This window comes from Cygnus olor, chromosome 1, assembly GCF_009769625.2.
Source record: "Cygnus olor isolate bCygOlo1 chromosome 1, bCygOlo1.pri.v2, whole genome shotgun sequence".
In the NCBI taxonomy this organism is placed as follows: Eukaryota; Metazoa; Chordata; class Aves; order Anseriformes; family Anatidae; genus Cygnus; species Cygnus olor.
Window position 1 is genome coordinate 124186475 of NC_049169.1, and position 72089 is coordinate 124258563.

General features: G+C 36.7%; 1 long non-coding RNA gene across 1 annotated transcript; it reads right to left on the bottom strand.

Annotated features, from left to right (window-relative positions):
• Nucleotides 1-7643: 7643 nt before the first annotated feature.
• Nucleotides 7644-42512, bottom strand: LOC121061823. The gene is made up of 4 exons (XR_005815299.1): nt 42470-42512; nt 35681-35734; nt 28335-28438; nt 7644-7902 (listed from the first exon to the last, which is right to left on the bottom strand). It is a non-coding gene; the product is annotated as an uncharacterized LOC121061823 (long non-coding RNA).
• Between the last annotated feature and the right edge of the window lie 29577 nt (nt 42513-72089).

Below are 72089 nucleotides of genomic sequence, written 5' to 3' on the forward strand. Positions count from 1 at the left end.
AGACTCACATAAGGATATCAAAGGAAATTAGTGTAAAGATTTAATCTGCTTTATAAGATAGTAAAAGAACTTGTTACGAGAGAGTGAGAGAGAGAGAGAGAGAGAGAAAAGTTAGAAAGCCAGAGAGAATCTAAATCAAAAGAGGAAAAAAAGTGCTAAGCATAGTTAGAACTGTACAGCTGAAACTCACTTTTATGTTTTATTAAACATTCTGGTTCATACTGAAGTCACTCACTTGTACATTGTGTGAACTACACATCAAATTTGAAATAACAGACCTATTAATCATAGATGAAAAGCTAGCAGCAAATTTAAAATACCTACCAAATAGGATGATGAACTCAGGATTTCCTGTAACAGGCTTATACTGTTCTAAGAATTCTCAAATGGCACTGAGAATAAACACAACAGGTTCAGAATGGGTTTGTGATACAAACCAATATGGTCCTGTATTTTCTACATCTGGTGTATTATCTGTCCTTTTTTACACCTTGCTATTTTATAGATGTTGCCAGTTTTAGAACTATATCTGTCTTTTGCTAAGTAGTTCATCTGAAAAAAAGAGTTGATGTCTAAAACTAGAAACAAAATGGAAATATTTATTAGGGTAGTGATGAACTGTTAGGACAAGCCATGTGATGGATTTTCTTTTAACTTCACGTAAACTGACTTCATCCAAACTTCTACTTCAACTAAGAAGTATTCAGAATTAGAAAATATTGCATAAAATATGATCCAGGCTACAGAGAAAGCCTGACAGTCATAATGGTCATTTCCATTCCTGTGATATTTGAATCTCTAAACCTAGAGCAATTACATGCCATTATTTTTAACCATGCTACAGCAGTATTAATTCAGTACCTAGCCCCTCTGCACTGTCAAGAATTAAGAACTGCTTTGTAAGCTTAGAATTAGACTTAGGTAGGTATATAAATCTAGAGTATTTGAGATGTCAACAGACTTCAGTCTCTACTGATAGTTGGCTATTGCTATTAAATAGGTTTTCAAGGACACTATTCTCATTGTAGCTAGAAGATAACTATGCATCTCAGTGTTCTGAGAAACTAGATAAAAAGAAATGAAATAACAGAAAATAGAACAAAATACCATGAAAATGTGATGATATACAATCAAAAAATATATATATTGATCAGTGCAATACACTTCTCCTACTTCAATCTTTTCATCAGATTTGATGATTTGGAAACTTCTGTCTCACAAATTGATCCCTTCTATCTTACCATTTTTAGATCCTGTCTCCATACTTCTGTCCAAGGGAAGATCTGGAAACTTACATTTGTTTCTCATAAATATCCTCCACCATTTCAGTGATGACATCAGAAGGAAGATGAGGAAAACATGAGGGAATGTCACCTTCATGCATGGAGCTAACCCTTTTTAAGAGGCTCAGAATTTAGGGAGAGTTTATTCCTTCTTCCCATTGCTTCCATTGTGACAAGCAGCACATTCCTGCAGCATTCATGGTGAACAAATTCCTTCCAAAGTCTCTGTCTTGCTAAAAGCTACTTTTCTAGTAGACAAGTGAGCCTTTTGGTGCATTTATTTCTTAAGAGCAGTGGCAAGTCTCCCCTTTATAAAGACATTCTTCTTTAACTATTCAAATCAAATAAACGGATAGGTCAACAGTGTTTAGTGATGGAGATTGGAGACAGAAAAATAGAGATAAAACAGAGAAAAAAGAGAGATGATTAACACTGCGAGGATACAGTCTCCATTTATGACCCATTCCCCGACCCCAATTATCAAGAATAAGCAATCCCGGCTCTTCTATTCCCCAGGCACATAATAGGAGAGACAGAGCATTCACTATCCTCCTGATACCAAATTTCTCTATAATTTTCCTTCTGTCTGTGTATCCTTGTAATAAGCTTCCAACAAACTGGGGAAATAGATGTTTAGCTGTCTGTCTCTAGTCTTCACCAGTGGCAATAGTATATAGATTCTTTGTCTACCTGAATGGTAAGCAAACACTAACTAATTTCTGAAGGAGAACATACTATTTTCATTAGAGGTTCATATACTCATTTCTAAGACCACATAGCCCCAAGCCTTCTGCTTTCACTCTGTCTTTTGTTCTTGAAGAAGAATGTGGTTTCATCCTAATTATATGTTCACATGTTCTTTTCATCACATCCTAATGATTTTTCCTAATCTTGTGCTGTGGCAACTGTTGATAATCTCTTGATTCAAGTCATAATATGACACGTGAAGCTGATAGGCAACAGGACTGGCTGCAGGTTTGCAACTGTGAGAAGTGGAAACAAACACCTGTGGAACTAATGGAACTAAGATGAATGTGCCTGTTTTCAGTGTATAAAACCACTTAGGCAGGGGTGCACTACTCTAATTTCATTACTGTATTTTGGGCGAAAGAAACATTACAATCCATTTCATTTTTTATAACTGAGCCTGATTCTTCCATGTCCTTGCACTGTGTTTACAATTCACACCTGTCTTTAGCAAATCTTTTAACTTTTTTCTTAATCCATGCCTTCAGAGGGATATCTTCACTGACACGCAAATCTCCACAGACTGGAATATGGGAGAAGAAAGAGAAACACAGCTCTTTCAAGAAGGACACTGTGAATTTCACAGGCAAACACAAAATCAGAGGAAAAGGACCCTCAGGGTGGGCATGGAAAATTAAAATGTGATACTATTTTACACACATTTTGTAGAAAGTACAAATAATTATACTACCATAATGGAAAAATGCACAGAAATTTAATTCAGAAAAGTGGTCCTTAGAGGTCTATTTTCTTGCTCCCTGGCCCTAAATGAAATATAGGTTATACTTAGAGATAATATTACAATGGTGAGTTAATATCACAACCTGACAATTAATAGCAAAGGATAATACAAAATGATCATTGCAGATGTGTATTGAAACTCACTGATGTGCTCTCTGAATGATTCCTGATGGTCATAATTCAGATTTCAGAAATTTTATTTAGTCAGAAGTGTGAAGCATATGATAGAGCTTTGTTCTAGCATTCACAAATTTTATGGTTGTTTGATTTTTGCTGTGACTGTTGCATATCCTGTAGACATCTTACTCTGTAAAATAACATTTTGAGCAGTGCATACCTTTTCTATATGGATATAATTTCTCCAAACAGCACGAAAATTCCTTTGTGTTTTTTGTTTGTTTGTTTGTTTGTTTGTTTCAGTTCTTCAAAGCAATGAAGAGGAAGAAAATTTGTCTCAGAATTAAGCAGTTATAACATCTGCTTTTGAAAAATAAAACAGCAGTGAAAAAGCCACTTGTAAACAAAGTATTTTTGGAAAGAAGAAACATTACAAAGGTTTTTCATGTACATGAAAAACCCTCAGAGTGAGGGAAATAGATTTTTAGATTATTTAAAATATGCTGTGATTTCTTTTTCTCAACTTACAAAGAATAATGTAGCAAGAGTAAAATACAACAGCAAGCACTTTCAACTGCAGTACTAAAACATCAAAACTGAGAAGTTCAAAGTGGTTATCTCACCAATCTGGATTAATTCCCAGGTATGCCAGAGCTCTCACATGTTCTTGATAAGTCATTTACTCATAAATCAAACTGTGATTATATGTTAGAAAGTGAAAGTAAGCCCAGAATCATCTTGGCAAGTCCCCAGACCAGGGGGTGTCCCAATAACATAGCTGGCAATCCATGAGGCCATGTAAGTGTCAGCATCAACTAAGAGGAAGGAGTAGCTCTGAACAGAAATGAATAAATTTCCTTGTCACAATGTCTGACTGGCAAGTAAAAGAATTATAACTGGGGAGTACTTTTGATCTGAAAAGTAGCGTTATTTTTAATTATATTTTTTTCTTCTCAAGTCCACTATGCATTCCAGTGTTAAGTCAAAATTTAACAGAAAAGAAACTTGTCCACTTCTGAGAATGAACAGATAATACTATTATGAATCCTCATTTATTTCTATTATGAATCCTCATTTATTTCACATCAAATACTGCCAATGTCATTAACTTAGGAATTTTTTGGCAGATCTGAATTCTGTTTTCCCTTTCTCAGTTGATGTTGTTACAAAAAAAATAAATAAATAAATAAATAAGACATTGTCCTCCAGCTTGTCGAGACATGTTCCGAGAACTCCATGTCCCAAGGCATGTCCCATAATCCAGTAAGTAAAAAAGCACAGCACAGAGCCTGGATGTAAACAATATGTTATGTATGAGGTTGAACTTTACAATGACAAACAGTTCACTAGGTGCATGGAAATAGTGTATTGTTGTTTTATAGTCACACATAATTTGACACAATTTTCATAGTAATTTTTTTTTTTTATGTAGAACTGAACAGTAATCTGATTGTCCAGCTTGTTATAAGTTTTAAGATTTCAGTTATTTTCCCATCTCCCAGTTTGTACTTCTCACTTTTTTAACACAATAGAAAAAGAAAAATCTCACATTGTCATAAAGTAAGAATATATAAAGGAAACTAAATTAGATTAGTTTAAAATACCTCGTTTCAATCACTGAGTATTTCACTTGGATTGTGGATCTTTTAAATATTTCCATGTTTTAAACTCCTTGCACTGTAGAATAGAGACATTAATTTTTTAAAATTGTCAAAGCAAAATGTTTACACAAGTTTTTTTGTAACTGTTGTTGTTGTTGTTGTTTTCCAAGGTAATAAATTTGACACAGCAGATACACTCTTCGTGGTGGAAATTTATTCCAACCAAAATGGAAAAAAATAATGTAATTCACTTCATATACTATGGAATTCAGTAGTTCTAGGCCTGATCTTAAGTGGCACATATATCTACTTGATGATCATGTAGATTTGTTTTATTAAATTGAAATAATGGGAAAGACAACAGGGATCTTAGAAATGTTCCTGCAATCTCCACTCTTAAGTGAATAGTTAAGTACGCTTGATCTACCGTTCATTCTGGCTTGACCGAAATTAGAAGCTTACCAAAAGATGAAGTAACTAACTGATTTACCAGCTGACATCAGAAGGAGTAGTTTATCTTGTGACAAATCCCTGAAAGGAAGGTAGAGGATATGTCTAGTTTTTATTAGTAACATGAACAAAAACTGTTTTTTTGTTGTTGTTGTTGTTGGGTTTTTTTGTTGTTGCTGTTCTTAGGAACTATAATTTGCAGTTCTTCCTTGTTTAAGAAACAGCTGTTCAGCTGTACCTCTTCTTCCGTCATTCAGTGTCTTGCTAGAGGGTCTTGTAGATGTCATAACCACTTCAGAAACAGAGGTAGCAGAGTTCAGTTCAAAGGAGAAACTTCATGTTTTGAAGCCTGCTTGAATCTTATCTAAGCTGTCCAGGTTTCCCAACTCTTAAATTTGCTGTAGAGAGCTTACAGAAATACTCTTTTCTTCTCCGTGTCAAACTGCTCTTTCTCATTTGACAAACGTTCATGGTTATGTGGGTAAGCTTCCAGTATTTTAAAAATGAGAACTATTGAATAAAATATGGGTATGTCTCATTATAAGCAGAACTCATTAAAATTCAAAAAGGAAAGGAAAATATATTTCCAATATTTTTCAAGTACAGAAGTTTGAGCAAAAGTGCATAAAAGTACCTATACATTAATTAAATATTCTCATGTGCATCTTTTCTTTTTCTTCATTTCCATGTAAATTAGTACTCATTTTTTCCGGATATTTCTTGACATATGCTTGTCTCTACACAGCACTACTAAAGGAGAACATCCCCTGCACATGCAGGCAGGGTCTCTTTGTCTGAACCAAACAGACTAATCTACATTGTATATTTCCATATCCTTGCCCCAAAAACATAAGCATAACTTCCACAGCACACTCATGACTTGCCAGTACTTGCTAAAAGCTAGGTATTAGGACCAGTTCTAAGTAATAGGTTTTAGACTACCCTGTTTTTCTGAATCTTATATGCTTCAAAGAAAATTTTGAATAAACTTAAGGGAGCTTATAAATAGGCAGTGTAATTGAAGATGTGCTGGTTCTGAAGCTTTTCTACAAGTAGTCCAATATCTGTTTTTTCCCCCTGCTTTGTGTTCTTTCTATGTTCTGCAGGTGATCAAGAAGTAGATTAACAAGTCTGTTATCGGAGGAGGCATCAGTCAAACAAAGGAAATGAGGTATTGGATGTCAATATGCCAAACCTGACTATCAAGGTAAAGCTCTTAATGCTTCTACAAGCATTATGAATTATACTGAATTAAGGATAAGGTCATACAATCAGCTCCAACTCAGATCAGTTTCTCTAAGTCTATGCATCTATTTGCCTTCAAGGTACAAAGAGCAAGCTGCAAAAGCCACCCTTCACACAATACTTTTCCTTTCCTTCTCTTCAGATGCCTTTGGGAACAAGTTGTATTAGTAAGGATGCTTTCCCACAAGCTGAAAACTTGGGGCCTGAATCAGAAGAGTAGTTGGATATATTCTTGACCCAAGCATTAAACAAATACAAGCCCAGAAAACATACAATCCTGTATTTAAAGAAGGTGTCAAAGGTAACAGCTCAGTCATAAACTTGAAAAAATGCATAAATATGTCTGGTTCAAATGGTGAGCCTATCTTTTTTTCCACTTGTATTTCATAATTCCTGTTATATCTCTGTTATGGCTCTTGTCTAGTACTGTGTTAAGTATTATAAAATAAATAAATAAATAATCTGAAAATGGTACTGCATTTTTTGCCAATATATTTCTTAATATAAGACAGACAATTCCCATTAAGTGATATTATGCTTCAGTACTCAGTTTTAAAATTTTCATTTAAATTTTCATTTTAAATGCCATTAGAGGGGGAGAAAATAGTATCCTAGTACCTGGTGTCTTTTTCTTTTCCTTTTCCTTTTAATTAAAAGTATCGTAACTGTATATCACAAATTTTAGTGGTGCAATTATTTTTCCTATACTTTCCACACAAAGTAGCAATTGAAAAAAAAAAAAAAAAAGTATTTTACATACTGATACTGCACTAGTATCTCCTGCACAGGGCCATTATTGTCGCTATGTTGAAGCGCTGATAACAATAGCAAAAATTGCTTTCATAACAGTTATGGAGCAAGCTTTGGCAGTGATATAAACAGCAGGAAATTCTCCATGAGCCGAAGTTAATAGCTGAAAACAGGTTTATGAAGTATACCTTGTTGAGCCATCCAGATACTTTTACTGAAATGCTTAGCTCTCTATGTTGAGATTACAGTTTCAGCTCTTCATAAAATCTATTCAAACTGAGTTTGGTTATATATTAAACTTCTTCCAGTGGTAGCACCTGTAAACTGAGTGGCTCTATTGCTTTGTACATTGTAAAATCTAGGGAGAAATGTCATCATATCTGGGGCCTTATTTGGTTTTACTGAGATCCATATCTTATTATCATCTTAATATTATACACATTATAGTCAAATGCAAAAGGTACATGGTGTTTCTATTAGCTATTTTGCTAACAAATTAACTTTTGCTATCTTTTTGTTTGTGTGTTTGTTTGCCCTAATGTTTTGCCAATGTTGTGTACAACTCACTGAGGGGTCTGTCTGCTCATAACTGCATCAATGTGGCCCCTGCCGTGGGGGCCATCTTACATCACATTGATGTTTCAGCTCCTGAATTAGAAAAATATTTCTAGTCTCAGAGGAGCTAGATGGATAATCAGAAGTTTCTTTACATATGCAGGGAAGAAGGGAAAGGCTTCTAACACAGAGGTTCAACAGCCCCCTGAGGACGAAGAGAAGTAGCAGCAGTGGGGAGGAAGGAGTCTGTCAGAGAAGTGGGAGTCTTTCTCCATCCCCAGCTGTCCATATTGTTTTCTCTTCCCACGAAGACCCCTTGGATACTCTCAAATCCCAGTCTCCAAATACAGAAGGCAACTCCTTCAGGGCAATAAGCTTTGGGGTTTGGAGCTGAGTGAGGACTGTGGATTTGCCTGGAAAAAAAATAAAGGAAGAATTGACTTCAATTACCTAATAAAGAAGGCAGTGCACACAGTGGAAAATAAACATAGAAGGAAGAATTTAGAATTTAGAAGTAAGAATATAGAATATTGCTCTATTTCTTAGAGCAATATGAGCTCTCTCCCTGCTCCCAGCTAAGTGCCTGATACACTACGACTGTGGGATTTCCTTTTGTCTTTTTACAGCATTGTCTGTGCCAACATCCATTGCCTGGGCTGGCAGAGGACAAGGCCAGCTTACACTCTGTAAAGAGGCAATTGTACTCATTCATGTTTTTCAATGTTGCTAATTACAAACCAGAGAGATCAGAGATGAGTCATCACAACTTTTATTCACAGCCACCTTTCCTGCTTCGGCTTTCTTAGCACTTAACAACAAAAGATAAATTTCATCCTAGGCTGTCGTTTTAGCAAGGCAGCCTGTAAAGCTGCTGAGGAAAAAAAGCCTTCTCCATCCCTCATCTATAACCAATGTCCCTGATTCAACCTCAGGCTTACAGTGAAATCAGCTAGAAACATCTGCCACTTCAAGCGAGCTGAAATGTCTTACTACTACACTCTGAAACCATTAGCAGGACAGATCTCCAGGAAAGATAAAGATCCCTATTCCAAGCTGGCAACCACTTCATGAATATCCCATCATAAAAAAAAATGAGTGGATATTGTTCCACAGTCATCTGCTTTGCAGACTTTAATTACTATCTAAATTTTCTATTAATATTTGCAAATATGTTGTGTGAACAGGCAGATTCAACAAAAATATTTCAGAAACAGGGGTAAAAGGCTTCCTAGATTTGCTTGCCCAGAAAAAAAAAAAAAATTTAAATTATAGGGTTTTTTTAATGAATGGGTTAAGGGGAAAAGGAAGGAAAAAATCAGTTTTCCTACCACCCAGAGATATCCCACTCAGGTAAGGAATTCACATTAATGTTCTTTCCAACTTGGTGAATTTAGACTGATTTGCACTAGTAGAAGATTAAGGTCACAGTTTATTTGGTTGTGTTTTGAACTTTTCTTTTTTTTTTAATATTCCAAGAGAAATATTTCCTGAAGCATCTAAGACACAATAAAAAGAAAAGAACCTTCATAAAGGAAAAGAGAAATGGAGTGGAAGAATAGTAAGAATTTCTTAAATCTTTTATTTCATTCTGAGCAAACTTGAAATAGATCAGTGTGTAGTGGGATAGGTAAATTTAATAGCTATGCATTTAGATCAATCTAAATTCAGCTAGTCTAATATAACAGGTTCCATGCAGTGATTTTTTTTCATGCTTGAGTGTATTTTACTTATAAAAAGTTATCTTAAATAAAAACAAACAAACAACAAACAAACAAAATGTGCTAATTATAAATTACAAGTTACTTTAAAGAGTCTATGTAGGATCCAGCCATGCTTTCAGTTTACAGCCCTCAGTTCTTTACCAATGCACATAATATGTTTGACCTGCCAGAAGGGCTGTTTCTGCACATCCTGCTTTATTCACTTCAAGCAAAATCCAGCAATTTAATCCAAATATTTGAACTACTTAATCTAATATGAATTGATTTAGCTTGAGATAGCTGGGGAGGAGTCTTCCAGACTACTTTACAGGGCATATACATATAAAATTGTGAGCCTCTTTCTAGTACAAAACACATTTTCCAGTGGCATAGTCATAGCTGGAAGGTAATTTACGTCTACTGCCTAATGAGACTACTTAAATAACTGTGAAGTTAGAGACGACAATTTCCTGAAATACACTTGACTTTTGGATGTTTCTCTGATGTAAAACTTCAAATACAGATGTAAGACATGCTTGCTGCCCCCTGTCATAAGACTTTCCACTGTCTCTGGAGTGGTTTTGTTTGTCAGGGAGCTTAAGAGGCTACAGGGCCATCTAAATTTGGAAAGATGTTTAGGGATTATCTTCTCTCTAAAAATGTTGCACTTAGTGTCATTAAAAGTAGTAGCTGTTACCAGCAGAAGTCACTAGGAATGAACCACTTAACCACACTTTTCAACCTTTTACTTGTGCATTGAACTGCATTTTGTGTAGCCAATTTTTCTCTACAGCTAAACCATTTTCCCTTTCTGAAAAAAAAGCACACACACGCACATTAACAACCAAGCCAAAAATCTACACTCATTGAGAAGAAACACGGAAGCTTTCACACACATTGCTGTCAAATGCAGTGGAACCTCAGATTTCTCTAATTAATTAATAATTTCCTTCATGGATTTCACCTTTCTGAAACTCCCAAATTTTAAATTAGTTATTTGCAAGTAGTTCAGAGGGTGATGTGTTAGTTCGTTAACCTGTTGAATATGAACACAGACTTTTCTGCATCAATATGAAGACATTGGTGAAAGAGTAGAGAAGGCTTATAAGCCCCAGTTATGATGAGAACAGTGTAAGCACTGTGAGTAGAATCAACACTGGGTAATGAGTTTAAAGTAGTTTTTTATTCCATTTCAACAGAACTGTTAATGAGATACAGTTCTGGCATATCTGTAAATAACCTCTCCATAAAGAGTTGAATCATAGAAACACTTAAATGGGTGACATGTTGCCACTGTATATATTATCTGGTTCTTGTAAAAGAAAGTCTATCAATCTGACTTAAGAAAGTCAAGTAATGTGCCTGTCTTACTGGTGGTTCATGTTTTTTGTGTATAACATCAAGTTCTGAAATTTTCCATGTTGCAAATAATATGATCAATCTAAATATTTGTGTAAAAGATTATGCAGAAAGAAATAATGCAGAACCTATCCACTTGTGAGCTAGTGAAAGCTTTATGTCTCAGAAGATGACACCATGTTCTCACTCAAGCTATGAACAGACTGAGCTAACTTATTTCTCTCGTCATTAGGTAAGGTCCTTTGCCTGAAGACGAGAGAATGATATTCAACTTTTCTATAAGCCCTAAGATGATGGATACATTTTCAAAAGCTTTTAGAAAGAAGACTCTCAGCTACTTCTGACAGCATTAGATGAGTTCCCCATGTGTGGAGATGTCTCTCCTCTTCCCTGTCTGTACTTCAAAATCCAACATCCCCATCAGTGTCATCTCAAATGAGAAGTTATGTGGACACACAGTTTTTCATTATGAGTAAAACACACTGATTATTTTTTTTCTGTATATACCTCAAAGCTTTTGCCTTGTGATCACAAGCAAGTATATTGATTGTTACTGTGGCAGATTTGAGCAAAATAACAAAAAAAAAAATTCTTCACTTGATAACAAGGTTCAAGGTTTTTACTAACTTCAAAACCTACAGAAATTCCAGTATTACTAATTACACAGGCATAATTAAAATGAAATTGTACTATGAACAGCAAGAAGTCTGTAGAGCCATTCTGGTTTTCACAGAATCGCAGAATGGTTGAGGTTGGAAGGGACCACTAGAGATAATCTTGTCCAACTCCCCTGGCAAGCAGGGTCACCTAGCGCACATTGCACAGGATTGCATCCAGGCAGGTTTTGAATATCTCCAGAGAAGGAGACTCCACAACCTGTGGGCAACCTGTTCCAGTGTTCTATCACCCTTACAGTAAAGAAGTGCCCCTGCATATTCAGCCAGAACTTCCTCTGTTTCAGTTTATGTCCATTGCCTCTCGTCCAGTTGCTGGGCACCACTGAAAAGAGTTTGGCCCCACCCTCTTGACACCCTCCCTTCAGATATTTGTATACATTGATAACATCCCCTCTCAGTATTCTCTTCTACAAGCTAAACTGGCCCAATTTTCCCAGTTAACTTTTCTCTCCCCATTTATACAGCACCTCCTGACATTTTCCTCCATGGCGGGTGGTATGCGAAGTTCAGCTACTTCTGAAATGACTGGTCAACTATTTCCATGTGCTCAAGCCCAGCTGGAGAACTGTGAACAAAAGACAAAATGCTCCTGCAGCAGATTTTTTCCCATAAGACAGTATTATGAGTTTTTAACCCTTTCCAGTATAGTTTGTCCCCACTCTAAATTCCAGTAAAAATTCTTGTTTGTTCGCTGTCAGGAAAAATAAATAAATAAATCAAAACTGAATTCATTCTTGTAAATTCTTGCCTTATGTACATTGTGTTTGAAACCCTGATTCAAATGAGACTGTTACTAAGATTAAGTTTCATTCAGCAGAGCTAAAAGAAGAAAGAAAGCAGAGAAAGGCAAGAGAAAGCAGAGAAAGAAAGCAGAGAGAGACAAAAATATTTTTAAAATTACTGAAAATGTTGCAGGAAGCATACAAGACAAAAACAAGCATATGACTGAAAAGGAAAACAAGAAAACAAAATTCTAGTATGGACTATATACACACTCTACATATGCTCCATTCACAGAGGGCCACAACTGAGACTTTGCCATTTGAGAGATATTTAAAAAGTTATTTATATAGACACTAGCACTATAGGGGGTTTATACTGCAGCTGCAGTAGAAGCCAGAAGTAAATGCTAATACTGATGCAGTCACTTGTGTCACTTCTTCTCTGTTGAGAGAAAAATTGAAAAATGAGGTGGAGGAGGTCAATGAAAGTTTAGTTAATGAAACAGCTTGTCAGTATGGAACAAAACATTTTTGTGACAAAATTAAAAAGACTGAAAAGTAATGTCTCAATAAAACCTAAATATTTTTAAAATATTTTCCATTCTCTAAGATTTATAAACCCAAAATATTACTCCTCTGGGGAAAAAAAAAATATATATATATTGGCCTGGGAAACTTTCATTAACTCAATTCTTCCAATTTTTAATGCCTTCCAGTCCAATTTTTCAACTTCATGACAAAGAGAGAGAGAAAGAGAATGAACGAAGAAAGCTTTTTGTATGAAAAAATAATACATTCTTGGAAAATGTTTGTAAAATATTTTGCTTATGAGAAAAAAATACTGTTTTCAATAAACTTTTCCAACTTGAAATAAGAACGTGAAAGTAAAATACATTTTCCTTTAATTTTTCTGACAGAATGATCATTTGTCCTCCCATGGCTGAGTATCCTGAGATGAAATATCTTCTGCCTGTCTTTTTCTTACAGCAGCCAGCTTTGTCTGAAATTGCTTTATTCCAGAAGTTGAGTTTATGCAAATGACATGACACTGAACAATTCTGACAGTAAATTTGGTACTTTGTCAGTGTCACACTATCAAACCACAATAATATGCTGAATACTGCTATAAAATCTGCTTTTCAGTGCCATGTAACTTAGAAAACATGCCTGGTTCTCCTCTTAGAATTATCAGACTATCTCTCAAGCTGGAGAAAATATGTTTACAAGATTAAAAAAAATATATCAGCATTTCAGATAAAGAGAACTTTAATTCGTTTTGAAGTATAACTGTAGAAACTCTTTTTTATTTGAGTTTTCTTTAAATGGCTGATACTGAGGCATGGAATATATGTATAATGAAATATATTTTGAAAAATTGAGTGAAGGTAAAAATTATGTGTTTTTTGAAAAGTAAATATTTTTTGTGGATGGTGAGTGTTGTTTCTTAGTTTGAGTTGGGTTGGATTGGGCTTTGTTTGTTGTTTTGATTTGTGGTGTTTTTTTGTTGTTGTTGTTTGTTTGTTTGTTTGTTTATTTGGAGGAAAGGATAGCAGAAGAGGAAAATTGGTTGAGGAGAAGGAAATAAATCCTCAGTTCTGTTAGAGTTAAATTCATTGCAAAGTATTAGGACCAGAAGGAGAGACATTTTTGCACTTTCTGTATTCTGTATAGACTGCTGGGAGTTAGAATCATCTTCAGCACAGAAGTAGATCTCCCTTGGGAACTTCTCCAATTTGCAGCCTGTCACAGTGACCCACCAAGAGTTGCTAGAGCACTGTATGGGCTACTCACAGGTCAAGCCACAGCCAGGAACTGTAAAAAATACCAAAAAGGCTTAAATAATAATAATAATAATAATAAACATTTACAGTAAGAAACTGGGGAGTTTCACTATATACACAGGAGAAATGAAAAAAAAAAAAAAAAACATCATTTCACTGCAATGAACTGTAAGAGATCTATTATGCTTTGATGCTTAAGAAAGAGAATTTTGAGCTTAATTATCAAGACCATGCTGAAAATGCTAGCTTAATCCTCCACAGAAATCAACATGACAAATAAAAACACCATAAAAACTCCTTTATGCTACTAAATAAATCTATATTTTTAAATTGTAGATAATTCTTGTTGCCCTCCCCCTCCCCCCCCCCAAAAAAAAAAAATTGATAAGAAGCTGTGTAGACTCAAATTTCCCAGTTTAGAAACTGATGGTGGAAAAAATAATATGATTAAAATCTATAAAATCATAAAACTATAGTGAAGGTAAAGAAAGAAGTAGTCACTTTTCTTCACAATAAAAGCAAGGATACCTATTAAAATTAATATCTAGTAAGCTGATACCTAACAGAGAAAGCAGTTTTCCATTCAACCTACAATAGGGTGGAATATAGAAGAGGTAAAATATACATATTCTCAAAGACATTAATGGTTAACATAGGGATTTAAATACCCTTTTTGATTCAGATTTTTGAACTGATTAATATATAATTGGGAGACTACTGAAATAATATCTCTGTTTTATTCTTTGGGGTTTATAATCTTCATTTGGCATCTGCTATTTTTGCAGATGGACACTGAAATAGACAGGATTAGAAGAGTCTTTTTCCTACATTTACTGTTTTCTCTGTATATTTTTGCATGGTCTGCTGCAAAATATGAAGAAAAACAAGCAAACAAAAAAAAAGACGTTGTTCAGACCTTTCTTTCTTCTTTGTGTGATTCTCCCGAACTTTTATTATTTTAGCTTCATGAACAAATTTTTAAGTTCTTGAGCACCAACATCTGTAACAAAATCTGTTCTAACAAATTCTCCTAAAACGTTTGTGGCTTCTCTATAGAATAAATTTAAAAAGTTCTTTCCAAAGAATAATCACCTACATTTCATGACAAAAAGTCATCTTGAGCCTGCCATCATTCAGGATTCATTAGTTTCTTGAAGTTCATGCAGTCTACTAGGATTATGATTGCATTTGTGTCTAGCATACTGTCTGAGATCTACTACAAGATGAATGCGTGTATTTAAGGAAATAAACAATGGGAGTATATTCATTTGTGGTTTTGCACTTCACAGTCATATCCTTTCAGACTATACTGTTTTGATGTTTATTGCACTTTCATTCACAATATTAGAGACCCCATTATTTCTGACCTGCCATGGGATTGGCTCCTCAGCTCATACAAGGACAATACCCAGATGCTACTCAGGTTCTGCAATAAATAAGGTTGCTTACTGCTCCAAGGCTACTTTGCCCTTCATCTCAAGGTAGCTGATTAGGCAAGGACACCACCAAGTTGACCCAGATGGAACGGCAGTTCCATCAGCACCTTCTTGGGATCTCTAAATCATTCTGTGTGGAGATGTCAAGCATTATGGGCAAAAAAGTGTTCAGCTTGTCTGGCTGAGGACATACCAAATATAAAGCCATCTTATAGATAGGATGGAAGAGTACTAGGAAGGGCAAGCAAGTGAATCCTAACAAACTGGAGAGTTAATGACAGGGTGGTCATAGACAAAGTCAATGTATTCTTAAGTATAGCAATATTCTCAGCAAATTTTTAAGACTTGCTTACGTGTTTGGGGCGAATTTTGAAATTCCACTTCTGAAATTATGTATTCTTCAGAAACCAAGTTTCAAAGAGGAACATTTGTTTATTTTATATGATGTAATTGAATTGTGGATTTTTCTTGTCCAACATAGAACTTCCACATACAAATCAACATGTGTAAGAGAAGGGAGCTTGACCACAGCTTCTCAGCCAGCCTTAAAAGCATAACAAAATACTTTGATGCCTGGGGTACAATCTTTTCCTTCCAGCTCTTCTGCAGCTGTTTTTTATATTGACAGGCATTTTTGTACACTTTTATAAGTAAAAAAAAAAAAAAAAAAAAAAAAAAAGGAAAGAAAGAAAGAAAGAAAGAAAGAAAAAAGGATGTGAGTAAAGCTCAGTATTTGCTGTTATATTTAAAGGGTTTTCTTGAGTGCCATCATAACATTAGACCTCTAGATAATAAGCCAAACTCCAATTAACAGAGAAAGATAAAAACAACTTCACCAGTGAGACAGTCATTCCAGAACTGTGTGCATTTTAATATTTTGTTCTATTCTCTTAAGCACTGATAGCTGCTCCCTGTCAAAAACAGGATAACAAAAGAGGGGAATTACTGACTTAACTTGCTATGGCAGCTCCTATGTTCCTAACCCAGTTTGCCCTGCTTTTTCTCATCAAGGGAGACTTCTGATGCCAGTACCATTGAGTTTTCTCCCAGAATTTCTCCATATCAAAATACTGGTAAATGACAGACTTTTCAAGCTGTCTGTTTTTGTCTCACTTAAAGGTATGGGATATATCCACATCCCTTCCTACATTCTTCTTTCATAATGGACAAAACTCTGTTACTGATTCCATTATGCTAATATCAGCTGTCTCTGTTCCTTCACTGTTATATATGCAGGATTGCAGCATTATCTTACTCTTATATATTCTGTATGCATGCTACTTTATAAAATCTAAAATATCGTATAATAAGGAATCTGGACCTTTAGAGTTCTGTAAAGACAGTAAGAATTTTTAAATCATTTTTGTCTTTGCAATTTCTCAATATTCATCAATGGAACAGGAAGTTACTTACTCAACATTTTTTTTTGCATTACATATTTTATAGGTTCTGAGACATGATAAAAAATCAGCTGACTGATCAGTCTTTTATATTTATTTGCACTGAACTGTCTTTTTTATCTATTATTCTTGCAATGTTCTTTACCTTTCTTTATTTACCTTCTGCTTTATTATTTACTGTTACAATTCTATTTCAATCTCAAATGCTTTTTGTTTTCGTCTCCTGATAGTTTAGAACCAGCCATCAATTCTTTTCATAATCTTTTACAAGGTGGAAATCACAGGCTGAGTTACCAAGGTGTAATCAGTTGAAAATGCATGACTCTCCACATCTTAATCTTCAGAAAGGTTATCACAATCCTTCAGTTCTTGCAGAGTGTATTTCTAGTGTTTTGAAAATGCTTTCCTAGAAGGTTTTCTGGCAGTACCACTGCAAGTATTACAGAATACACAGTTGTTTTTGACACATTATATACTCATCTCCTATAATTTCTTTAGAATAAAAACATGTTTTTTTTATATTCAGTTCTGTTCTGTTTTATTTACTTCTTTACACTGAAATGAGAGGAGGCATGAAGGACTTTTCTTTCTAGTATCCTTTTCTCTGTGATTGCTTTACTTTCAAGACACCAATAGGCCAGCATTTTGGACCTTATACTTGTGGACCTTTTACAAAACATCTGTAGTGATTTTCTTTAGACATCTGACTCACTTATGTCATACGCTTAAGATGTGATTTTTCAGTTGTACTTTTTGCTTTTTAATTAAAATTCAATAAAAATATATTATTTCTTCTTTAGCTTTCATGTTATGAAAAAGCCAAAATGCTTTGGCTCAGACTTTTCTATGTGTTTCTGATGGACAAGGAAGTCATTTGGTTCTCTAGAAGAAAGAATCTTTCTGTGCTCTCTCAGTGATACTCTTGTGTCTTTCTTCAGTGATGGTCATTTCTTATTCATTCATGTTAACAACTACTCGCATGTAGACTTCTTCCCTTATTTTGTTTACCCATCAGTTTTATGACTGGTAGCACTTCAGCTTCCTGTTAAAAATTAACAAATAGATGCCCTATGATGCCAAACTGTTGTTGCTTTCCACTGTAAAGTCAGGTAAGTGCAAATCAATAGGACTGCTCTAGTCCATACATTTTTTTTAACTTTTTTTATTATTATTATTATTATTCTCTTCTCTGTGTTTATATTATTTTTCAAAAGATTAATTTCATAAAAGACAACCCTGGCAGGTGCTAGTCATCACAGTCCATTGATAAGAAAGTACTGTGTGAGAGTGTGAGGTTTGTATGTGTTGATAGGAATACAGCTGTATAATTCAGCAACATTAAGAATGCAATTAACACAATTGTTTAGTAAATACCTCAAATCTTTATTTTATTTTTTTTTTTTTTTTTTTCCCCAGGGTATGAACCGTTTAATGCATAGAACTAGACTAAGAGAGCCCATTTGGATGTCATTCCAGACCCTCTTTTCCCTGTACCTTTCTCTATATAGAGATCATATAGAAACCCAATGTTTCTGAGCTCTGCAATGCCACACTATCATTTAAGATCACTTTGGGACAAGGTTTCTGTGGTTTCCAGGATAGAAAAGAACTATTATTCTGCCTCCTTTCTCCACTACTCACAAAGAAAAGTCCAGCTATGGACAGAAGGCCCTAAGGAGACTGCCGTGGCCTCACGTGTCTGTCTGGAGCTTCAAAGAGGAATTATGCACTGAGCCATTCATGCAACATTTTCACTGGTCAATTATCATGACAACACCAAAAAAATGACAAACAGCATCAGCTGGTATTCATAGCAGGTTAATACAGCTATGAGCATTTACAGTTAATAGCTATCACTTAACCTTCTTATGGTTTCCTATTCATGTATTAAAAAAAAATAGATGTCAGACATTTCTGTGTTACATGGAAAAACTCCACTGTGCTTGCATGTGCATGCAGAATAATGAACTTTTCAGCTGGTACAACCAGGTGCTAAATCCCCAAAGTGCTGAATGTCTTTAACATTAGAAGTTGGTAGCTCTACTCACACTTATTGATGAGTTCCTCATGAACAAGGACGTACTGCCACAGGCAATCTCCCAGAGGTTTGCAGTGGCTGTTTGGGGGTATATCAGTGTTGTCAATAAACCAGTGTATCAGAGGTTTCACTGCAGTAGCTAAGCTTGAGATAAGTGTACTAAACCTTTTTCATATAAATGAGAAAAGTGTATTTTTTAGGTATATTTTAGTATTACATGTGAAAGTTATAATTTGTACAATAAGATTCACAAAATCTCTTCTTGTGGATATTTTTTTTTAGAAAAAACACATTACATTAATTTCAATGGGACTAGTGGGCCCATAAATTCCAAAATATCAACACAAACTTGCCACATACAACAAAGTTAAATGTTTCAAGGCTTTGACTGCAAGAACCTTAGTTCACTTATCTCTGTGAAGGAAATACTAGAAAATCAATGCCAAAATTTGGAATTGTGTGTATTGAGATAAAAACAATGAAGGATGGTTTAATTAAAATGGAGGAGGTCTTCATGACAGAATTTTTCAAGCTCGTTGCATCATTCAGTTTGAATCTCTTACTTTGTCAAGTTTGATTTTTCATAAAGAAGGTTAGTCTTGTTGAAATTTGAAGGGTTCTGTAAGAAAGTGGCAGGAATGTTCCCAATTCTGACACAAATTTTAAGACATCATAAAATTAGAGTTGGAAAAATTACCATTCTTTCTGACAGTACTCAGGTAGAAGACAGGGAAACATTCAGTCAAGAGGTTTTGAGGTGACAAGTCTATACCAACAGCTTTTGCTCTGTGTCCTGACTGTCTTCCCAAGTCTGAAAATTGCATGTGTCTGGGCTGTCAGAGTTCCTCCTTTCCATTACAATAACAACTATTGTTTTAAGGTATCAAGGTTACCATAGAAGACAAACACAAGGATTTTAGAAGCCTTATTAATAACCATATATTGCACATAGATACAGCAGAACATAACAAGCTATAACATGTTTTTGTACCTCACAACAGGGAGGTTTCTTTCTCATTGAAGATAATATATCTCTTTAATAACTATTATTTAGTATTTTGAGACATTAAGAGTTTAGCATATAAAATTGAAGTAGATGAATGTGAAAAGAGGTTTGAGTTTCACAAAGTCTGAATGGCAATCAGGTATACATCACAATGAAGCTACACTAAATTATTAACTGCAACAATATATTCAATTCAACCTGCTAAATGTAGGTAGGTCATGTCCCATATTTTGCCAAAAGGGATGGTAAGTTTAAGTGATGGAAGTCCTGCTATTTCCTCCAAGAAAGGCCGGCTTGAAAGCAGCACTCCAAGCTGAAGAATAATGTAAAATGAATACACTTCATGATCTCTTTTTAGCTTCTGCTCCCTGGACAACACATCCTTCCGCAGAGAAGTGTTGAGTAATAAATAAAAGTGCACTACCCCAACCCCCACTGTGGGTTATTTTACCTGTACAAAATTTCCTTGAGTAATAAATAATCCAAGGTTGAGTCAAGGTCCACAAACAGGATCTTCTCAGTCATGCTGTGTTCACATTTGCAGAGGCACCATCTTAAAGGGACTGAAGACAGTTGGGTAACAAGCTTCAGAGTTTCCTATCATTTTATTTGCACAATAGATTTAACATTGATCCTCTGCATTACTGTAGGGAGTTTGTAAACAGAAATTATTCACCAAGAAGCAATAAAAGGCAAAGAAAGCCATCCTTTTCCAGAATCCTTCTGCAGCTTTCTAAAAGTTACTCTCATGTTGTTTTATGGGCAATAAAATCTTTAACACTCCGTTGTTTCACAGACTGCTCTTTAGGTTTAAGTATGAGCTCATAACAATGAAATATTTAACAACAAAGTGTTTGTTAATGGACTAACTCTGTTGTAGGCCTGAAGCTTGGTGCATATCTAATGAGAGAACCTACTTGTGTGACACTCATATAGTCATAACGGGAGAGAAGGGTCTTTTCAGTATGTCTTCTACATACTGACCTGCTACAAGGGCAGTACATATATACAAAAGAATTTCTTAATATGAATTCTATGTATTTGTATAGGGGGGTTCTTTTAATTGGGAAATTCACTTTCTTTCCTCTTTTAAATTTTATAAGTTCTTTGTTTTGTGGGATAGTATAGACTAAGAAAAAACTAGACTAGGCTGGTAACCTATTAGTACAGTTGTTCTAGTGGTAGTTGGATAATGTTGGCACCTTTCTGGATGATCTAATATTTTACTATATTTTATTTGATTACACCATAGCTAATATTTACATGACTGTTTTACTTTAGGAAACATCTGTCAAAGAGGTTATCAAAGATTCTGCCAACAATTAAAGTTTAACCCTGTTACAATTTGTCCTGTTTTCAGCTAGGATAGAGTTAATCTTCCTCCTAGTAGCTGGTAGGGTGCTATGTTTTGGATTTAGGATGAGAATAATGTTGATAACACTCTGATGTTTTAATTGTTGCAGAGCAGTGCTTACACTAAGCCAAGGACTTTTGTAGCTTCTCACACCACCCTACCAGCAAGGAGGCTAGGGGTGCAGCAGGAGCTGGGAGGGGACAGACACAGGACAGCTGACCCAAACTGTCCAAAGGGGTGTTCCTTACCATCTGATGTCATGCTAAACAATATATAGGGGTGGCTAGCCGGGCTGGGGGGACCGGCTGCTTGGGGATAGGCTGGGCATCAGTCAGCGGGTGGTGAGCAATTGCATTGTGCATCACTTTTTTTGTACACATTATTAGTAGTAGTACTATTATCATTATTTTTTTTTTCTCTGTCCTAATAAACTGTCTCTATCTCAACCCACAGGCTTCATTTTCCTGATTCTCTTCCCCATCCCAGAGAGGAAGGGGGGGAGGGTGTGGTGCTTAGCTGCCAGCTGGGTTAAACCACAACACATTATTTTGGGAAAACAAATTATTTCAATCTACTGCTTTCTGTAATGTTATCTTTTCACATTTTTAGCCCTGTGCTTGCAAAGAAGTAAATCTCAAATTCATAACTTCATTATAGGAACATGATACTAATTTCTTCTTGTACTGCTTATGACACAGATGGAAAAATGAAGAAGAGTAGGAAAATACATGCCAAAACCTGTGTACCTTGTCTACACAACTTTCAGCTGCTATCTAATAGCTTAAAATACTCAGAAAGATTTAAGGTAACCATTTTAGATATAAATACCAAAAAGATGTTTCCTGTGTGTGTGAATAATAATCCCCCAACCTTTATTTCCTATTTCCTCTAATCTAAAGTTTTCCATTTGCTTAATTCAACCAGAGGCATACACTAATTTTAGTAGATCACTTTGCTCAGAAGTATTTTAAAAGTTAAAGAACCTTGAATAAAAATAAAATAAAATAAAATAAAATAAAATAAAATAAAATAAAATAAAATAAAAACACAGAAGGACTTTTCCTTTTTCCTTTGTTCAATAAAAATACATTATTCATATTCATGTGGCAGTCTTCTCTGACATTGGAGACACTTGAGCTACAATACTAAAAACATACTGCAAAACGTGTTCTACATAATGTTAACTGCTTTCACTCTCAGTGTAAATCTAGTATTAATAAAGGTCAGATGCTGAACTTATATTAGTTACAATTAAGAAGGCATTTACTCCCCACCTGAGCACTGTGAAGTGAAATATATTCTTCCAAACCATGGCCGTTCCTAGATTGAAGTTATGTCTCATTTTCCTAGATTCCATTTTAACTTCCTGTTTTCCTGTATATATCATCCTTTGGTATATATGGTTTGTAGATAACAATAACAGATCATAGAATGCCGTACTATTAGCTGACATTTAGAAAAGCAATACTATTAAATGATATTCTGTGAGTGCTGTGAAGCAATGTTGTTGTGGAGGAAATGCTCTGAAGAATATTTTTTTCCATCCCTTTTAACTTGTTCTCTCCAGGACTTAGAAAATGCAAGTATGAAATAGGTAAAATAATTTCCCCTATCTGTTAAAAATGTGAGAAGAAGCACTTCTTTACGTTTTGTAATGCAAGGTTTTCTAAAAGTGCACAGTGTTACCATATATGGACATTATCTAGAGTTAATCTCATTGATGCACATATTGCTAAATGGGGCTACAATACATTATTTCTGATCTTCCATGTGTATAGAGACTTCTGAATGAAATGGAGTTATCCAGGTTTTACACTGGAGCCTAATATAAACTTCATCTTATGGTTTAAATATCTGTCTGCTATTGAAAATTTAAGGAAATTACATGGTTTGAATGATTCCAACAGGCAATTTATTTATATATTAAGAAGAAGAAGAAGAAGAAAGAAGAAGAAGAAGAAGAAGAAGAAGAAGAAGAAGAAGAAGAAGAAGAAGAAGAAGAAGAAGAAGAAGAAGAAGAGAAGAAGAAGAAGGAGAAGAAGAAGAAGGAGAAGAAGGAGAAGAAGGAGAAGAAGGAGAAGTGAAGAGATGTGAATTCTTCATACAGATTCTGTCTTTGGCACATGTAAAATAAAATTGTGCATTTATGTAAAATTTTAGAGTTTTATAATATTTAGTCTTTTCAGACATCCTTTCTTGTCTCAATAAACTTTTCAACATTTTAAACCTGCAAAATAACTGTTAACTTTCCCTAAGATATAAAGATCTCAGTTGTTAAGTAAAATCAATGTTGTATGTTGATAAAAACTACTAATTTCTGTATCAATAGGAGCTCTGCTAGGGCAGGAGACTGTTGATCACTGGCAAAAACACCACAGACCTCAGTGCAAACAATTTTTTTTTTCTGTTTCTCAGAGAGGATATGTATTCATTGGGCGTACCTGCATTATCATTTTTTTGTTCAGTTCTAATTCAGCTTTTGAAGCAAATCTGACCAATTTTCTAAATGTGCTTTGATTCATATCAAGGACCAGCAGTCTTTAGCATGCAAACTGGCATCTTTTGGATGAAAGTAAAATGGACAATGCTCTCTAGAAGAGTATCTAATGCTCTCTAACCACTCTCAGGCATTCAATCCATGAGACCAGTCTAGTGACCATCTGAAGTAATAATCCTAAATGTTTACGGTGTGAATGTCACCTCCTTAGTGCCATCTGTTTTTCTGCAGATACAGTCTTGTTGATCCACACTACTTGCTAATGTAGACATCATGATACTTCTATCCTGTTTCAGTTCATTTGCTTCCATGGTCTGAGCAGATTTAAACATATGCCAAATATCTCTGTTCTGTCGTGTTTAGGAACTGTTCATTGGCAGAAACCAGACACACACACACACATACAAAATAAAAAGCTTTTCTTGGTCACTTTGATACTTTGATACTTTGGAAAGTAAAAAGCAATAACAGTGGGACAAATAGGAACATTCCTTTCTAACTTGCATCAAAATCTTATAAATTGTCTAGATAACAAAAACATGTTTTCACACATTCTTCTTATTCTAATATATTCTAATATTCTAATATATTCTAATATATGTCACCTAAGCCAATTCCACAGTCCTCCTTCTCCGAGTCCTTGTATGTATCACACTAACCTCTGTCATTCCAGTTAATACAATTCACCTTCTTATTGTTGTATTACCTTTGTCTTGTGGTTCTTTTCCAAATTTTGGAGGGTGTAGAGTTCCCATATGCATTTTCTTGTAGACTACAGTCATCTGTGGCTTCTTCTGCATGTGTGAGTTTCTTTTTAACTCAATGTACTTTTCTACTGATCATGACTCCTCCTCATAGTAATTACACAATAACAAACAATGTTCTCTCTCATAACTGGAGACTTGCAAAACAACATCTCTTTTCTGTTCACAACTGGAAAAAAAAAAAACCACTTAATTTAATAATTATATTTGTTTTAAGTTGGGGCTTTAAATTGGCAATATCAATGCCGATATTATCATAGAAATTACTCAGAATAAACATACATATCAGGCTCATTTTCAGTGTTATTTACCTGTTACAAAAACTTGATAAATTATCTCATTATTCTGCTTGGTCAACATATTTGCCATAAATCTGTGTCATACTGGCTATTCCACAATCAAATAAAGAAAATAAACTTCCATTTTTTTTCCCCAATGTTGCAAGTGAGATAGTGTAACTATGGAACTATTTTTTTATATATATATATTTTTTTTTTTGAGAACAGGTGAGCAATTACTTATTAAAATAAAAAGACACATTTTGATAAGATGTAATTGCAGCTCTGATTTGAAGAGAGGGCACAGGATGCTTTGCATAAATTAGTGGGAAAAGGGAAATCTAATCCAATGGTCCAAGTTCCTCCACTCTGCTCAGGACAACTTAAAGGAGATATTATTTGTTGTTTCTATTGAAAAGATAATTTGTTCCTAATATCTAAACAAATTTCTTATAAGTATTTCACTTCCTCTAAGAAACTTGCCTTTCCTAGATACAGTGGAACAGATCCTTCTCAAGGGTTGTACAAACAATGAACTTGTATTAGCAAATTCTAAATGCTCATAAAAAGTTCAGACAGACATTCATATATTCTCAGTCTGCCTGAAATGAATTTCTGTCTCTTTTGGGAATGTGATTTTCAATCATTCATGCACATTTTCAAGATTATCTAGTTTTGTTGTTCACAGGCTGTGAACCAGGCTGATGGAATCAGTGCATTTGGCTCATCGTAGTTAGCAGTAGAGCATGAGTATCTGCTGAAGACTGGAGAGCACACGCAGATTTTCTCTGTTACACTATTTACCATGGACAGAGGGAAAATCCATAATACTTCTAGCAAGTTAACACTTACCAGATAAAACTGGAGAAAATGAGGAATGCAAGTCATGAACCAAGAAAAAAGGACTTGAAATTGGAGTTCAAATTTGGCTGTGATTAAGTATGGACAAGAAATCACCCTTGTAAACCTCATTAAATAAGGTTTCATAGTATGCTGACATGGAAAAAATTATCGCATACACTGAAGGTGTAACTGAGTTTACAGCTTCAAATAGGCTCTTCTCAGTGAAGTCGTAGTGAGGAAGCTCACTGCAAAAGCTCATTTTCTTTGGGAGTAACTATTTCAGCTCTGGTTGTGAACTGCAATAGCTCTATCTGGATTCATCCATTTTGCACAAGCAAGATGAATGCTGAAAACATTTCCAAAACATGGAAACAGATCAAATTAGCTGTCTCTCTTCCTTTTCAGCCCTCAGGGACTCTACCAGTCTTTGTATATTAGAAAATGAGAACCTGTGAAACTGCTGACAGAGCACTAGAATATTTCCTGAGACAGTGCAGGAAAAAAATGGACTTTCAACTCAGTACAGGAATAATTTTTCATTTCTTTCCTTACTCATACACTCACAGTGAAAAATGTTCTTATTTCAGTATGGAGGCATTAAATGTAAGTAAGTAAATATGTGCTTGTGGACCATCCCATGTTGTACCATCATGACAAGCACGGGCTGTTTTTCATTGTTCATTGGCTGTGAATACTTCTTGTTTCACTGCTCGTTCTTTTATACGTTCACATAAGCAGGAGAGAGAAGTAAAAAGGATTTTCTCTAGAAACCTTCAGATTTTATGTATTCCTTGAGAATTATTTAGAGGTAACCACAGCTGTTAATGGAACTTTCTTTGTTTCCTAAGCAAATGATCACCCCAATCCATAATTCCATATACTCCATATGCATGATTTCACATTAGTTAGTTTGCAGGAATAGATCCTTTAGACAATTGTAATCAAAAGCTTTTTCTACTTAATTAGGAAGACCCAACCCCCAAACCCCCAGTCCCACACACACAAAAAAAGAAAAAAGAAAACAGGAGGTAGTCCTCCAGGAAAAACTAATTTCAGAAGTCAAGGGAACTGTTTAAGTGGAGTGATTATAGTGCTGCTGAATACCAGGAAAGTCACAATTTCAGTGCCATAAATATTCCTTTGGTGCCACAAATACATTTTTAAAAAATGTTTACTCGATAGCAAGGCAGTTTGTTATCTCCTTTTTAAAAAGGTTCTATTTCTCTGTGGAAAATTTTGAAAAGCTTTGTATTTCAAAACAGGTCTGCTTTCATATTATATTTGTTGCCAAACTATTTTAATAGGGCAGTAGGTAGGAATAATGTATAATTAATACAAAAATATTTTATTTATCTAACCTTATGTTGTGGTTTAGCCCGGCTGGCAGCTAAACACCACACAGCCGTTCGCTCACCCTCCCACCTCCCTCTCTGGGATGGGGGAGAGAAACGGGAAAGTGAAGTCTGTGAGTTGAGATAAAGACAGTTTATTAAGACAGGAAAATAATAATAACAATAATAATAATAATAATAATAATAATAATAATAATAATAATAATGTGTATGAAACAAGTGATGCACAATGCAATTGCTCACCACCTGCTGAACGATGCCCAGCCTATCCCCGAGCAGCCGGCCCCCCCAGCCCGGCTAGCCACCCCTATATATTGTTCAGCATGACATCAGATGGTATGGACGCTTTGGCCACTTTGGGTCAGCTGTCCTGGGTCTATCTCCTCCCAGCTCCTGCTGCACCCCTAGCCTGCTCGCTGGCAGGACAGAGCGAGAAGCTGAAAAGTCCTTGGCTTGGTGTAAGCACTGCTCTGCAACAATTAAAACATCAGCATGTTATCAGCGCTCTTCTCATCCTAATCCAAAACATAGCACCCTACCAGCTACTAGGAGGAAAATTAACTCTATCCTAACTGAAACCAGGACACCTTATTCTATATATCTAATATATCGGCATAGCTATCTTACTGGAATATTTTGCTTTGAACTTTCAGGAAATGCCCTCTTTAAGATTCAGCATATAACTTCCAGACTCAAAAATTTGCACATGGTGTTTATAGAAACAAAATGCATTATGATTTCATTACATAGTCTTGATACCCAATTATTCTGTTTCTTAAATGATATAAGTATCTTAATAACTCTCCAATCAGCCATAATGACTAGCATGTCTTACTTTTGTGAACTATGTGTGGGGCACATCTGCGAAATTCTGACAAGATTTCACCGAGATCTCAAAGGAAAATTTCTATTTATATTTACATGTTGAGACAAAGCTCTTCTCACTTTCTCTCATCCCATTAGTTGGACTAGTGGAAAGGGAATGAGGTGAAGCATATTTTATTTAACAAGCGGCAGCAAGGACTTCTCTCTCCACCAGAGCAGCACTGAGAGAAGGTCTCCTCTGTGCCCTCAAAAATGAAGACTGGCACCCATCTCCTGTTGCTGCTTAGTGTTCCCACTGTGCACAGCAAATATGCATTCCCAGCTGTGCCGGACTCTGAATATGCTAGTGACAGCCCCTGTAAACCAACCACCTCCCCTCCACACCCCCCCCCGAGGGTGGGCCCACATGGGGCACCTGTCTCCAAGACTCTCTGCTAATTCAGGCAGAAGCTTCTGTTGCTCTCAGGCAACCTCTGATTTCAAAGGGCTAATAGTGGGATGAGGCTGGCCAGAAGAAAGGAATTTGCTTAAAAATGAGAGCTGATATTCCAGCTGAAGAATAACATGACTGCAGAAACTGAAATGAAAGTCCAACACAGGCCTGTTGGATCCATGCCCAAATCTAACTTCAGTTACGGGATCTGATCAATTTACTGCAAAACTAAATCATTACGCCAGTGATTGCAATCAGTCATCTGTAGGTACATAGACCACAGCGTTAAAAATAATTTTACTTTAAAAGATGATTTTTCAAATACCTTTAACTCAGCCAAATCAAAGCTAATTTACAGTACGATTAGGCTATCCACTTACCCCTGAGTGAGGACCACTGTATTCATGCTAAATTTCCCATTTCAAACTTAATCTTTTACAGCTCTAGGGCTGTTCAGGGAAAGGTCAGTCACAGCAGTTCTTTTCTAAACAAGAAAAAAAAAAAAAAAACTCTTATGAATGCTTATAAATGCTTTTGTGCCCCAGAATCTCTGACCAGTATTTACAGTATACTAGTGTTGGAGTGGAAGGTTTTGTCCACAAAAATAAATATTTCTCAGGGATGTGACAATCTGACATGTAGAGTGTTACTGAAAATAAATCTAGCTACAGAGGCAGCAAGATGACCCACTAAATTTTGTCCATCTTATCACATGCAAATCATTGTGGACACCTGCATGAAAAAGTTTTGTTTGCCATAGTCAGCATCCAGACGTACTAACTTTTTCCAAATTTATTATAGGTGCTTATTATATATTTGTTTTTGTAACATTACCAGAGAAACAAAACAGGATGTAATAAAACAAAGAAACAAAATTTCAGTTACAATGAATATACAGGTAGAATACATTTTGGATCCCTACCAACATTTTATAATACAAATTATATATATATAAATATGAAAAATAAGAGGAAAAATGAAAAAAAAAAAAAAAGTGTACTATGTGAAGAATGTAACCATGAATCATATTTTCTCAGAAAACCTTGCCAGAATAACATATGACCTTTCACAAATGTGTATACTTAAGATAAGGACTTTTATCTGCATCAGGAACATCTTTTTCACTATTAAAATTTTATTAAGTTTAAGTCTAATTAGCAAAACTAATAACTATATATTTCCATTAACACCTCCTAGATACATGGAATTCTGTTTTTTTTATTAAGTCTAAGGCCTCGGGAGATAGAAGAAATTCTCTGCTTCTTTGTAAGACACAGGCCACACTCGTCAACTCTGACATCTATAGACCAAAATTTAGAGTTTGAAATAACATTAGGCAGGGCTTAGCATTATTTTGAATATCAGAAACTTTTATTTTGACACTTACATCTACATTAAGAAACACCATACTAGACTTCAGCTTTAGAAATGCTAGTCAATATTTATGATTAGTGTCAGCATTTCTGTAGTATACATATGTAGTATACATATATCCTACAGAGATGTACTCAGGAACCACTGGTAAATCAGGAACATAAGCTCAGCAGGAGAGGAAGCAGTACTTTCTGTCAAAATAATGTACCTTCCACTACATTCTCCTTTTCAAGTATTTTGAAAAGCAGTTATTTAGGACTTTGCAGCATTTGCCAAAACTCCTTAGACATTTTGGTTTCTGTGTCCCTAACCTCACCCCAGACTGAGGGTAAACTGTAATATCATTTCTTAAATTAGGCTGACATACAATACTATATTGTTTCTAGCCACTACTGACACAAAATAAATAAATAAATAAATGAAAAAAGAAAAAAAAAATTCAACCACTTAACCACTTTGCAGTTTCAATACAGAGATATCAATATTGAATGCATTATTGGCCTATACTATGCCCAGGGTTTGTGTTCTAACAGGGTTTGTGGTGAAGTCTGTAATACCCTGAGGCTGATGGGCACTTCTGCTGGTCTTGTGCCGCCCTTCTTTGCTATGCCTCAGTGAGGACCACAGAATAAAACTGTCTTTGCTATTATAGTGTGTTTGCTTTGTGCACAATAGATCTCAAAAGGGCTTTGCTTCCACTGGCAGCCTACCTGTTGAATTCTCCAGTCAAGCCTTGTTTTTGGACAGCCATAAGTGCATTCAGAAAGGAGTAATAATTATACATCAGCAAATAGTCTAGCTAATAAATCAGGGATTAGCAAGTGAACATGCCCTGCATTTAGATGAACTTTCACCGTCCTGATTATCCATAATTTCTAGAGTTAGGACAAATAGTCCTGTGAGCACTAAAATAAAAGCTTCAGTTCTTCTGGCTGCCTCATATTTGGTTACATTTGGTGTCTGTCATCTGTTTCTGGTGTTTTTCTCAACCATTCACTATAACACCTTCTTGTGTTAATTCTTTATATCTGATAAGGCTAGTCTCCCTTAATTCAGGACAAGTATGTCCTTAATTTCTATTTCATCACTTATTTTCATGAAAGTAGCAGTCTTTTAACGTCTTTCAAGACCTGTTTTCCTCTGGTTAAGTTTCTTGAAATTGTTGACTGGTTTTCAGAATGCGCATACACAGAGGCACAGAAATTTTCGTATAGGAATAATATAGGAAATTAAGCTATACAGTGAACAGAAAGATGATAATAAGCATCGTTATATTGCACTGATATAATTGCAAATTATCTTGAGTATGTGTTCTAACTGGAACTAATAGCAGTTCAGATCAGGTAGGAGGCATGTATATAGGCAGGAGTAGACAATAATGTTGAGGTCATTAAAAAGTCACACGTGTCACTGCTATTAATAATCAGCAAAAGAGAGTCCTGCTCCCCTCCCACAGCATTACCATTGACATCTGCTGCTCAGCAGCTTAACATATTAAAGTCTGAGTGCCATTTTGGGATGAATTGCTTTCCAGAAGGAGGGGTGAACCTTGGGTGAAACAAAGCAAGATGCTTTCCATTGCCAAACCCCAGAATAAAATGTAATTTAATTAGGAAGCAATATAATCTGGTAGATACAACTCAGTAGGAATTCCTCCAACTCTTTGGTTGTACTGATTTCTATTACCATGTTTTTAGGTAGGCATGGTCTTTCTGTATGCATTCGTAAATTGCAAAGAAGCAAGGTGACCAATTTTAGCTGAGGTTAAATGCTGCCAAAAGACCAATATATTTTTTGCTGTAATGTTAAAGTTCTCCTTACCTAGCATATGTTTGACCCATGGAAATCTGTCTGGGAAATTAAAGTTCCCATGAGAACAAGTGCTGGTGATTGAGCAACTTCCACCAGCTGCTTGTAGAATGTATCATCCTTCTCTTCATCCTGGTTTGGTGGTCTATAACAGACTTCCACCAGGACGTCCACCTTGTTGGCCATCCCCCTGATCCTTATCCATAAGTACTCTACCTTATCATTTCCAACTCCAAGCTCAACAGCATTGAAACACTCTCTAATATAAAGAGCCACACCACCTCCCCTTCTTAGTTGCCTGTCTCTTCTGAAGAGCTTGTTGCTATCCATTGTAGCACTCCAGTCATGGGAGAGATCCCACCATGTTTCAATGATGGCAGCTAGGTCATAGTTTGCCTGCTGTATCATCTGTGATGAAGTGCAAACAGGGTAGTAAACATAACTATTATAAATATTTGTGTCTATAGCAGACTAAGAGAAAGTAACTCTAAGACATCTAGGAGAAAAAGAGAAAAAATTGATGCAGATTCCAGGTTTTTAATTATTTCCAAGGTTCTGATTTTCTATTTTTAAGACACAGGGGAGGAAAGGGAAGAGAATTAGATATCGTTAATGGAGTGGCCTTTTAAATGAAATGTGTATTTATATGTTATTTCATTCCTTATCTGTTTCATATATTTCATTTTTCTGATACTAAAGCATGGAGATCTAAATAAGAATACAGAATTTATTTGAAGTTGCTATAGCCACAGTAAGCATAGCTTTCTAAATTTATGGGACTCTGTATTTCTTAGTATTCATTTTTTTTATTTTATTTTTACTTTTATATGCATTTTTTTATTTTCACCCTAGTTCACAAATATAAAACTGTAATGTAACAAGGTCAGCAATTCTATGTGAAATGTAGGCTCAGCAATTGCCTTTAGTTCCTCAGCCCTTGGTAGGCATCACATGAATAAGCTATGAGGAGAACATGTTCAGACCATGAAAATTATACAAGAAGTTTGACAACACAAATATTAACAAAAAGGAAGAAAGGTCAAGGATAATGATGAATTAAAATACAAATAATAAAATAATATATTAAGTACAATTTTAACCTTCATCCTCAAGATGAAAGTAAGGTAAGGGAGTAGTACCCAAAGAAAAATTCTGTATGCCATGTCTACTTCTCTTTCTGTTGACTTATACTATTTATTCATCACATATATCATACGGTGTCTGTAAAGATTTGGAGAACATAGCAATCACATTATGCAAGAGACCTGGCATATATAAATGACACATTTTCCACTAGGGCTAAAGCTCCTCTCCATAATTCTCATAAATCTGGGGAAGAAAGAGCAGAACGGGATCCTATCTGGTGCAAATTGGCAAACATCTGTTAATGTTGGTGGTGCTGTGCTGATTTACACCACCTGAGGAAGCAGCCTTACTTAGCCATTGACTAAAAGCTGCCACTAGTGAACAGAATGAGCCAAATAAACTGCAGCTAGAACTCAGCATAATTAATTGGATTCCTTAAGTGTTGATTATGTGTACATATTCCCATTATAGATAAATTTAGAGATAGATTTATCTAGGAAATGCCAGCAAGCTTCACATACATAGGTATAGAGAGATAGAGACAGAAAATTATATATATATATATAAATCTTAATTTGAATCTTAGTTACACTGCTGGGAATCCCACTGGATTCAATTGACAATGACTGATTTTAGCCACAGCACCAGGAAGTGAAGAGAAACTAGAAATAACTGGTAAAGAGCAAGGGCTCTCCATCCAAATTTTCCTGTGTCTTACTGGGGGAGACTTGTTATCTCAGTATGTTTTCTATACTCAAGCTTTAACCACTGCAAGTTTATCCACAGTGCTGAGGCAGCACCAACAACATGACTGCTTTTCCTGCCAGAATTGAGTGTTGCAATGACATGCCAGGTTTCCAGCACAGGAAAAAGTTGTCTTCTCTCTCAAAGTGCCAGGAAGCTCAGAGTACACTCCATTGCCTTCAACTCACTTCAGATTTGTAGGCCCACGGCTTTCAAAAGAAAATCTTGGTGGATTTTCAGTTACCCAGGTATCTCAAAGTACCCATGAGTGTGTCATCCTTTTCCTCCCTAACCTTTCTGCAGGTTTTAATAATCTCATAAGATTATTCTCACAAGAAAATTCACAGAGATTCCACACCACAGTGAATATTAGCAAAACAATGCAAGTTTCAGGTCAAAACAAATTTCTCCATTTCTTATACTATTTCAGAAAATGGTTACAAATTGCACTGCACAGATTTACGCTTGAAGATTTCAGGGAATTCATCTGTTTATATTTTTTCTGGGAAACCTGCTTTTTTCTGGCTGACTAGTGATCCTTTTAAAGCATTCGGCCAGCTTCTGGCTCCACATAATGTTTAGTTTCTAAATCATTATACACCATGAAATCCTCACCATTTAACTCTTTCTAAGTCATGATTTTATCAGCCATATTTTTTGATCATAACTGTTTATAGATTGTACTTCTGAATTCAGTAACTTATACCTATGCCACAACCCAGGGCAAACCTCTTACCTAGCTACCTTTCAAAACTAGTACATTGTATCTGAGATATAAATTACATGTCTTCTGTCCACCTGCTTCTGATGAATGTTTTTGCTTAAATCTCCACTCTACTTGGTTAAGTGAACTTTGAGTGTGTAGTGGAGTGTGCTGAAGTGTTAGCAGCATTGAGTGGTACTCAGGTAATGCATACCACCTGATACAGCACTATCCTCCTACAGGAAAAGCAGTATTTGCAGCTTATGTATGGATTTCCTTTTCCTGAATGACTCCCATGCTGGTTCATGTCTCATCTGGGCTCCAGAGAGGAGTATCACACTTGAGTGGACAATAGAGCCAATGGGTCAGCAGATACAACTCCCTTTAACTTGTTGAACTGTTCTGTTTCCTTTCCATTAAAGCAAATTTCCACAGGAACCTGCCCACCATAAATCCATCTGAGATAGGCTTCACTCCTCTCATGTCACCAGCAGCCCAGCAAGACATGATATTAATTTTTATATGGGAATGCTGAGAGACTGACTGACTTCCCAGTAAGCATACAAATTTTGACTGATTTTCATAATTTCCATCCTTACTCTGCCAGCTGTGGCCCTATGGAGTTTGAAATTGAACTTGACATTGCTTATTTTATAGTTGTCGTCATCACCATGAAGACTTTCCCAGTTGTCCCACAGAGAAGACTCGTTTTCAGGATTTGCAGCCAAACATTTAGACTCCAATTCCTTGAAGCAGGAATTTGTCTCTGTTGCTGTCAGTAATACTGGAGAAATACACTGGAAACAGCCTTGCAGTTTTTCAGACTTTTATTTAAAAATAAGGCTGATGAGAGACCTTCCATTAGTAGTTTCCAAGTATATAGTGTGAGTATATACACACACTATACACTAGATAAACTATTAACTTTTTATGATTCTTTATATAATTCTCTATATATTTTTACCCACATATACCTAAATATGTAAGAACGTATCTCTTAAAACGTTAATCACAAAATGCCATGATACAACATCTGAATTCCCATAATAATTTCTTTTAGCTGTTAAACAGCTAAATGTGCTATGATCTGTTAGGAAACTCCTGGGCTGTATAGATATTATTATATTCATTTTAATAAATCTCAGATCAAATTTAGATGGACATGGCAAGAAATAAATGCTAATTATCACAGATGACTAGACTAAGAATAATAATAATAATAAAAAAAAAAAGATTAAAAGTCAATGAACTAATATGATATAGTTTGTTTAAGCAAACTGTTGTGCCAAGAACAGTTCCAGAGCATTTAATTACTGAGGTCCATTAAAGATGTTCAAATAAATTTGTTCTGTTACAAGCCTGGTTTATCAAGAACAATCTAATTGAAAGTTTTTTGTTAAAATAATATTTCAGATTGCAAAACAACACTAGTTATTTGTTTGGAAATTTTATCAGTTCTATAAAGGGAAGAAATTTTCATTTTTAGGGGAAAATGCTTAGAACATTCACCAGTTTATTCAGTGCCAGCAAGGTTTAAAGATATTCAGCCATGTGTATCTAACAAATTAAAGTCGTAAGAGAAAGTTGGACAGTACACAAAGAAACAGAGTCTCTTGTCTGCAAAGGCAAGCTTTAAAGGGAAAATTTGGTGTATGCTTTGTATCTCGAGTAAATGGCATAGAGACAGAATGCAATATAGTAGAAAATCCATTGTTTTCCAAGGCTACAAATGTCTGTCCTGCACAGCCAGTCATTAAACAGAGATTCTGTATATATATACTCCACATTTTTGCCAGCAGACCAAAGGTGACTTGGTGAACACAGAATTGCCTGCCTACTTTATCTTCACAGAAATGAGCTGAAGTGCCCTTGGCGAAGAATGCAAAGTTACGCCAAGAGAATACGGATTTTATACTGCTATAACCAGCTATTTTATTAAAGTCACAGTGAAGTGTCTGTATGGACTGAAAATTCTGGTGAGCAACATTTCAAAGTACAAGCAGTACCTACTGTTTGTCCAGTAAATTACCATGTCATTGTGATGATGCAAGACCCAGCAGACCCCTACGAAAAATAGTGTAATTAATAAACCAACTGAAAATAACTATGTGTAGGAATGTAGGTGACATCATTCAGTAAAATTTTGTTTCTGAGAAATTCTTAGTTAAAAGAAACTCCAAGAATCCAGGAGAGTCCTTTTACCACTTTTCATCGTATATAAAGTGGTAAGATATAAAGTGCCATTAGATATTATAAATAGGTAGGTAGATATAGATATGCATACATAAATTTGTCTCTAATTCAAGACAAATCTCACTCATATTTTAAGACCTCTCAAACACTGTGGCCAGCAGGACCAGGGAGGTGATTGTCCCCCTGTACTCAGCTCTGGTGAGGCTGCACCTCGAGTACTGTGTTCAGTTTTGGGCCCCTCACTACAAGAAGGACGTCGAGGTGCTTGAGTGAGTCCAGAGAAGGGCAACAAAGCTGGTGAGGGGTCTGGAGAACAAGTCTTACAAAGAGCAGCTGAGGGAGCTGGGATTGTTCAGTCTGGAGAAGAGGAGGCTCAGGGACGACCTTATCGCTCTCTACAGGTACCTTAAAGGAGGCTGTAGCGAGGTGGGGGTCGGTCTATTCTCCCACGTGCCTGGTGACAGGACGAGGGGGAATGGGCTAAAGTTGCGCCAGGGGAGGTTTAGGTTGGATATTAGGAAGAATTTCTTTACTGAAAGGGTTGTTAGACATTGGAATGGGCTACCCCCAGGGAAGTGGTTGAGTCACCATCCCTGGAGGTCTTTAAAAGACGTTTAGATTTAGAGCTTAGTGATATGGTTTAGTGGAGGACTTGGTAGTGTTAGGTCAGAGGTTGGACTGGGTGATCTTGGAGGTGTCTTCCAACCTAGATGATTCTGTGATTCTGTGAAGTCAAGAAATACAATAAGGTAAAATGAAATTGGGAGAAAATCATACTTCTTTTTCCTTTTTTCTTTTTGTTAAATATGAGTGACCACTTTTGCTATTAAACATACATCCAGATAAAACAGTTAAAACAGAAATGATAAGAATGATGGATTGGTGAGCAGAGGTAAATCAAGGGCAACCACCATAACATCACTCTTGATGTAGATTGCTTTGACTTGGATTGAATTTGACTGGAAACAAAACCATTGGGTTTTTATTTGGGTTTTCTAAAGATAATATTCAAAGATCTTTATAAATATAGGTATTTGAAATTTAACTATTCAGCTCCATTTATAAAGTAATGATTTTCAAAGTCACAGAACAAATTTTGATAGACTTAGGGGAAAAGAGACAGCAAAGAAAATGTCAGATTTCTTGATGTGTTCTTTTCAGCTTCCTTCAGAAGTGATGAGAATTTTGCTACCTTGGTGAGGTTGGTTAGGCAAATTTAATCTGTTTTTTCAAAAAGTATTTCATGCAACATATCTAAACCATACTACTATGAGTGTTTAATGATGGTTACCTTTGCATTTTTTACCAAGAATTCCTGTGCACAACTTTTGGGTTATCTATTACAAATAAATAAATAAATAAATAAATAAATAAATAAATAAATAAATAAAAAGAGAGAGAGAGAGAACAGAATTTGACAAAATAATAATAAATAAATAAATAAAAGCCTGTGACTCAATAGCAGTACAGACTGTACAGGTACAACTATCTGAAGGAGAAAATCACCTTGGAGCTTTCCTGTTTCCAGTCGTTTCCCATCTCTGACCCTCTCAGCCTATTCATTTTCCTTCACATCCCTTGTGCCTCGCTGCTGATATGACCTCAGGTCCTCTGAGTTTTCTGAGTGGGGGGACAAGACTTTTACAGGGATTAAAGTTATCCAAGGTGCCGGCTGTACATGCAACAATGTAGCTATTTAAATAAGATTAAAAATATTAATCTCTGCAAGCATTCAGGCAAGATCTGCCTGCCTCATGATTGTTAGTGCTAGTATTCTTACATGAACTCCTTAATATATCACAACTACTTACTCTGCTAGTTCATAAACAAGACTAGACAAACAGTTTGAAACAAATACTTCTCCTTTTTCTTTAGTGACAATTATTACAAATCATTTACAGTGCCTAGATCACTCTATTGCTGTGAATGATTTGAACAAGAAAAATGATGGTATGGGATAAAAATAGTCTTTAATTATGTCTAAAATTAATTTGCTGCCCCATAAACCATGGTGGCCTTTTACACTGGTCAATTACCCCAGAGTAGTAAAGTGAGTGCCTGTACATATTTTCAACAGTCAGCATACAGAAGCTATTATAGAAAGATACAAGGAGCAGGTACAAGGTGACCTTGAGGTATTTGGAGTAGAATTGGGTGGGGAAAGGAGAAGGGGAAGGGGAAGGGGAAGGGGAAAGGAAAGGGGAAGGGGAAGGGGAAGGGGAAGGGGAAGGGGAAGGGGAAGGGGAAGGGGAAGGGGAAGGGGAAGGGGAACGAGAAAATATTCTCAGCTGATTTATTTTTAGTATTTAGTAAGTATTTCTAACCAGAAGAAAAACTGAGCTCTCAGTGTTCTCTATGTGCATGTAGGAAGCTCAGCATCACTCACATTTCTGCACATGCATATTTTTTCCATTTATTTAAAAATCACAGAAAACAAGAGAGAGATTTCAAAATGTTAAGTTTTAATTAAGGATATATCAACATTTTAAAATAATTTTTGAGATTTTTCTTTCAAATATTCTGAAATTTTCATCTGTCAGCTATGGCTTCATATGTAGTATATGTACACAGAATGTATTTATAGTAATGTAAGTATGAATACTGTACAGACAGTACATTTAGTGCTAGAGTCTCACAGAAGCTAATTAAAACCTTGTCATTGGCTAAAGTAAAATTGGGGTTTCATTCTGAATATTTTCTTCTGTCATTGAACTCCTGAGCTTCCGTAATTTAAAATTTCAAATATAAGATATAAATCAACTCAATTAATCCCACAAATTAAAAAATTCTGGATCTTTTAGCCTACTGTACTTCCTAGAATTCTCCTTCAATATCATCAAAAAGTGTGTTGATTTTAGAATGTTATTTCAAGAACATCTAATTTTACATTTCTGACATAACACTTCTTATCTTTAAATAAGCTATCTAGAAATATAATGACTGAAATGTTTCTGAAATTACTACAGTCTGAAAAAAGATTTTTTTTTCTGGTATAGTTTAAAAACAAAAAATACTTGTGCCAACCCATTTAACCCAAACGAGCAACTTTAGGATTTACAACTAAATAAGAAACCAAACAAAGATGTCCCAATGATCTATGATTTATTGAGACAAATCTTTCATGGCACTTCCCTAAAATTAAAAAAAAAAAAAAAAAAAAAAAAAAAAATTTCAAGAAAAATGTGAATTATTTTGTTGTTTTGCTGTTTGGAAAGATTTATTTGACAGGATATTGAATATTCTTAAAGAAATATTTGAGAGAAATCTTGAATATTTTTACAGTTTCATTATAAGGCTACAGAAGCCCTGAACATTAAAGCAAGCTTCCTAGAGTTCATAGTGTTATGAAAACCCAAGCCCTCAACCCTGGCAAGTGCCCTGGGTGCCCTTCACCTCAGCAATTGTATTAGGAGTGTGTAGTGCACATCCCTGTGTTGGCCCTTTTTTTTTTTTTAATCTCTTTATGGACAAATAGTCCAAGAATTTGTTTAATCTATTACTAGACTCTTTATCTGCTGCCAAAACTTTCTATGGACAACAACTTCCAGAATGACAGAAATTGGTTTATTATGTTGATTTTTATCTGCTGGAAGTCGTCTGGAAAGATGACGGATTTAGAAAGCCTAAAAGTTGGAACTGAAAATGGAAAAATCTGAGCATTCTTATTGCTTTGGCTCAGCAGCTCAAACACTTTGTATTTTCCTCAAAAAATAAAAATAAATAAATAAATAAATAAATGATAGTTGTTGGTTATGGTTGTTATTATGTTTGATTGTTGTTGATTTGTCAGTTCTTCTGCTATTACTACTTCAGAAAAGTGAAAATATTGAAAAATAAGAAATGTCACCAGGGTAACACTAGCATAAAATCACTAAAAACTGTTAGCAACATGGTAACCTTGAGGTACCTTCATGCATTACAACATATAACTATAGAAAACTTGGACCAGTTCTCAGTTTTTACCAGTAAAAATGAGTCACTCCCAGTAAAAAAATAAATAAATAAATAAAAACATGCATTTGCAAAATAAACAGAGTCCTCAAAGTTTAAATTACAACAGTATTTCTATTCGTGGAAAAACAAAAAAACACAACTGGTGACAAAATAGCTTTCAGGGCAAACCATGACTCATCTTTCACAAGGAGTTAATAAAATTGAGAATGACTGAGTCGACTACTATGAGAAAAAAATCATTCAAAATGTAAAAAGCTCTTTTCTTCTCATGACTAAATTTAAAAGTAACAATAATAATAATGATGCAGAGTTGACATGCAGAAAACATGGGTATTTTCAGAGCTCTGTAATAAGATTTCTTCTGAAAACTAAAACCACTTTTCATTGCAATGAAATTGGGCTTAGAAAACTCACAAACATGAAACATTTAACGTGAAATGTGAAACCTTCACAAAAGTGAAATATGCAGATTTTTAAAACTCCGAGGTAAACATGGTATTTCACTGTGTTTTTTTTGTTGTTGTGTTGTTGTTTTTGTTTTTGTTTTGTTTTTGTTTTTTGTAATTATGTAAAATTCTAAGAGCAGTTGGAAGTAGTTTGTGTTCTGAGTTCCAAACCATTTGAAGAAAATGATCATGCCAACTTCTCTGAATTAAAGTCATCGTCTCTACTAAATTCTACTTCTATTTTAATTTTATTTTTGACAATTGCACTTTTTAATAGATAATTACTTGCAAATTATACTGACAGTCTAGCATGTTGCTCCAAGTTTATCTCATTATACTTGGCAGCACAAGCAATACTGAAAAACAAATCTTGTTGATCCACAGGATGGCTTGTACATATTTGATATATTCCACAGTGCCCTGTGGCCTACACCTCTTGCTCAAAAAGCACTAGGCTCCCAGAGTTCCCTAAACTAGTGGATAATCCTACTGCAGCAGCCATTTTAGACATGAACATTTGTTTCTTTAAGCTAACAGTGTCAATGTGTTTTGTTTCCATACACGTTGTGGTTTATCACACCAAGCACCTAAGCACCATACATCCATTCGTTCACTCCCCTGCCAGTGAGATGTGAGCAAGAGTCAGAAAAAGCTAAAACTCATGGGCTGAGAAAAAAGTTTAATAGGACAGGAAAGGAAGTGAAAATAATAACAATAATAATCAGAGTAAAAAGAAAAAAAAATATATACAAAACAAGTGATGCACAGTGCATTTGCTCACCATCCACCAGCAGATGCTCAGCCAGAACCTGAGCAGTGACTGCATCCCCTCCATCAACCAACCACCCCAGCATTATTATTCAGCATGACACCATATGGTATGAGTTGACCCTTTGGTCAGTTTGGGTCAGCTGTCTTGGTTGTGCACTCCCCAGCCCCAGGGCTGTGCATGCCTCCCAGATTTTTGTGCATCCCCAGCCTCCTCGCTGGCAGGGCAATATGAGAAGATGAAAAGTCCTTGACTTCATGTAAGCACTGCTAAGCAACATCTAAAACAACAGTGTGTTATCAACATTATTTTTCTCCTAAATCCAAAGCACAGCACCATGCCAGCCAGTGTGAAGAAAATTAACCCTATGTCAGCCAAAACCAAGACAATAAGGTTGACTAGGAAGACAAAGAAAAGAATAACAGAATCACAGAATCACAGAATTGAAGGGGTTGGAAGGGACCTCGAAAGATCATCAGGTCCAACCCCCCTACCAAAGCAGACTCCTTAGAGCAGACTGCCCAGGTAGGCGTCCAGACGGGCCTTTAATATCTCCAGAGAGGGAGACTCCACAACCTCCCTAGGCAGCCTGTTCCAGTGTTCCGTCACCCTCACTGTGAAGAAGTTCTTTCGCATGCTGGTGCAGAACTTCCTGTGCTCTATCTTGTGGCCATTGCCCCTTGTCCTATCCACCACTGAGAAGAGGTTGGCCAAATCCCTAAATAGTAGTGAGTATAGTGAGCATGACTGAGTATAGTGAGCAATATAGCAAGCGTGAATATAGTGAGCAATAGTGAGAATAAAGTGAGCATGAATGATATGTGGCCAGCAAAGTATGCAGGTTTGTAAAGTTGATGGAATCCTGAATAACAAAACTAAATTATTTAACTGCACACCATTTTAAACACTTATATTAACATTCCTGGATTGTGGTTGTCCCCTCTCATTTTACCAAACATTTATTTAAGATAAAAGTTTTCCTGTAGAAATCTGGAGGAACAGGCTAGTGACATCCTCCACAAATACAGAATGAAGACATATCTCTAAAAAGAAGAGAGTTCTTTTTTTATTTTTTTTTTTTTTTGTGAAGTGGTTTACCTGTTTCCAAATCCCTCTCTTATTGTTATTCAAATTACAAACTTTAAAGGAGAATACATTTGAACAGTCCATGGAAACCATACGTCTACATTGGAGAGAAAATTTGAGAAAATTTACATTTAATTGCAGAAAATTGGAGAAATTGGAGAAAATTTACATTTTGCAAATACTCAGTATCTCAGCTGTTTCACAGATAGGAACCCAATACCAGAAAGGCCCTTCACAGTTATGCAACTAGTTTATTTCCCAGAATATCTGATTATTTTTTCTTCACTACTTTTACTTCATCATTCTGCATCACAACCACATCCCATTAAAATAAAAGAATCATTTTCCTACCTGACTGCTGACTTCAAGCAAAATTTTGATGATCGAAAACACACTGTAAACCTTTATCCTGATTATGCATCTTGTGAGACATCTGATTCGATTTCTGTAAGGTTGTGCAGTGCTGTAATTCAAGATTTGCAGGCTGTATTGCCTCATAATTTTAGTCCAATAGTGCCATCCTCTGCTTCTTCCAAATCACATTTCCCTATAAATCCTTCAAAGATCCTTAAGCAAGACTCATTGTCAGTAAGCTACAGTTTCACACTGTAAGCTTTAACATTATTAAAATAAAAAAATAAATAGATAAATAAATATATCTAATGTTTTAGTCATAAGACCAAAAACTTTATTGGTATTTTCTGGTTGCAAAATATTAAATACAAAAATTTTATGCAGTGTTATTCTCATAGGTTAGATTTGTGAAGCCTCTCATTTGGGTTTAAAAAGTTTGTTGGTATGTTATCCAATTAACTCTCCAGAATTTTACTGTACTACTTATTTTACCTTCAAAAAAAAAAAAAATCAATCATGGACCTGAGGGTTGTTTTACATAATTAATAGAGAAGTAGAGAGAAGATCCCCAGCATCCCAAAAGGCTTCTAATTAAAAATTTAGACTACAGAGAATATACGGACATGAAGGTAAAGAGAATGACAGATAACATCAAAAAGAAGAGATTCACGTGATAACCAAAAATCATGATACGAAGTCCGATTCTGTGCAGAATTGAGGTAACATTCCTCCCTGTCAAATATACTTCCATGACATATTTCTAAGCTCTCACATAATGTATTTAATGGCTCTGCATACATCAGTCTAATGGCATAAAAACACTCCACAGTGAAAAAAAAAAGCATTCCACAGTGAAATAAATCTGTATAAAAAATAGAAGGTTGCACACAGGATCTTAATTCTCAGAAGCAAATGACTCTTGGTGGACTCTGAACTCAGTGAATAAGAGTAAGCAACTCTTACTCTGAACTCATGAATTCATGAATTCATGAACTCATCAATTCAACTCTGAACTCATGAAGTAAGTTCATGAAGTTCTCAGAAGAGTAAGGAACCCAGAACCTCAAGCATGCCCATTTCAGACATTCATTACACAATCTCAGAAATTTACTGGACAAAAAAAAAATCTCACAAAAAAAAAAAAAAAAAAAAAAAAAAAACTGACCTTCAGCACCAGTTGCCTCAGAGACAAAATGACTTCAGAAGGAAATAGAGGGAAATGGGCCCACATGAAACCTACTTGACCTTCACGTAAGTTAGACTAGTTTGCATCATGGATACAAAGTTGCTGCACTCTCTCTTTTCCACTCCTTGAATATCCCTTTTTCATTACCAGTCTGCACACCTGGTGTAACTGGTGAGAGAAGCATCACTCTGCCAGGGTTTTCCAGGGTAGGATGCTATTATGTCAGGAGTAGGCCCCCCTCTCCCACTTCTCTAAGGCCATATCACACATCTGGACTATAGACAGATGTTAATTTCTGGACTCAGCAGTGATGATGGGAAAGAAGATAACTCCTCCTCAGAGACTCCTCACATTATTCCTCGTCCATATCCACTACACAGCTCTTCAAAGCCACATGGCTGATGTTTTTGTCCCCTTCAGAGTGAGCAAGATCTGCTTGCTAACAAAGATGTGCTGTTTAAAGTATTTGAGCTAATCTGGTACATTCATGCTAAAAGAGGTACAGAAGCCATTGTCAAAACAACTGAGCTGACAGAACATCAAGACAAGGAGCACTTTAGTACTGCATGTGCCTCTTTCACTGTCACAGTAATATGCAAAAAAGAACATCTCTCCAAAGCCTTGTTCAGAGGAAATTTTGCTCACAGAACAGAGGTATTCAGGAATATTTTTTCCAGTGGTATGAAATCTTTACTACATTTTGAAAATAAAAATAAAAATAAAAAGACTAATTTATCTTAGTCAATATCTCAATAAAAATTACTCCAGACACACAGTGAATAATTATACATATCGGCTTTTGGTTCATTCTTTTTCACTGAGCGAATTCACAGTTTGAAGGGTTTATCACCAAAATAACTGATTATATAAATCCTTTTCCTTTGACATTCTTCACAGATAATTCTGATATTATATCATTAGTTTAAAATTACTCATTATAAGAAAATTTTAAAAATCCCCTGCTGAAAGCTACCATGAAGTTACAAAGCTGAACACATCACCCAAGTCATCTATAAAACAAAAAGAGTCTTCTCACTTGGTAACTTCCCATTAATGTGCATTTTGATTATGCAAGTATTTTATGCATGTCTGTTTCTTACCATCACTGACAACTTCAAATATGAATTGATAGCACAGAAGTTATTACAGTTGGTAACATTATATAGAGACATAATTTAAGGGATCTAGCAGTGAAACACCATTAAACAGTAACATCGTTAAATGTGAATATCTGATTATTAACTACTTTTAAGTGTTTCTATATTAAATATCACTAGAATGGCTTGTTAACATATTTATGACATTATTTATGCTCTTTATTAACAATTATGTTTCAAAATTATTTTACCTTTTTTATTACCCGCTATGTAAACTAAATGTCATCCATCAATTCAGCTTCAGAAAATGGTTCTGAGACATTCAGTGTAGCTATTCAAATGTCTTTTAATAGCTCATTTATGATTAAAATGTTCATTGTTTTTTTTACTGAAACCATGTTTCTATATTCAGCAGCCAAAGCTGTATTCACTAAACGTGCGCATGACTAGATCTGCAGTAAGCTATGCAGAGAATTGTCAGGGTCCAGAATCTGGGCTTTATGCCAGATTAATGCCCTACCCTGAATTGAGGCAGTTGAGGTATTTTACTACGTCACGAAAAGAATAGTGAAATGGTTGTGAATGAAGGTCACTTGTTACCTAGAATTTTTCTCCATTTATCTGCTCCCAGATAATATTCTGAGCACTTATTATTTGATTAAGCCCAGACAGAGGTATTTATTTATTTTCTGACATCTTGGCAAAGTTGTAGATATCACATCCTGATCAGGTGTGACAAGGCACGCAAGAAAGGATTTCCACAAGTATTGTGTGGCAGTCTAATTTCAAGTTTGTCCATTGATTTTGATCATACATGAGTTTTGGGAATGCTAACTAATGAAAATCCCACTGGTAATATTTTATGACCAGCAGATGCTGTAACAAATTTTTCAGTTGGTTATATATGTGTATAGGTGTATAGATGTTATACATATATATAGATGTATAGGTGTATAGGTGTATAGATGTTAAGTGTTCAGTGGACTACACGATAGCTACAAGTTTTTACTGCACTTCCTAATCTCACTTTCCAAAGAAATAGTTCATTGCTGTATAATACACAAGAAGACAAAGATAAGAGTAGTCCAAAAGAAGAGTGCCTGACAAAATTAGTCTGACCAACACAAATGTATATATTCCACAGTTTCTTCATTCTTCATTTTCACAAAGTCTCATTGGTATAGTGAAGAGGAATGTTTTACAATCACAGTGACATTCTGGTGAATCCCAGTGGCAAGTGCTGTTACTATTATCATACAGAAGTAGAGGTGAATCTGCCTACTATATATAAAGAACAGATAATAAGGTGATCTGTCTTCTCATAGACCACCTTCACTACAATTCTGTGGCATTTTCTGGCCTATGCCATTATTATTTTATCTCAGTGACATGAAGGGAGATCTTGACTCACATAGCCTGGTCTAAGCATAGTAGTCAAAAAAGATTTAAATATTCATTTGGAAGGTGATGGGAAGGGTGATGCCCTGGTTACAGGGCAACCAGGCGATTTTACAGGGCAACCAGGCGATCATTACAGGGCAACCAGGCGACCAGGCCCAGTCAGCATGGGTTTATGAAGGGCAGGTCCTGCTTGACGAACCTGATCTCCTTCTATGACAAAGTGACACGCTTAGTGGATGAGGGAAAGGCTCTGGATGTGGTCTACCTTGACTTCAGTAAGGCTTTTGACACCGTTTCCCACAACATTCTCCTCAAGAAACTGGCTGCTCATGGCTTGGACTGGCGTACGCTTCGTTGGGTTAAAAACTGGCTTGATAGCCGGGCCCAAAGAGTTGCGGTGAATGGAGTCAAATCCAGTTGGAGGCCGGTTACTAGTGGAGTCCCCCAGGGCTCAGTACTGGGGCCAGTCCTCTTCAATATCTTTATCGATGATCTGGACGAGGGGATTGAGTGCACCCTCAGTAAGTTTGCAGACAACACCAAGTTAGGTGCGTGTGTCGATCTGCTCGAGGGTAGGAAGGCTCTTCAGGAGGATCTGGATAGGCTGGACCGATGGGCTGAGGTCAACTGTATGAAGTTCAACAAGGCCAAGTGCCGGGTCCTGCATCTGGGGCGTAACAACCCCAAGCAGAGCTACAGGCCGGGAGACGAGTGGTTGGAAAGCTGCCTGGCCGAGAAGGACCTGGGAGTACTGGTTGATAGGCAGCTGAATATGAGCCAGGAGTGTGCTCAGGTGGCCAAGAAGGCCAACAGCATCCAGGCTTGTATAAGAAGCAGTGTGGCCAGCAGGTCTAGGGAAGTGATTGTCCCCCTGTACTCAGCTCTGGTGAGGCCGCACCTCGAGTACTGTGTTCAGTTTTGGGCCCCTCACTACAAAAAGGACATGGAGGTGCTCGAGAGAGTCCAGAGAAGGGCGACGAGGCTGGTGAGGGGTCTGGAGAACAAGTCTTACAAAGAGCAGCTGAGGGAGCTGGGATTGTTCAGTCTGGAGAAGAGGAGGCTCAGGGACGACCTTATCGCTCTCTACAGGTACCTTAAAGGAGGCTGTAGAGAGGTGGGGGTCGGTCTATTCTCCCACGTGCCTGGTGACAGGACAAGGGGGAATGGGCTAAAGTTGCGCCAGGGGAGGTTTAGGTTGGATATTAGGAAGAACTTCTTTACTGAAAGGGTTGTTAGGCATTGGAATAGGCTGCCCAGGGAAGTGGTTGAGTCACCGTCCCTGGAGGTCTTTAAGAGACGTTTAGATGTTGAGCTTAGTGATATGGTTTAGTGGAGGACTTGTTAGTATTAGGTAAGAGGTTGGACTGGGTGATCTTGGAGGTCTCTTCCAACCTAGACGATTCTGCGATTCTGTGACTCTGTGATTCTGTGATCTGAGTGATTTAGTAATTACTCTGAGGCTGTACAAACCCTCAGAGTTCTCAAACTATATTATAATTTGCTAGCACAACTCAAATCTGCATACCCTTCACTGATTTTATTAAAATAGATAACCAAGTAAATACACAGTTAAGAAGGCTAATTACCAAGCTAAAGCACTGCAATTTTATTTAGCTAATTAGGGATGGAACAATGCAGTGGTAACATTAAGGTCAGAATTAAAGTAGACTCAATCAGTCTAAGGCTTGAGCCACCAAAGTAAAACAAAAAGTAGGTATGCTGAATTGTGAAATTGACACTGAAATGCATCACTTTTCAAGAAGAGACCATCTTGGTGAGCAGGAAGTCAAGCAAGAGTGGCAAGAGCTGAGCATGGATGAACAAGCAACTCCTGAAAAAGCTAAAGCATAAAGGGGAAGTATGAGAGACACAAAAGCTGAAGCATGTGCTCCTGTTCCACACAGGCACAGTCCAGGGGTTCAGGATAACAGTTAAGAAAGACAAAGCCTATGTGGAGTTGAATCTGGTGAGTGACATGAAGAGCAGTATAAAGGACTTCTGCAGACACATCAGCAGCAAAAGGTATACTAGGGAAAATATGGGGCTGCTGCTGAACATGTCAGGGAACCTGGTGACTAAAGACACAGAAAAGTAGAAGTTACTGAAGGCCTTCTTTGCCTTTGGTCTTCAGCAGTCCCAGGCCACTGAGGTGAAAAGGAAATTCTCACAGAATCACAGAATCATCTAGGTTGGAAGAGATCTCCAAGATCACCTAGTCCAACCTCTGACCTAACACTACCAAGTCCTCCACTAAACCATATCACTGAGAACAAGAAGTCTGACAGAAAAGGAATTGGAGATCCCTGGTGGACGTCAAGTTTGGCATGACCTAGCAATGTGCCCTTGTGGCAAAGAAGGACAATGGCACACTGGGCCGCATTTGGCAAAGTGTTGCCAGCAGGTCAATGGAGATGATCCTTCTCTACTCAGCAGTGGTGAGATACATCTGGAATGCTGGGTCCAGCTCTGAATTCCTGAGTATAAGAGAGACATTGATATAATAGAGCTAGTGCAGTGCATGATGAAAAGATGATTAAAGAACTAGATTTGCCATGTGAGAAGAGGCTGAAAGAAATGTGAATGCTCATCCTGGGGAAGAAAAGGACCAGGAGGATCTTATCCATGTGTATAAATCCCTGACACATAGGAATAAATACAGACCCAAGGTTTTCCCTTTGGTGCCCAGTAACAGAACAACAGGCAATGGACACAAACTGAAATATAAGAAATCCCATGTAAAGGTAAGAAAGGGTAAGGATGATCAAACACCACAGTAGGTTGCCTGGGGAGGTTGTGGAGTCTCCATCCTTGGAAATATTCAAAACCCAACCAGACACAGCCCTGAGAAACCTGATTTCACTGACTCTGTTGTACTAGATGATCTCCAAGAGTGAATTCCTGACTCAACTATTCTGTAAGTCTGTGATTCTGTAAATTAATGATTTTTTGAGTCCTATCTTGCAAAACTTTTCATCTTTTTCATTTCACTCTAAGATCTCAGATAAGGTTCTAGCTAATAAATTGCAATAATGGATAAAGAATATAGCAGTGGGCAAAGTAAGGGAAAAGTTTTGAGACTCTAGCAGAAAATGTCCCTTAATGAGTTGAGAAATACATGTTTATCGGTTGGGATTCATCTGACCTTTTTTGGTGTCTACATCAACTCAATATGAAACATATCCTAGAATCCCTAATACTCTCATATTGGTTACACAGCACAATTTGGTTTTGTGTTTTATCAGAATAAGTGGAAGATAGTTTTCGTAATGATAGGTTTACATTCTTTCTAATGTTAACAGTTTGGGATTTATCATTCAAATACGAAAATTCCTCTACCTCCAGTCCTAAAAGAACTCCTAAGATCAATTATTTCCTTGCAGGCCTGTCACAGTCCTTTAGAAAATGTTATCTATTATTCTTCTCTTCCTCACTGTCACTCATCCACAATCCCCTGCTTGACTGTAGAGCTTTATTTTATTTCTTCTGTTTGTTGTCATTATTCCAGCAAGTTTTGGGGCATAGAAATGGGAAGTAGTTGCCAAAGAGCAAATAGAAGTACTGAATCTGCTATGTGAGCTATGTGAGGCTCTGGGCCCTTTTACAAATCCTAAAATGCAATGAGCTGATAGCCTTATCTGTCTCACTGTTGTACACAGTTCTTAGATGATATCATAGAGCTGGTGATGGTTATATAACATTCAAAAATGTTCAGAAACTAAGTAGCTGTATGTAGTAATTCAAGATTTAAATATTCCATACAAAAATATTTTACCCATTTTGGTAGATGCTAACATTAAGTTGTATTGTTGATTTTGATTCTTCTTTTATTTTATCCAGAAAGACAAACACATTCCTGGCTGCTAATTTAAACAGTTCATTGGGTTGTCAAAGACAATTATGAATTATGCATTGGTGCACTGTTAATATATATTCTACATATGCAGAATTGAATTTTCATGCACTGAATTTATATTTCAAAAAATTCTTTTGCATATTGTCATCTAACGCCATGTTTCTCTTATATGAAAGGGAGAGTTGACATGTTGACATAACAGAAGATGTAGGCTACAAATTTAAGAGATGCTAAAATTTTTGATAGCTATGCAAGATCATAGGTATATTTAAATCTGATAGCTATACTTTTCAAAAAAGCTTCTCAAATTCACATAAGGTGATCTAGGATATGAAGCAAAACTCCCTGAATCTTCTTTGCATTAGAGACAGACTGTAACACAAAACTAATTATGGGAGTAAAATTACTTGTGTTAATCTTCCAATCTTTAGACCCTCAAACCCTGTATCATCAACTAATTATATTAAACCAACTCAGAAATATTTTTCTCTTGCTAATCTCCAGCCAGAGAAGCCAATAAAAGCAGAATAATTAACCATAAACAATATTATTTGCCTGATTATATTTAAGCTTCAGTTGGACTGTTTTAAACACCTAGCAACAGATGGATGCATTTTACTTCTTAACCCAACCCTGAAGGGCAGAACTAGCTAAGTGTTTTGACCCCAGCAGACATTATAGCTGATGACAGGAGCAGCTGAAGATACAACTGCCAAAAAGGCAACTAACAAAAGAAAGGCAGAATATCTAGAAGCAGAAGAAAAAAAAAATGGTCAGTAACAGGTTCAAATACTCTGCTCAATCAATTCTTTAATTAAAAAATAAATAAATAAATAAATAAATAAATAAATAAATAAATAAATAATTTACTTTGCCTCCTTTCTTCTCTTGCATCTTTTTTTAATATTTTTTCTCATCCACTGCATTTATAAAAAATATTTTGACCACAGTAAGAGTAAAAAGATGCAATCGGTACTAACAGCAGAGTATTCCAGGATTCAGCGGAAAGGAACCATAAGACCAGGTTAGATGAGGATCTGGGAAACCTGATCTTTTGGGTGACATCCCTGCCCATGGCAGGGGGGTGGGAAATAAATGATCCATTCTGGTCCCTTCCAACCCAGGCCATTCTATGATTCTATGATTCTATATGTACAGTCACAAGTCCTCACTACATTTTAAAACTGTCTTTGTAAATGAGATTGAATGAATGAATACATTATCACTTTAAATGTTTTATTATAAACTTTGAATTAGAATTAATTTACTTTTTTTCTGCCATCAACTAAGTATGTCTAGGTATGAAATGAGTTTCACATGGTTTAAGAGGTGGAAATAAAAGATTTTGTACTGCATAAGTATGTATTCCCATCTCAGTGTTATTTTTCCTCCATTCTCCAGCTTAGTTTGACTGTTTCTGTCCTCTGTGTATATTCATTTATCTTTTTCTTTGTTTTTCTTACACTCTTTCACCTTGTGCATCTTCTGCACTACCACTAGACATAGAAATGAGCCAAAGATTTTATTAGATTAGCAGTCTTACATGTACTTGGGGGGGAGTGAAGGGGGAGGTAAGAGGTTCAATTTAACAACAAGAAAAGGATGAGGTATATAACTGATTTTAGGATCAGCTCTTCTCCCCTAATTCTAGTTAAATCTCAAAACTTAATTATTTCCCAAGATTGACTTAATATTTGATATTTAATATTTGATACCTGACTTGGACTTGGACTCCCACCTTTTTGTTTACACTGAACCTGAGCTGGCTCAAAACCTGTCTGTAATGAGTCCTTTATTCTTTGAACAGAGGATGGAATAAAGATTTATAACCTTCCTTGGCTAGTTTTCTCTTAAAAACAGTTGCTTAAGCCAAGTTTTGCTTTTAATTTTCCCATCAATTCAATCAAACAAGTCAGAATGAAAACCAAGGAGCTGCAGCCAAAGCTAAAAATAACCCATCATAATTCCACCATTCTAGTCAAAATTCCCATGTAGCCCCCACTGGAATATGAGCCTAGTTTGTTATGACAAGAGAAGGTAGTATTAAGTGTCATTTAAAGTTATGAGAGATACATTTTAAGATGTATTATTTTACACTTTCTGAAGAAAAAAAAAAATGCAGATCACTGCAATTCAGAGAAGCCAAAGGTAAAATGCAAATGAATTTCAGACTTATTTCTATGATATTAATTGTTCCACTTTCCCTTTTTTTTCTCCAAAGCCTAGATAGATTTAAACACTATTAAAAAGAAACATACTGTGGACCATCCATAACACAATGGAAAAGGAGCTCGATTTCTCTAAGAAACTTGATTTCTCTAACTGTTGCTAGTAAGACCACTCATGCCCAGCTATCTGCTGCCCTGTTCCTAGCGGTTCAGCAAGAATCAGAAGAAAAAAAATGTCCTAATCCATGTTTTAAGAGAAAAACTGGGGGCTGATTCTGGCCACTAATTGTTTTCTTTTTCCCTGACTTCATAAACCTAAAAGTCTGATACCACATAAATTGAAGAATAACTCTCACTTCTGTCCTTGCTACTTGGAAGAAGTTAACATCCTTCCTGGTCTCCTTAATTTTATTTTCTTCACTGAGTGAAGAAAGGGAAGAAGATTATTGTAAAAAGGTCAAGAATGTTTACATTTTTTACTTATATAAAAAATGTACTTACTTTTGGTTTTAAACAAAGTGAAAATAACTATTTCTCTTTTTTTATAGTAATGATTAGAATGAGGCTTGCTAGATTCAACAGAAATAACCCCAAGCTGTCTATTTAAAGAAAATGTCCTTTTTGCAGGCCTATTCCCTTGTTCTCTGGGATCCATGCACACTTCACGGGAAAGGATTCACTTCATCTGTGGAGGGGAAGGGGATATTTTGTCATTCTGGGAAGGGAGTGAGTTTTCATCATTTGATGAAAACCACATTGAGTATTATTATGTGGAGTAAAACTGCCAATACTTTGGACAATCTGTACTATCAGGCAGCCTTTCCTGCTTATATATATGCATCACTAAGATCTTGCTTCTGTGAACTATCATATATCCTATATATACACGCCTAATTCTGAGCACCTTCAGCTTTCCCTAGCATCAGAAACAAAGATAGAAGTCAGCAATTCTTGGCAAATCCATCAAGAGGTCAGGGATTTTTTCATGCCAAGTAACTGTAGAAGTTTCCTGACACCCGAACAAAACACATGCATTCAGTATTCACAACCATGCCTTGCTTTCCTTAACCAAACACTTGGATGAGAGAAGAAAGTCTTACCTTATCTTCAAATTAAGGTCGGTGCCTGCACCAACCATCTTCCCTGATGCAAGTGTTATCTGCAATAGAACTCTAGTATATTTATTGCTCAAATTAAGCAGTCCATTTGAGAGTTTCAGGCAGTTTATTGAAATGGAAAGGAGCTTAAGTTTTGTTCCCTCTGAATATATGTTGTGTAATGACCATTCCCACATTTCCAAGTCAAACTCATGAACAGAATTATATTTCATGTTCCTTTTTTTTTTTTTTTTTATTCTCTCCTACTGATGATTTGGTCAATTAAGACTTCCAAGTATTACATCTCTTAGAGAGTTAGAAAAGTATGAAATTGCCTTATAGTAGTGACAAGGATGAAGAAATCTTTCAGAATCTTTACTGTGGCTCTAAATCTGAGGTAAAAATTAAATAAAGCATATACTATGAGCTAAAAGCCAAAGCACAAAGTATTTTAGTTTCACACTCCTAATTATTTAATAGTCACTGTTGCAAAAGGATTTAGGTCAGAATCATGATCTGAAATTTGAGTTGTAATTTACCTCATCTCATAATCTAAGAGACAGTTAATTAAATTTACTTTTTCCCACTGGCATTTTATTCAGTCCTACCTTTTCTGTATCATTGTATTTGGGGAAGGGCTGAGACAGAAGGCAGGTATGCTGACCTGAAATAATTGAAATAATTTGGGTATTGCTTATGCTCTTCTTGTTAAAAGTGTTTCTGCATAACAGCACTGGATTAAAATGCCTGCTATAGGTATATGCTGATGTAGTCCAAGAGCAAAGCTGTTTCAGGTAATAGCAGAAAGGCCACACGTATTTTGATTAGTAACTTTCCAATAGAGACAAAAATGATGCTTTTATTAGGTCGTAGAGAAAGTACTTCCACATCACATGGCTGATTTTTCTATTCCAGAAAATGAACAGATGAAATGAACCTCACTTTTAAGTGATGCACCAGCAAGAAGACCAAGAGTCTATCAAGGAATACTGTGATCAAAACAGACCTCAATAAATCACCTGAATCCTTAAGACCTTCCTAAGCTTAATTATTTATTTCCTGGGGAAATTATGAACAGTTAACAGACTGAGTCTGGTTCAGTGAAACATGTTTTCATTTATGAAATGTAGGATATCATGGATATATTTAAAACACCTATGTTTTTTAAGACCTCAGGCATATGTTCAATTTAGTGTTGTGCATTTACACTACAGATATTAAATGTGGAATTTATTTCTCCTTGTTTGAAACACACAAGGTGGGGTCATGGGATAATTAGGGTAATTAACATAGAGTAATTAAGTCACTTTATGATGTATAGTGAGCTATGAAGTTTGGTTAATAAGAATATCCTTTTTGTCTATTCCCCAAAGCTTAAATTAAATCATAAGGTCTGGTTCACACCAGCAATAGTCATCTTTGGCTTTTTATTTAGTCAGCAGAGAGCAGTAAGTGTGTTTTCAGAGATCAGTTTGTGGGATCTTTGCTCACATAAATCTCACCAGAACAGACAGAGTATTTTTTCTGACCTGTTTTCAGGCTTTGCAACATTAATTGGAATCAAACCAAATCCTTATTAATCCCTTGCTCTGTATAGTACTTTTCCGTAGAAAGTAGGAAATTTTGATTATTTATTTCATTTCTGTTGTGATTTGTTTTATTTTGAACATTGGCCCATTTAAGTAAATTGTCTCACTAAAATATTCAGGGATGGATGCCAGAGACCAACTCATCCAATTGCATTAAATGAGAGTCAACCTTTTCTTTGCTTAACTAATTAAATCAAATAACACCTGCAAGATATATCTACCCTTCAAAAAGCAGTGACTGATACTGGGATTCATTTGAGGACTAGCATCAAACTTCAAGGTTTTTTAATTAAAACATGAAAAGCTACCATGGTTCTTTAAAATAGGAAGATCTTAAGTGATTCCTTCCCTAATAGATATGGGAAACCATATCAAAATCCAGCATAGTGTGTCTTAGTAAATGGACATTTCCTTAATTTTCCCATGAGAACAAACCCTGTTAAATGAATAAACTTTAATTTCAGAGATAAATATGCTGTAAGCACATCAATGACTGAGTGGACTTATACTTGCTTTTTAAAAAGTAAGTGGATGTCATGAGCCTCACACCTAGAAAATCAAAACCCCAACTTCCACCCTCTAGTGGCAGTGACCTCCCTCACAGTGCATGGAGATGGAGACGGTCTCAAATCTAATTTTGATACGAGTTGCAAATGAACTGAAGGAGAAAGTTAGTATCAAGTTAAAACTAGCCTAAGAAGCAATTCTTTAAATTATCTTGATATGAGAACTGCTAATATTTGGAATCATTCTGGTTTTCACTACAAGATGAATCATGAAAGGAAACAGTGAAATCCAGGTACTTGCAAAGTTACCTAAAATCAGCTGCCATACAATTCTGATACTATTCTAAAAGGATCTTAGCAAGACCTTGAAAGGCTACTTGTATTAATTTACTTTGCTAGTAAGAACCAATATTACTACAAAGCAATCTCACAATATTCAAGGTAAAGGTCTGTGGAATAATTTTCCAGATGTCTTCAAGTACCAAGAAAAAAGTACAATGACCTTTAGAGAGCCTTTTTCAAAGGAGGTTACTGTAAAGACACTGCATATCACTTAACTTCTATCCTAAGACAGATAAAGTAAGGAAATGCTTGTAAAATATTTATTTTCTAGGTTGAAAGTCTTTCATTGTTCAGAAAAATTTGAAATAGTTTAATGTTTTCTTGTATACTATGTAGCACATGAAAATTCCTTCAGTGCTGTAATATGATATATTTTTATTTACCTGGGGTAATAGCAATTGCTTTATTACTGAGGAGAGTTTCAAAAATCCAGTAGTGGTGCACATACATCATTCTCTCTCTGGATCTCGCTGTATTTTATATCTGGATCTGCATATTCATATCATTCTTTGAATAATGAATAAACAGAAAACTTTGTGCTGCATTAGTAAAAAAATGTTTAAAAATATCTGAATGGGGTTTTTTTTGTAAATTATTCTATAATGGTCACAAATATAACAGGAACTCCTTCCTCCAGTTTCCCATAACTGGTTCAGAAATCTCACTGATCCTGAATCTGTACTAGCCCAGTAAACCATTACTTGCTGTAATTTCAGAATGTAAAGTCTAATTGCTGATATATTTAATTTTCCATTTTAAATTCAAATGCAATTGGTAGTTCACAAAAGTCAAATACTCACAAATTACTGATGACAAAGAGTTATGACAAGAATTTTGTGACCAACCACAACTGAAACTCTTGTCTAGCATTCTTGGTCCTTTCAGTTTACTACAAATCTGAATTTTAAAACTGCACATAAAGGAGCTATTTTACCACCTAAAGCCTAACAAAACGTGGCTGGAGCTCATAGCACATGTTCCTGCTGTGGGCATGCATGCATATACCTTCATATGGAACATACTTTGTTCCTAAAGATAAAATATTGGTATAGGTATTTAGAATAATATATACATGTAAAACCTCATTTGCCAGAAACTAGAAATCAAACAAATGTATGTGGTATAGCAAAATCAGCTATTACCAAGCCATTCTCAGACTGTGGCATTTTCAGAATGTCATCAGTGACTGAACTCTATTTTAAACCATAATGTTTATTCATGAGCATGATCCTACACAGACTTGGTACAACCTTCCAACATTTTGGATTGTATTAAAGTTAAGATAAGTCTGCTCTATTGAATGTTAATTATATGTGGTTCTTGCACACTCATAAATATTTATGTGTTAAAGTACACTATAGACATGCTGAGAAACCAAACGTTTCATTGAATAACTGAAAAACAATGTATAAGCTTTAGGTGAAATACTTGATTCTCCATTACTTTGTTTATTCTGTTCCAAACTATGAGATATATTAAAGAACAAAAAAAAATGTGAATGAGTTATGAAAGCATCCTGAATCACAGAGAATCCAAGATGTTGAAAAGTAACATTTTTACCTAGAACATGTGTACTGATGTAAACTGATACTGTACATTTTTTAGGGTTCATTAGGAGGGCTTTCGATTTTTGAGATAAACAGGACCTGTAGCACTATTCAAACAAGTGTAATGTCAAATCTGTGATGATGTAGTGGTTGATTTTCTGTAAACCAGGAAGAATTCAAGGTCCTTTGCAAATAGGACGGGAATACTGCCTCTTTGCAACTATTCAGCTTTTTACCCATCACACAGGACTGAAGAGGAGCTCTCTGTGGAACCCCAGGGGGAATTGCAAGATCTGGAGTGACACCAGTGACACCAATCTTCTTTTTGGTGGAAGATTTTACTTTCTCTGTAAGTATTGCAACAAAGCATCCTACATGCTAGGTTTTACAATATGCTAGATTTCACTAATGTGAATGATTTCATGAAATACTCAAAACATTTCAGCATTTCATGCAACGACGGAGTGGAGTAGTTCAATCATGTAACAAAGTGCTTGTTATTTCTGTCATTTCACAAAATGGCTACAAATTTGAGTCATCCTACAAAGTCACTGTCTAAAATAGTCATTTTGCAGTGACAGAAAATTTAGTGCAGCAACTACTTTCACAATGTAACTGAAATATAAGCTAAAGATGACACTATGGACACATTTATGTTAAAGCATATGGGTAAGATTTCAAAGAGGTAAAAATATCATCTCCTGTATATGAATATTTGTCTTTATGCACATAGGCATTAATGAATACACACTTAGGTGCATTAATAAATAAGATCCACCCTACAGTTGTAAAAAAATGAAGGATGAACATACACAGAACATGTTCACGTCATACTGTATGAAAGATTTCTGGACATACAAAACTCTCTGCCTGTAACTGGATAGTTGACCATTGAGTGAGGAAAAGTGATAATTTTTGCCACTTACATTTCATATTTAAATATATGACCAGAGCAAAACGGGGGCATCAAGAGTTTTGTTGCAGCTACCATTATGAAATAACATCTTCACCTTCCATTTTATTGCACTGTGTTCTACCATTCTGAATATCAAACCATAAGGGTGAAAATCCTAAGTCTATAAAATAACTCTTAGATACCTTCCTTAGATACATTTTGTTGATCTTTTGAAAATAAACATAGGAAATTCCAAATTCAGACACCAACCAGAACAAGTTTTAATATAAAACAAAACACACAGTACATATGAAATCCCAATGTTGAAACTGCACATCAAATATTAACTTTTCCAACTTTGGGGAAAAAGAGGATATGCATTATAAAAAGGTTTTAATTATCTGAGCAAGTGCTGTTAATCCTTCTGGAGCTATGACATACTGAGATCCTTTGCCAGCAAAGCACTTAGGTATATTTTTTTCTCTAAGCCCAAAAGTAGACCACTGAACTATATATCTACCTGCCTACAAATGTTTAAATTAAGAAAATAGTCTCAGTGCAAATTTTGCAAATATTTAGTTCAGTGCTGTCTGTATAATAATGAACTGGATCATTTCAGCACATAAATGTAAAAAGATGTAAAATGAAATGGCAAATGGCAACCACAGCAGTATAACCACAGAGCCAACAATTTGAATTGAATGGCTCTTTTAGCTAAAATTAAATGTATTTTCATGCTGTTATGAATCCATTCCCTCACTATGCTGTCCAAACAACATGTAGTGAAAATAAGACAGTAGACCTCAAATCTCTGATTCACCCTTGATCAACTCATATGAACTACCAGGGCTAATGCAGAAGCAGTTTGCAGTCTGTACTTGGAAGTATACACTGAATGGAATTTTACCATTATGCAGTCTTGTAAATTAATGTAGACATATAAGGTTTTTAAATGTACATTAAATCATAACAGATGCATTGTTTCCACAGCAAAGCAATTTAGTAAATGGTGATTGTCTTCCTAGGTCATAGGCAGAAAGGCTTTTCCATTAGGAAAAATAAAAAGGAGGGAAGAAATACTGAAAATAGGTAACTGATGAAGTTATTTTACAAGATAACTATGAGTCCATAGGTAAAATTGAGTGTTCAACTCTGACCACTGACATTCAGAAAAAAAAATGTACTGAAACTGACAGAGGAAGATAAAAGAGTTGTTAGGACAGTCAAGTGCTTTGCACTTCCAGAGTAGGAAAGCTCAGCTTGTTCAGTCCAGGTTAGCTGTTTCAAGGGGATATGACTGTTTCATAAATATATCAGGAAAAGGAAACATCAGGCCAGGAAAATATATTTAAACAAAAAGTTTATTTTGGCATATGAAGAAATATGAATAGACAGGCAATACACTTAGACTGGAAATTACAATTTTTTTACCACTGGAGAAGTGAGATTCTGAAGCACAGAAGCGCTAACTGTAATGAAATTACGCACCCTTGTGTCCAATCTTCTTCATGTCCCACGCATGATCACTTGAGCATCTCTTTTTTTTCTTTATTTTTTTTTCCCAGCCACGTGTGATGACTTCATATGAGCAAAACCTGACAAAGTAGCAAATCTAAACAATGTTACATCTGAGGTTTTTAACTTTCTGGAAGTGACTATGTGGCAAGGTATCTAAGACACATTTGACCGGACTTTGTTACTTAGAAAATCACACCCAGCATTGTATTTTTTAGTTATACTTCCATACAAGTCTGATACCCTTTCAGATCACAAAATTAGCGTTATTGTGATGTATTTTATAGATATACAAACAAACAAAAGTATGTAACGTACTTACATGTAGTTTATGTTGTTAGCCAGCTTTACACTACTGCAGGTACTACATTACACTGATTAACCATCAGGTAAGATTAAATAAATAAATAAATAAAACTTCTCTATTTCCAGCTTGGTGAATGGATTATAGAATCAAATATAATTAAATCAGAGGCAGAAAGGTGTAAAATTAATAGCTCAGGTTGAGTTTATTTTACAAAGCTCAGTTCAGCAGTTTGTTTTGTTTTCTGTTGAAAATGTTTAATCATTATATTATATCTAATAAGAAATTAATTGATTTTTAAGTTCTGTAAGCAGACCAAATCTTATGCATAGGCATTATTCTTAATTACAAAAGGTTACAGTTGATTTTTTCAATATACGTGACTATAACACAAAGTAGGCTTTAAAAGTAGGTCAATTTTTCATCACAAGTACATAGCAGTGTTGTTCATCTTTCAACACAGTGTGAAAAATAGAATAATTTGTGGTGCCAAAATTCTGCAGTCACATGCCTGACAACTGAGTGAAACTGTGCATCTTATTACTATCAACCCTTTTTTAGGATTGTATGTATGTTGATGTAAAAATGTCTTTTTTCACCGTAGCATTACTGTATCTCAAAACTGAATGTTTTCCATACAGTATACATCCTTAATAGCTATACATTCATAAGACCTTTCTTTTTTCAAAAGTCTGTCATCAGCAAATAAAGTAAATGTATTTATACCTGTATTGCTTTCTTCATAGGCACATCCTAAAGAAACTGCATTTTAAATTGTCTAAATGATTAAATACATTCTCACATAACACCTGGTTTTCAGTTAGTTGAGCTGATTTTCTCAAAAACTCTATAGGCAGAATTACTGAGTCCATGATAGATACTGGTTTGATAGCTTTTGTGTTTTTGTGTTTGTCTTTTTTTTTTTTTTCCACTGTGGATTTATCTTGATGCCTAGAATGTTAACTTGTATTTAAAAGATTAGTTTCTAAAAAGATATCTTTCACATACAAATCAAATTAGAGGACTTGCTTTTTATTTAAGATTTCCTCTAAACATCTCTCCACCTTTTTCCCTATCTTAAAACTACTTCTTAATCATGTGTTTACAAACACCTCCTGGAAAACCCACATGCACTGATTTCTCCATTCCATCATCTGGAATCACATTGTCTACTCTCTCACAGGAGACAGAACACAGATTTAATGCTGGTTTTAGAGACTCTATCCACAGTTATTTAGACATTTTTCAACTACTTTAGCTCTAAAGGAGTGAAGGAGTGGAAATGTCTACTTCATTCTCTAGGTAGTTTTAAGATTTAACAGATTTCCAAATTATATACGTTATTTACAAATATTTATTTATTTATTTATTTAGTGTACTGCAGTCTAAACACTGGCTCATTTAGGAACTTTTAGTAAAATTTAGCTAAGTGACTGTTTATGAATTATATTTGACTATATGAAGAAGAATTGTTGGGCCTGATTATGCATCCTATTAGAGTGAGCATAAGATGATGAAACTTCAGCAAATCCAGTTACACTACAAATGAAGTCTAAGAACTGACTTTCAAAGGGTTGGGGGTTGTTCATGGCATTGCATTATACAGAATTCTCTCAGTGATTTATTTTGTGGTATACCTGGAAGAAAATTTAATACCTGACAATCATTCCCATTTTGTATTTTCCTGAAAATGTTTGATAACTTCATGTTCAGTATTGTAGTGGGTTTACGTGGCAAGGCTTTGGCAGCAGGGGGCCATAAGGGTGGCTTCTGTGAGAAGAATCTAGAAGCTGTCCCATGTTAGGTAAGGGCCCCACAGCTGTCCAGAGCCGAGCCAATAAGCAATGTTGTTTTGCGCCTCTGTGAGAGCATATTTAAGACAGGGAAAAAAAAAAACAGCCACACAGCAGCTGGGAGAGTGAGAGGAGTGAGGAACAGCCTTGCAGGCACCAAGGTCAGTGAAGAAGGAGGGGGAGAGGTGCTCCAGGTGCCAGAGCAGAAGTCCCCTGCGGCCTCTGGTGAGGACCATGGTGAAGCAGGTTGTCCCCCTGCAGCCCATGGAGTACCACAGTGGAGCAGGGTTCCAAGCTGCAGCCCGTGGAGGAGACCACGGTGGAGCAGGCGGACCTGCACCGACGGAGGCTGCAGCCTGTGGAAGACCCCTGCCGGAGCAGATTCCGGGCCGGACCTGTAGCCCATGGAGAGGAGACCACGCAGGAGCAGGTGACCTGGCAGGAGCTGCTGCCAGTGGGGGATCCAGGTTGGAGCAGTTCGCTCCTGAGGGATGGACCCTGTGGTACGGACCCATATCTGGAGCAGCTCTTGAAGAGCTGCTGCCTGTGGGCAGCCCACGCCGGATCAGTTCGGGAAGGACTGCATCCCGTGGGAGGGACCCCACAGCACAGGGGACAAGAGTGACCGAGAAGGAGCGGTGGCGAAGAAGCGCTATAGACTGACCATAACCCCCATTCCCCCATTCCCCTGCACCGCTCAGGGGGAGAAGGTGGAAGAGGGTGGATGGGGGGGAAGGTGCTTTTGGTTTCTTTCCTTTGTTTCTCACTTCTCTAGCTTGTTAGTAATTAGCAATAAATCTTATTATCTCCCTATGCTGAGTCTGTTTTGCCCGTCACAATAATTACTGTGTGATCTCTCTGTCCCTATCTCAACCCTTGAGCCCTTTTCATCATATTTTCTCCCTGTTCCTCTTTGGGGAGGGGGAGTGAGAGAGCGGTTGTGGCGGAGCTCGGCCGCCCACCTGAGTAAAACCACCACAGCAATCAAGCAGCAATCAAGCAGCAATCAGTATTTCAGCCTTTTATAGTATTTGTAACAACTATTTTGGCAATCTGCAAAGTGACAAAGAATGCACAGTTCAGTGGTTGAAGACATTTCATGCTGAAAGGTATATACTGAGCCTCCAAAATGAGTTACGGAGTTGGGGAGATAGCCTTACCCCTCCTTAATTGAAGGAGCTGTTCATTGGTAAATCAAGTCCAGGAAATAGCACTTAGAGTAACAAAGAAAGAGAGATAATATTTATTTCTGTCTGAGAAACCTCAAACCTATCTCCTCAGTAAATTAGAAGTAAATAAGTTTAGGGAAAGAAGCCAAAAGATAGTTATTTGTTCTAAGCAACTCTATGGTTTATGAATAATATAACAGCAAATTCCTGCAGTTGTCACTATATCTCCTCTTTTCTGCAATGTATACGGGGAGATATGCCAAAGATCATACAGACAGAACAATATGAAAGAATTGAACTCGGGTTTTTACTCTCCATTGGCCAAAAGCACACCCTTTCCCATTTCTTGCAGATGATTCTTCCAAAAACTCACACTGAAATCAGAAAATGCCAGCAAGTAATAAATAGCATTGTGTAAATTTTCAGTTGAAGATGTAATGCAAAAGTAATCAAAAAAAAAAAAAAAAAAAAAAAAGCCCAGCAAAGTAAATGAATCTGTAAACAATGAAAGAAAACATGAGGCCCAATGAGCAAAGCAGTGAAGTCTATATTGTAATGGCACTTAAGCTTCAATAACAACATTACATATTATGTCTTTGTGACCCAGAAGAAAAAAAAAAAAAAAAAAGAGAGACAAAAAAGGCAAGAAAAGAGAGAGAGAGAAGAAAAGAATCCATAAGATATTTAAGAGTGCAATGGAGGTTCTGAATTGAGACCACAGAGGAAGAAAAAGGAAAAATGAAAAACAGAAAATCTAAAGAAGCAGAACAAGAAAACATCAGCAAAAGAAAATAAAGTGAAGTAATATATGATGCGCAATGTGATCACCTTACTAACACCTGCTTCAGCCTCACTAATGCAGGCCAGTGCAGTTATTCAAACTAAGCAACCTAAAACAAAGTATCCTGATGGGATGCAGGCAGGTTGTCCATGGTGAACTGAAGCCTGGGTCACTGAGCCATTGTGGACCAGTGTGGTGTTTTACCTACTGGGCAGCTGAACTCCACCATGCCCACTCTCTCACTCCCTTACTCCAAGGAATAGGGGGAGAAAATACAATGGAAAAAGGCTCAAGGGTTGAAATAAGGACAGGGAGATCACTTGCCAATTATTATCATGGGCAAAACAGACTCAACGTAGGAAGATTAATATAATCTCTTGGCTATCACTGGTAGACTAGACCAGTGAGAAAATAAAAGCGAACTAAAAACACTTTCCTCCTTGTGGTGGTTTTACTTGGGTGGGCAGCTGAATTCCACCACAGCTGCTCTCTCACTCCCCCTCCTCAAAGGGAGGAGAAAATATGACGAAGGACAGAAAATACGACACAAAGGGCTCAAGGTTTGAGATAAGGATGATTTAATTAAAGGGAAAAGGAAGAGGGGAAAAAAAAAAAAAAAAAAAGGCCACGCAGAAGCACAGAAAGAGAAAAGCAGTTACTCCTCATCAATGAGTGATGTTTGGCCACGTCCTTGAAGCAGGGCCTCAATACACGTAGCAGTTGTTCAGGAGGACAGGCATTTGCACAAAGAGGATCCCCCCCCCTTCCTCTTTCCAACCTTTTATTCCTGAGTGTGACATCATATAGCATGGAATATCCCTTTGGTCAGTTTAGGTCAGCTGCCCTGGTGATGTCCCCTCCCCATCACTTGCCCACCCCCAGCCTGCTGGCTCTTGGGGGGTTGGAGGGAGTCCTGATGCGGTGCCAGCACTGCTCAGCAGCAGACACAACACTGATGTGACACCAATGCTGTTCTAGCTCTAAGTGCCGAGCACAACACTGTACGGGCTGCTGCAGGGAAAGTTAACTCCATCCCAACCAGGCCCAGCACAATCAATCCTCTTCCACCTCCTGCCCCAGAGCAGCGCAGGGAAACAGGGAATGGGGGCTGCAGTCAGCTGCAGTCAGTCCCTAATGCTTTGTCTCCACTGCTCCTTCATGGTCACTCTCTGCCCCTGCTCCATGTGGGGTTCCTCCCACGGGTTGCCGTCCTTCCCGAACTGAGCCTGCGGGGGCTGCGCACAAGCAGCAGCTCTTCAAGAACCGCTCCAACATGGGTCTGTACCACGGGGTCCATCCCCCAGGAACAAACTGCTCCAGCACGGGTCGCCCACAGGCAGCAGCTCCCCCCAGGCCCCCTGTTCCTGCGTGGGCTCCTCTCCACGGGCTGCAGCTCCGGCCCGGGGCCCGCTCCTGTGGGGGCTCTCCATGGGCTGCAGCCTCCTCCAGGCCGCATCCACCAGCTCCACCGGGGGATCCTCCACGGGCTGCAGCGTGGAGATCTGCTCCATGTGGGACCCATGGGCTGCAGGGGGACAGCCTGCTCCACCAGGGGCCTCTCCACCACAGGCCACAGGGGAACTGCTGCTGCATGCCTGGAGCTCCTCCTGCCCTCTTGCACTGACCTGGGAGATGCAGGGCTGCTGCTCACTCTTCACTCTCCCAGCTGCTGTTGCACAGCCATTGTTTCTTTTCCCCTTCCTTAAATCTGCTCTCCCAGAGGCACAACCAGTATTGCTCACTGGCTCAGCTGTGGCCAGCCGTGGGTCCCTTTTGGAGCCTTCTGGAGCTGGCTCTGATCTGACATGGGGCTCTGTTCACAGGTCACTACTGAAGTCCCCTTCTGCTACCAAACCCTTGCGATGTAAACCGAATAAAACCAGAGACAGAATAAAGACAGTTTTTGTGCTTCACAGAGCTTGTCCACTAAAGCAGTCACTTAGCAGCAGCCTGGGTAGCTGGGGAAAACTGGCTGAAGAGAAGTCAGAGAAGGAGAGTGGCTGACACATTTATTATTCACTTATATGACAAACATTTGATAAATTTCTGCATTTCATTTGAACCTGGTGTTCTTATTTTTTTATCTTTACCCTGCCTAACCCTGTCTCTGATCTTTGTAGAAGAGCATTCTGTTTTGCAATATCTAATGATTAATTCACGCTGATGAGTAATAATTTCAGGGAAGAGTCATATGGCTTACAAAGGTTTTCTGTAACACCTCTGTGAGTACTATGGATGTGTAATTCACTTCTCAACACAAAAACTGTGTCATGGAAATCAATAATTCAAAAAGCTGAAGTGCATAAAATACAATAAACTAAAAAACTGTTATTTAGGTAATGTGTTCCCACATTTATTAACCTTGACTGTAATGCACAATAGAAACTAGGTCTGCTTTCTCAAATGCTCAGCAAGGAACATTATTAAAACAGCTGTAGGAAGTGTGCACAGGGAAGCAGAAGGAGATCAGATCTGATCAGAATCATTACTTTTCTGCCTCCTTCAGTGAATCTCAGGGCTGTTCAGAGAAGGAAAAGAAGTTTTTTGTTTTTTGCTCTTTTAACGAAGTAATACAAATGCCTCTGAAATGTGGCAGATTTTTTTTCTTCCCTGCAGACTTTCTCTGTGCTATTTTCACTAATGAGAAGCGCACAAAGGAACATATAAACTGGACAGTAAAGTGAAGCTTGAACTGCAGAAGAAACACATTTTAAAAACGTAATGCATTTTTTTCTCCCACAGGTATTCCTTCATCAAGTTTTCCTCAAGACCTGTAAAACAGTTTTGTCATCACAGCGGTCTCTATAGATGATCATAACAGCTACAGTTTAATCTTCTCACCAGAGAGGGAAATGTTAAAGACAATAAAATAAAGCATTTTTATGTTATGTGTTGTTTTTCTCCACGTCTCCATGATAAGAGAGCAAGCCAAGCTACCAGCCTTAGGGAAAGTGACAGCCTTATAAGAAATGGTATTATGTTAGAGAAGCAGAAATTCAAATCACTTTCCAAAATCAGACCAACAGAATAATGTATATCTGGTTCACCTAGTCATTTACAGGTCAGCAGACTACTAAATTTAGGCATTCGTGCAATGGTGCCCAGCTTCTCATTTGTCTGAAGACCTAACTGTGGGACAGAAGTGGTCAACCATCACTATGATAAAACCGTTCTAAGGAAAAACGAAGCTAACCTTCACAAACAAAGCCAAACTAAACTAAAAATGGCATATTTGTTCTGCCTTTGAGTGGACAATACTGTAAGAAGTCCTTTTTTAACAGTCTTTATTAGTGGGAGAAATACCCTGTTGTCATTCCTCGTCATTATATAGATGGAGTAACATTTTCTGCCCACAGTATTTCCACCTTTAAGAAAAACACAGTGAATACTGGGTGAGGAATTCCAGGTGAGGAATTTCAATACAGAAGGAGAAAGATCAGACAACATCTGTGAAATATTCATTTTACATTTTGTCTCTTTAATTCCCATTTGTATTCAGGGAATTAACCTTGGGGAACTGTTATTGAAAGAGGAACACAAAATTTGAACAGGAAAAAAAAAAAAAAAAAAAAAAAAAGAGGAAAAGCAATTGTGTGCCTTCTCAAGTTTAAACTATGAGTGTATAAAAGAGAGAAAGAAAGAGAAATGCAGTCATTTCTCTGCACATTGCAATGCTTAGATGCACCCCCTTCTCTGTCAAAAATGTGCCTCTTCTTCAGCAACTGCCTTCACGCCTCAGACACAGAAGTGGCAGTGTGAGAGTGAGGAGACATCTGAGCTAGCACAAAACTGCCTCAGTCAGCTGTCAGCAGTGTTTCAGCAGCAAAGACTTGCTGCTCGGTGATGTTTGACTCATGACTCAGAGGCCAGGTGACCTCGGTGGGCTGCAAGGCTGAGGTTGTCACTGCTCGCTGTAGGACAAAGCCCTGTCTGTTCTGCACCAGGGCACATCTATCATGGCAGTAAATCATCAGATGTGATAGAGGCAAGATAGAGGGTGAATGTTTTGTTTAAGTATTTGCCTACTTTGTAACTGTAAATGTAATTCTTTGGATATGCAAGTTTTGGGAACCCACAGTAGGATTTCTGCCTGGGAGGCGGGGTTTTATGGTGTGCTATATAAACTAATGACCTGAGCTTTCAGGCACTTAAAAAATCCATTTTCTACACATCTGTGTGCATACCATGCCATTATGTCAGTGGAGGTAATTATTTTCACTCTTCAAAGTCAACATAATGACAAGGTGTGATTTGTTATCCATTACTGTGCTTTCTATATAATTCATTGTGGAATTTAACAATATATTTACCCATCTGACTAAATTAATTAGAATTCACTAGCAAAATATATAAACAAATGATATCAACACAGAATCACACCTATCTCACTATCACATCTCACTAGCACTCATTCATTTAAATGCTGCGTTGTGCTTGTGATTATCATTTGATGGTTTGGGAATTAACTGGTACTAGATTATTAGTATGAGTTAGAATGATAAATTTCCCAGCAAACTTGATTTATATCTTTCTCATCTTCTAGACAGAAATTATTTTGAACAATTCCAAAGAAGATCTTAAAATTGGCTGGAATAATAATAATAATAATAATAATAATAATAATAATAATAATAATAATAATAATAATGGCATTCTCAGCACCCTTTTGAGTTACTTGTTTTTCAAACACATAGATTTAAGTTAAACTATTAATAAAGTAGGAAGATTCTTATATAAAAATACTTCAAACTACTTTATGTAATGTTGGCTTCTGTCATCTTATCTTCCAGACTTCTTCTGAATTAATTAATTAAAATATTGAAAATAAAAGGTACCCTTTTGTTGGAGACAAAGATTAACCTAAAGCTGTATTAGACGTACTTTTAAAATGAGCTACCACGCATACTATAAGCACCTTTGTCAACAGCAGAGATCAGAAGGCCACATACAAAGGCAAAATTTTAGAAATAAAAGTATATTAATGTTATACAATTAAAATTAGATAATAAAAGATTTGGTATTTCTGCTGCCTTCTCAGTAGATGTTGAAAGCTGACCCAAAAAAAAAAAGTCACACACGATCTGATTTCTAATTCTTAACAGTGACTCAGCAAAAGAATCACTTAAACTTTATACATTTTTTCTGAGGAAGTAATTTATTACACCACTCAATTAAGAATATATAAAAGTGCACAGATCAAAGATCTAGGGGTATTGTAAAGACAGAGTGACTAAAATAACAAAAAGTATACTTAGCAAGTGATAGTTCAAAGCACTTGACAAGAAAAAAAAATGAAAATGATGGTTATCTAATGAAAATATTTCTCTTTCAATTTAGAAAGATTAAAAAAAAAAAAAAAAAAGATCAAGGAAAAGGCATAAGAAATCTGAGGTGATGTACAGGTCAGTGCTGAGCTTCATGCATGTCAGAACTGCACTTGATAAGATTGTTCACTGAGGATGGTTCACTTACCTAATATCGTTTCTACTCAAAACCCATAGAAATTAAAATATATGTAATGCTAATGATATCATACATCTCACACTGTTCACACAGTAGTCCTAAACTTGATCTTTTTCTCTTCTCATTGTCTTCGCACATCCCTCTCAGCTTTCCACTGGGAAATGCTGGAGTTCATCCAGCTAGCAGCATAGAAAGACAAGTAACTCTGTATTACTTTGTAGTCCCTCTAGTTTCATCTTTTATGGAGTTATGCAGACCAATCCACAGCTTTTAAACAGATTTAATGCAGCACAAGTAAAGCAAACACCTGCATTTCTGGAGAATAAAAAATATAAAGGTTTTAAATCTTGTTGTTTGGCAGCACTCAGTGTTTTTGGACTCAGAATAGAAAAAGTATATATAAGTCTGTTTTTCTTTCCATCTTTGGAAAGTTGAATTTGTGAATACAAATGACATCGATGTTAGCCCATTCCAACTCAGGTCTTTAAAGCTGTGTGGTCATCCAAATATACCAATGATCCAAACTTATCTTTTTTGCTTTCCATTAATAGCTACCGGGAATTCAGATAGCTGAAAGAAACTGACAGGTAATTTGAGATGTTTCCATCAATCATCTTGTAGATATTTGCCAACTGCAAATGGAGACTGATTTTGCTAGTATTTCCTTTCTCCATTTCTCTAGATTGCATCTGGATTGGTTTATTACTTCCTACTCATGAATCATAAAGGCATGTGTTTACTCTCAGATCTATGATTTTGGCTCACTTCCCTGGACATGATGTTTTGCTGACACTCAGCTTTGGGCTAAGTATACATTAGAATAATACACTGTCTAAATGCAAGGCATTTTAGGGCTATACCCAGCTACCTGTGCAGAAATATCCCAGGTTTCATTTAAATCAATGTAGGTGCTTTAATATATCTCCAAGACCAGGGATTTTAGTGTTTAAAGGCCATCAGATCTTCTGTTAGATGTGATGGGGGAAAGTGTCAATCTGCCAGAGGGTAGGAAGGCCCTGCAGAGGGACCTGGACAGGATGGGTCAATGGGCAGAGGCCAATGGGATGAGGTTCAACATGGCTAAGTGCCGGGTCCTGCACTTTGGCCACAACAAGCCCATGCAACGCTACAGGATCAAGGAAGAGTGGCTCAAAAGCTGTGCAGAGAAAAAGGATCTGGGGGTGCTGATTGATGCTCTCCTGAACATGAGCTGGCAGTGTACCCAGGTGGCCAAGAATTCCAAAGAAATCCTGGCTTGTATCAGGAGTACTGTGGCCAGCAGGACCAGGGAGGTGATCATCCCCCTGTACTCTGCTCTGGTGCGGTTGCACCTCAAGTTCTGTATTCAGTTTTGGGCCCCTCAATACAAGAAGGACATCAAGGCTGTGGAGTGTGACCAGAGAAGGGCTACGAAGCTGATGAAGGGTCTGGAACACAAGTCCTATGAGGAGCGGCTGAGGGAACTGGGGTTGTTCAGTCTGGAGAAAAGGAGGCTCAGGGGAGACCTTATTGCTCTCTTGTTGACAACTACATGAAAGGAAGGTGTGGGGAGCTGGGGGTCGGCCGCTTCTCACAGGTAACTAACTAGCAATAGGACTAGAGGAAATGGCCTCAAGTTGTGCCAGGGGAGGTTTAGGTTGGAAATGAGGAGACATTTCTTCTCAGAACGAGCAGTCAGGCATTGGAATGAGTTGCCAAGGAAAGTGGTGGCGTCACCGTCCCTGGGGGTGTTTAAAGAAAGGTTGGACGTGGTGCTTAGGGACATGGTTAAGTGAGTGACATTGTCAGGATGGAGATGGTTGGACCAGGTCATCTTGGAGGTCTTTTCCAACCTTAGTGATTCTATGATTCTATGATCCAAACCACTAGGTTGAGGGCAAATACAAGGGATTGGGGGCTTGATAAAACCCTAGAAACACAGTGTAAGAGAGAACTAAATGTCTCTTAAAATGATCTGATTATTATCTTCAAATCACAGTTCTTGGCCTCAGGACAATATATTTCAGATTGAGGGACCTGATTGGCAGTATCCAATGGGAGGCAGTTCCTAAGGGCAAGGTGGCTCAGAATAGCTGATAATCAAGGACAACCTCCTCAGAACACAATGATGGTCCATTATGATGTGTAGAAAGCCAAGGAAGAATAGTCAAAGACCATCATCTGAAAAGGGAGATCCTGACTGAGCTCAAGTGCAAAACAAGAAGCATACAGGAGGGTGAAGTGAGGATAGGATTCCTAACAGGAATAAAGATGTTTCCTTAGCTCACTGAGGTGGAGAAAGTCATAGCTGGAGCTGAAACTAGCAAGGAATGTGAACAGCAACACAAGGGACTTCTATAATTACAGCACCAACAGAATTAAGACTAAAGGGATTGTGGGGTCACTGCTCAATGAGACCAGAGTTCAAATAACAAAAGATGCAGATAAGGATGTGTCTGAAAACAGACAGCATGGATTCTCCATCTGTGCATGATGCCATCATTTTCTAGAAAGAAATAACTGGCTATGAGGACAAAAGGACCACTGTAGAGGTCATTTACCTTACATTTAGCAACTCTTTCAGTACAGATTCCCATAGAGTCCCTATTTCCAAACTAGTTAATAAACTTGTTGATAAGCAAACAATAAGGTGGGTAGAGAATTATCCAGACTGAATAGAGGTGAGAGAACTGGGTTTGCTCAGCCTTGAATAGAATAAGGGGGAATCTTATGGGAGGGTGTGGAGAACACAGAGTCAGACACTTTGAAAGTGCACAGCAGAAGGTTGTGAAGCACAGGACATACAATGCAATAAGGGGAAATTCAGTAAGTGATAAAGGAAAAAGATAAGAGTTAAAGAACACCAGAACAGAAACCCAGAGAGGTTGTGCAAACTACGTTCTTGGAAATACTCAAAACTTAGGCCTTGTTA